General features: G+C 32.1%; 4 protein-coding genes across 5 annotated transcripts in view; 1 reads left to right on the top strand and 3 right to left on the bottom strand.

Moving 5' to 3' along the window:
* Positions 1-1325: 1325 nt before the first annotated feature.
* Positions 1326-2571, bottom strand: LOC139513070 (zinc finger CCHC domain-containing protein 10-like). The gene is made up of 2 exons (XM_071301252.1): positions 2290-2571; positions 1326-1568 (listed from the first exon to the last, which is right to left on the bottom strand). The coding sequence occupies exons 1-2, from the start codon at positions 2569-2571 to the stop codon at positions 1326-1328; spliced, it is 525 nt and encodes a 174-aa protein (XP_071157353.1).
* A 4502-nt stretch (positions 2572-7073) lies between these two features.
* On the top strand, positions 7074-23780 carry LOC139512050 (protein SHQ1 homolog). Of its 2 annotated transcripts, none has more exons than XM_071299371.1 (15): positions 7074-7175; positions 9699-9812; positions 10248-10315; positions 11844-11908; positions 12930-13055; positions 13590-13744; positions 17600-17712; positions 17957-18018; positions 18928-18981; positions 19256-19350; positions 20110-20163; positions 20839-20962; positions 21166-21286; positions 22393-22432; positions 23051-23780. In XM_071299371.1, the coding sequence occupies exons 2-15, from the start codon at positions 9738-9740 to the stop codon at positions 23447-23449; spliced, it is 1551 nt and encodes a 516-aa protein (XP_071155472.1). In that variant the 5' UTR covers positions 7074-7175; positions 9699-9737; the 3' UTR covers positions 23450-23780. The 2 variants fall into 2 exon arrangements, with proteins under 2 accessions (XP_071155472.1, XP_071155480.1); XM_071299379.1 differs by having other exon boundaries at positions 7076-7161; positions 23051-23460.
* A 3331-nt stretch (positions 23781-27111) lies between these two features.
* LOC139481968 (protein lifeguard 4-like) lies at positions 27112-48753 on the bottom strand. The gene is made up of 8 exons (XM_071265545.1): positions 48674-48753; positions 46126-46244; positions 45293-45401; positions 43507-43612; positions 39671-39704; positions 33647-33764; positions 29934-29979; positions 27112-29372 (listed from the first exon to the last, which is right to left on the bottom strand). The coding sequence occupies exons 2-8, from the start codon at positions 46223-46225 to the stop codon at positions 29172-29174; spliced, it is 714 nt and encodes a 237-aa protein (XP_071121646.1). The 5' UTR covers positions 46226-46244; positions 48674-48753; the 3' UTR covers positions 27112-29171.
* A 7604-nt stretch (positions 48754-56357) lies between these two features.
* LOC139512032 (threonine synthase-like 1) overlaps positions 56358-60948 on the bottom strand; it is a 17004-nt gene continuing 12413 nt past the window's right edge. Inside the window, exons 8-10 of the mRNA XM_071299347.1 lie at positions 60421-60672; positions 59132-59222; positions 56358-56756 (exon numbers count right to left, since the gene is read on the bottom strand). Coding sequence (XP_071155448.1) covers positions 56431-56756; positions 59132-59222; positions 60421-60672 — 669 coding nt within the window. The 3' untranslated portion in view covers positions 56358-56430. The remainder of the gene's footprint in view (positions 56757-59131; positions 59223-60420; positions 60673-60948) is intronic.

Genomic DNA, 60948 nt, shown 5'->3' with positions numbered 1-60948 from the left:
ATTATTTCTCCTTGTGTTACATTTCTAATGAAATAGTAAATATTTAGGTAGTGCAGTGGAGTTTGACACATTGACAAAAATAAATTGTTTTTTATTATTTTTATTTACAAAAAAATATGTACACATGTGCAATATAATTTTCTTTCTATTGTTGATATTGATATTTTATATATATATATATATTCAATTTTCTAGATTATACTGGATATTTCTATATTTATATTCTCGCCACTCTACAATTTCCATGATCGTTGAACCATGTTTCAGCAATCTTTTGCTAAAAACAGACTAGAAAAATTGTACATTTACAGCGCAAGCTGAGGCGTAATTAAACAAATGATTAACCTGAGTATATTAAACTGTGTAAACATATATGATCTAAAGATAGTCTTTTGAAAATATTAATTGTGAATGTTAACACAATCAGATTTCATTTTATAAATTTTCAACATTTTTCCTGCAAAATCTCCTGCAACTGGAGGTATCCACTAAAGATTTTCTTTTGAAAATTTGAAGCGTAAATGTATCAAACAATCTGAATATTATTGCTTTTTAAGATTCTGGAAGATTGTTATTTTCATCCATTTTTCGTCCATATCGTTTACGTCTGGTTTTTGGTGTTTTTGGTTTCGGTGAATTGGATGGCATAGGAATACATTTTGTGGTGGCATAGGAATATATTGTGTCTTGATATTCGTTCCAGAACGGACTTTTATAATTTGCCAATTTATAGAAAGAGTTTCTGTTGACATTGGTTATGCAATCTGAAATAAGTTTTTTAACAAATGTTTTCATTGTTGATTTCAATGTACCACCATTTTCTCCTGCATCTTGAAAATCATCTATTGTACTACCTGAGCTCGAGCTCTGGATGTCATCTACGGTATTACTTCTACTTTAAATAACAGCAATATGCTGGCCGTGCAGTTTCTTGAACAATTCTATCACTTTGATGTCACTCATATTTTCGATGACTGGAAACAGATTTTTTTCTTGCACCTGATAAAATCCTATCAGTTCATTATCATCCAGCTTGGGAAAGATGTCTTCAGTGGGATATTTATCATCCACTGCAATATCCAGAATGTAATGAGTTTGGTCTGGTTCTAAGTAGCTGGCCGATTTTTCTCTGACTGTTTGCTTTCTGACATTCCTATTTGGTTTACTTGTTGAATTAAAAATTCTAATGGAATCTGTTGTCTCATAAACCTGTTGTTGTGTTGATTTAGACATTCCATTGGAAACAGTTTTCTCGTCAGTTTGCTTTTGAGCTGATTGAGACATTTCTTTGATGCTGTTGTTTCATCAACCTGCTGTTGTGTTGATTAAGACATTTCATTGGCAGTTTCTGTCTCAACAGCCTGATGTTTTGCTGATTTAGACATTTTATTGAATGCTGTTGTCTCATCAGCCTGCTGTTGTGCTGGTTCTGACATTTTATTGGAAGCTTTTGTTTCATCAACCTGCTGTTGTGTAGATTTAGACATTTCATTGTCAGTTTCTGTCTCAGCAGCCTGATGTTGTGCTGATTTAGACATTTTTTTTAATGCTGTTGTCTCATCGGCCTGCTGTTGTCTGGTTCTGACATTTTATTAGAAGCTGATGTCTTATCAGCCTGCTGTTGTGCTGATTTAGACAGACATTTTATTTAATGCTGTTGTCTCATCAGTCTGTTGTTGTGCTGGTTCTGACATTTTATTGCAAGCTTTTGTCTCATCAGCCTGCTGTTGTATTGATTTAGACATTTTATTGAATTATGTTGTCTCATCTGCCTGTTGTTGTGCTGTTTCTGACATTTTATTGGAAGCTTTGTCTCATCAGCCTAATGTTGTCTTGATTTAGACATTTGATTGATAGCTGTTGTCTCATCGGCCTGATGTTGTATTGATTTAGACATTTGATTGATAGCTGTTGTCTCATCGGCCTGATGTTGTATTGATTTAGACATTTTATTGAAATCTGTTGTCTCATGACTCTGCTGTTGTGTTGATGCAGACATTTTATTGAAAAATGTCCTTTCAGTCGGCTGTGGAGCTTATAAAGGCATTGATTTCACACCTTCACTTTTATCTTTCTTTTCATTCCTCATCTTTTTTACGATTAATGTCTTTTTTAAATTTTGTTGCAAAGTATGAATTTGATCTGGTGCTGGGTAGCTGTCTGGTTTTTCTATTTCTGATTGCTTTTTGACATTCCTTTTTTGTGTTGGTCCTTTCTCTCAGAGATGAAGCAATCTTTACTAGATGCATTTTGCAGACTAAAAGTTGGAAACTTATTTTCCCATTTTACCCTTTTCAAAGCTAATTCTGAGTTCATATCAAAAGTTCCACCGTTTGCTGTTGTCTCAGCAGTTTTTTGTGGAGCTGATGTAGACGTTGATTGCGTAGAAATAACTTTACCTTTCTCTTCCTTATCATTCCTGACCTTATTTTCAATAGATGTCTGTTTTATATTTTGTGGCAATGTATGAATTTGATTTGGTTCCGGGTATCTGTCTTGTTTTTCTCTGTCTGTTTGCTTTCCTTCATCCCTGTTTTGTGTTCGTTTGGTGCAGTATCTTTCATAAACCATTTTGCTTACTTTATCCCATTTGCTTTTAGGGATATAGCATTTTTTACCAGATGAAATATGCAGCCTGGAAAATCGTTCTATCACTGGGGTAGTAATTTTTACGAGATGCCTTTTGCAGCTTAAAAGTCCTATACTTAGTTTCCCATCTTACCCTTTTAGAGCCTAATTCTGGGGTCATATCTAAAACTTTACTGGAAGCTTTTGTCTCAGCTGGTTGCTGTGGTGCTGGTTTAGACATTGATTCTGTTGACATAACTTTACTTTTATTTTTGCTTTCATCCCTGATCTTGTTTACAATTAATGTCTTTATTATGTTTTGCGGCAAGTTCTGTAATGGTGGAAGTAGTTATCAAAGGTAACAGGATTATAATTTAGTACGCCAGACGCGCGTTTCGTCTATATAAGACTCATCAGTGACGCTCATATCAAAATATTTATAAAGCCAAACAATTACAAAGTTGAAGAGCATTGAGGATCCAAAATTCCAAAAGGTTGTGCCAAATACGGCTAAGCCGTTTTGGAGTAATAGGGCGATTAGTGAAGGGGTGTTTTTGCTTGCATGTTTGCTCTTTATCAGGTAACAATGGTGGTAGTTTGAGAGTAGTGTCGGAGAGTTCTTTCGCGTATATTATCTTCTTGTTTCGTAACAATGGTTGGAGCTTTAGCGTCTCTGAGTACGAATCTTCCACGTATTTCATCTTATTGTTTGGTAGAAGTAACGTTAGTGGTAGTTTTACTGGAGTAGAGGGCGACTTACCTCGTATTTCATTTTCTTGTTAGCTAGCAATTGTGGCAGTTTTACTGGAACAGGAATTTTCGATCTTTTTGCATGTATTTGGAGCTCGTTCCTTTGTGTCTCCTCATTTCTAAAGCAATTTTCAGTTTGCTTGCTTTCTAAAGATAGTTCAAACATATTACCCTCAACTTCAAATTCATGATCAAGAAAACTAAGTTCTTATTCGGACCTACGGCATGTGCAGCAAGAGTCAATACACTCGCCTGTAATGCACTTGTCGGATTCTAGTTCATTTTCATAAATTGGTGTCATCACATTTGTTCTACCAGTTCTACCAAAATATAGTCGGGTGTCATCAATAATGACAGTGTTGGCTTCGGTCATTTGTCTTTTATACTTGTTTGTGCTACCATTTGATGAAATCAGAAGTTCCTCATTAAATGTATATATTTTTTAGAGGATACCCTAATTTGTTGCCATGTTTTAACACCCTGACTTTCAGTCGAATTACAATGTAGTATACCACTATTATCATGCATGTTTGGGGCCTCGGTCTAAGTAGTTACTACTGTAATCACTAGCCAGTCAACACTGAGGTTGTGAGTTCGAAACCCGCTCGTGTGGGTGCACTCGCCATCTTAATTGACTAGGATTGTCAGTTTTCCTATCGAAGGTCGATGGTTTTCTCCGGGCACTCCGGCTTCCTCCGCCAATAAAAACTGGCCGCCACGAAACAGCCTAAATGCAGTGCTTAAAAGTGGCGTTAAAACATCATGCAAAAATCAAATCAAATCATACATTTTTTTTATTTTCGTATATTTCTATTTAGTTATTGAACTTTGTATCTATATGTACTCGATGGCATTGTGTTCGTTTGTCTGATTTTTTTCGTCTATTCTGTGTTGAAGGACGGTACATTTTGCTGTACTTTATGGTTTTGGGACTTTTTTTGCAAAAACAACTTAAATTTGATAATGTCTCATATTTCCTTTTTGTATAAAGAAAAACTAGACTTACTCATTCCCTGTCCTGTCTACGTTTTCCACTGTATCATACTCTATCTTGAATTTCTGGCTTCTTGATCCGACTACAAAATACACAAAGCTTTGTATTAGTTAATGCTGTGGTATGTTGATTCATATTTATTTAAATTTTAGACAATCCACCTATTACAATGAGTCTGATCTGTTGTCATCATTTATTTTTTCTATTCAATTTTGCAATTTGTATAAAATGAGTTGGGAATATATGTGAATGGGATGATGACAAAACACCAAAACAAATAAAAAGAAGAAAGAATAGACATATTGAAGTCAATATACCGGTTTAAAAAATCTGTACAATGTCAAACTCTGAATTAAGAAAAGTTGTTCACAAAAAAGATACACTATTTAGAACTGTCAGCATCACTTTACCGAAAGGACACAAACATGAAGTATAACTGAGCATTAATAAATATGTTTAAACTGACTGAGCATCACCTATAGCTATAGTTCTAGATCTACATAGCACAGGCGTATCAGTGTTTGATCGAAAAGAGGGGGGGTCCAGGGGTTGGAACCCTCCTTTTAGACGATCAATGCATTTGAATTGAGGTATATAGTTGAAAACAAGTTCCATGCAGTAAAACACAGTAACACAAAACAGCATTTCCAAAAGCGCTTAATGTTACTAAAGGCAAGCAGGTCAGAGGCGGATCCATTCATTTTTGAAAGTGGCGTCTAACCATTTGTCCCTTTTCAAAGGCATTGGTCGTCGACCAAAAGGGGGTTACAAAAGAGATGATTTCATCTTCCCAATTGGGAACTTTCCATTTCGAATGCAGCAACACTCCAGCAGCGCCTGCATACGAGTTTTCTATCTCTAAATTGATACGATATTCCTGGGCTTGTTTTTCCTATCATGATTTCCTTGATAGAGCTTTGCTAATCACAAGGAAGCTATTAACCATGAGTTCCAAATTGTAAGGTTGAAATCAAGCCTTCGTAAATTTTACGGACGCCATCACGAGTTGGTTGACAGTTATAGAATTACCGTCTCACAGATGATGTCGGATATATTCCATATGTCGTAACTACAATCCCCTTCCCTTTTCTGAATGTGACCTACCGAATTAGACTATTTACCGGATTTGTAATAACATGTCAGAACAACACGACGGATGCCACATGTGGAGCAAGATCTGCTTACCCTTCAGGAGCGCCTGAGAACACCCCAAGTTTTTGGTGGGTTCGTGTTGCTTAGCTTTTAGTTTCCTATGTTACACAATTGCTGTCTTTTAATGGAGTAAATATGTAGTTTTATTGACTTTTGAAAATCGACATTCACTGAGGCTAACGGCCGAAGTGATATCAGTTTTTCAAAAGTCAATAAAACCATATATTTATCGAAACAAAACACATTAATTGCTTTATTCCATATTCCGAGAGAAATGTATGTGTCAATTATTGACCAAAACTAATTGTACATCGAACGTCTTTTTACCAAAATTATACACGTAAAGCACGCGACGTTTTGTGCGGTGAATATACTTTTTCCGCAGGTGAATATGCTTATACATTCAAAATCCCATTCATATAGAAAACCCTACTTTAATTTTATCAATATGTAATAATGTGTGTTATTTACTATTATTTGTCTATGTCTTTTTCTTTTTTAGCCATGGTGTTGTCAGTTTATTTTCGTTCTACGATTTTGACTGTCCCTCTGGAGTATCTTTCGCTCCTCTTTTCCAACCCTCGGACCCCCCTTTCCCCCTTTTGGATCCGCCAATTTATGTTATAGGAATGGTGATGAAACCATGCTGTTCTATACTGTAATACTTGCCGCTGTATTTTGGTTTCGATTTTATACATCAACGTTATGTACGATATCTTTATGAGTATTGTAAATCAAAGATAACGCTAAGTCTTATAATACGGGGCGCCGAATGGGACTTGAACTTTTTGTAATCAAAATCAATTTTGTGTACACAAAATTCAATTCTGTCATAACAAAATCATTTTTGTCTTGCAAAACTATGTGATACAGACTTGTTTTATGAGAACTTCAATTTTGTAATGACAAATTTATTTTTGTAGACAAAATTCATTTCAGTGATTTTGTCAAATAGGTATGCAAATATAAACTTATTTGCATACAAAATTGACTTGTGTTACCTGATATGGAAATTAAAACACAAAAGTCAATTTTGTGAGACAAAATTGAATTTGTACGCAATTAACATGTTGATTAAATTAGCATCCTGGTATTTTGTAATTAAAATTATTTTTTGTGGAGACAAAATTGAGTTTTGTTAGACAGAAGTGAAAATTTAACACAAAATTGACTTTTGTGACAGAATTCAATTTTGTCTACACAAAAATAAACACAAATTGTCATTGTGCAGACAAAATTGACTTTTGTGACAAAAATGACTTTTGTGACAAAAATGACTTTTATGACTAAAAAATTGACTTTTGTGTTAAATTTTCACTACTGTTTTAATAGACAGGACCTGGGAACAGTATATCTAACGTTAATATATATGTTCCTGATAGGACTGACGAACAAAAGGATATTTTTTTTTATACTTGCTAACATTACCAGTATGTATAAGGGAATGATCATTCAAACTCGGGACTCATCAGTAGACAGCACATTTGATCTATGTTTATAAAAACTGTTTTAATTTTGAACACCTCTATTCACAGAATTACTATTGGTTTCATCTTTTTTGTGCATTTTATTCGGATTCATAACAGCGGTAACCGTCATTGATTTCAAATTAGACACTGTTGTTTACTTCCGACATGTGCTTGTAAAAATATTTTATTTTACTTGATATTGACCATCTGATAACGACAGTCTACAAGGTGACAAAAGCTAGGTAAAAGTTTTTTCTAACTACTAAGCCAAACTTGATATAAGTTCTATATAATATTGATGTAACGTTAGTACGTTACGCACGCTGTTCCTACAACCCCTAGGATTTGTAACACAATCTTCGAAAATATTTCCTCCGCAAAACAAAATAAAAATGTAAGCAAACACGAACCACTATAAAACAAATTCAATATATGTTTTAAATTATGTTTTTATAGCTCTAATATCTAGTATGTTTGAGGATTGAAATTACAAAGCTATGTGAAAAAAACGGATGTCCAACGTTACATTTATGAAAAACTGTTTTGACTCTTATGTATAGTGATCATATTTCTTATTCTCTGATCTTCCGGAAACTTGGCAGGAACAACGGTATGTGTCGGTTCTTTGTGGCGTTAAAGCCGTTATTTTGCCAAATTTCATTTGACTCGGTGGCCGCATATTAAGCTTGAATAAAAAAAATGTCCAACGACGTTTTACGGTAACTTAACGATTGAAAGTGAATTTTATAAGTAGATATAGCAGAAAACGAATAAAAAGAGTAAGACAATAACAACATCTACCAAAAGTACAAATATTTACCTCATTGTTCGTGAGTTCAAATATTGCAGATTTTATAAAATCTTCTCTATACAGTCGTTTTCCAGGCGTTAGCCATTTTGTCCAAGTTGATATTTCATTTTTCAAAGCAGTTAACACGTATTTTTTAACTGATATTTCAATAAGTTATTTATAATTGATCAAAACAAAAGTTAGATACACGAAGAGTACAAAATGCCAAAATTCTTTAATTATTAACTACATATTTGGGTCTTTAACGAATAATTTTTTTCAACACATTACAAAACGGTAGCCATTTTGTCCAAACGTCGAAAAACGTCGAAAAATCCGAAAAACGCTAATTTCCCACGTTACATGTCCTAAAGTTTCAATTAAATGTTCATGATAATTAAAACAAATCGTTTGGTGAAATTTGGAAAAAGATGTTGATGGCTGCCGGAAAAAAAAGAATAGTGCATGTTGCTACATGTATAGACTCCGATCGGGACATAGATTCGACACAGGTTAAATTTTTGCAATTTTTATTGATCGTTTATAGCTTTTATCGATTTATTTAAAAGAATCGTGAAAAGGGAAATTAAATCGCATTACATGAACTTCGTTCAACTTTTGCAAAGACAAATTGGAAACACCAAGACAATCCTCTAAATGTTAAATGCGAATTTTAATTTATGTTGCGGAAGGACTTCGAAATAGATCTTTTAAAGTAGTCTCTTCAGTAAGGTGCATTCACCAATTATATTAAAAGATTTAATACAAGTCCACGGAATGTTTTACCTTGCAATTTGCCTGCTATTCATGTTATAACTGAAAGTTATTCCTGTACTTCATGTACTAGTGAAGCCGAAACTTTTCGTCAATATTAACTTGTGCATGAAATTGAGGTACATTGTAATTGAAAGACAAATCCAAAACACGAAAACCGTTTCATTGAATTAATAAAACCCGGTATTATATTAGCCGTTTTTACGGACAATTCAAGAGTAGATTGCTTTATTTTAAAATGTATATCAGAAGTTAAACAATTTAAGCAAGCAACTTTAGAAGACTTGGAAAATAATTCTCAAGCCAAGATTCAAGAAATTGAAGGGGTGTATTTCGACAAATTATGTGCCAAGAAAAATACAATTCTATTCAAATTAATCAAGGTTAAAAATGTTTCGATTTACTTGCAGAGTGTCAGATATATTTGTATTGGGGTTGAATTGAGATATAGAAATTTTACAATAACAGATGATATGCACCATGAAAGTTAAACATCCTATGATAAAAGTTTTGCACATTATTTATGGAAACCGTATACATGTACTTCCGTCCAATTTTTCCTTCCTACATTACTTGCGACAGTAAGCACTGCATTTTTAGGTGAACTAACTTCAAAGGTAAACATTATTAAATCGATTTCCACTTGACTCCGACTTGAAGTAATTTATGATAAAATGATATCACAAAAAGAACAGAACCAGAATCAACCAACAACATATAAAAAAAACGAATAAAACTTGCAAAAATTAATCAAAGTCAAAAACCCTCTTTGACGCCGCATTTTTAGTGTAACGTCGTGTTGTAGGAACATCGTGCACAACGTTTAGGCGTTATTTTCGAAAACTTCGTATATTATTAATAAGTATTCTTTATATTATGAACATATACAGATGAAATTGAAAATAAGCATTATTAAAAAATCCATTATTGAAAGCAAGATTACCATGATTACAAGTGTAAAAGGTACAAGACTTGACAAAAATTTGACTTTTTAAGGGCATAACAAACTAAAGGTAGAAAGGGGATTGCAATTTTTAAAGTTAAAATGAAACTTCTTTGTGTAAAGGATCGTGGTGATATAAAATTAAAAACATGAAATCAGTATTTGTGATGGTGCTGTTTTGAATTTTGAATTCTGAAATGCTTATAAATCTTTATTAATCTATTATATATCTGTGTTCTTTACATATATTTCAAACAGCTGTCAGACCTCTTAAACACCAACCACAACCAGGCAAATATGTTGACTCCAGCATTTGAAATCAAACAAGATGATGACTTTATAACCATCATTATCAAAGCACCATATGCAAGGGTAAGATAGTAAACATTAAAAATGTCAAGTATGTTACTGTATATATAATTTAACAAGACAAATGAATTTATTATTGAATTGAATTTATATAGAATGAACTATGAGTACAAAATGTATTTAGATATACATGTATTAAAGAAGATGTTGTATGCAGTGATGGATCCAGAAATTTTCATGAAGGGGCCCACTGACTGCCTAAGAGGGGGCCTGCTCACGTCATGCTTCAGTGAATACCTATGTCATCAAACAAATTATTCCTACAAACAGGGGGCCCAAGCCCCCTTGAAAAACCATCTAAATCCGCCTAGAGTAATGAGAGCTGGTATGTTATATTTTAAAAATCAGAATTTTTTTCGATCTAAATTTTTTGAAAAGGAATTCTAAATTGAAGCATACATGAAAAACAAAAAGATTGTTTCTTCTTCTATTTTTCAGATAACAGATACAGAAATATTTATAGAAGGAAATGAGTTCAGATTTCACTCAAAACCATATTTTCTGAGGTAAATTTTCATATGTGTTATCTGTGTTTTGTACATTGTTAATTGCAGGTATAATCAAATCTGTTGGAACTTAATGATTTTTGTTAGAATACAGACATTACAATTTTATAACCTGTATCATGGGTTAGATAATTTTGTTCACACTTAAATGAAAAATTATGTTTTCTTTGTTTGCAATGTCAACATATATTTGTTCAGTCTAACAGAAGTTGCAATGGAAACTTTGTTATAAACATTGTCATAATATTTTTTCCTGTTGGAACAAATATTCTATATCATTTATTCTGTTAGGAACTTATACTGTAATATTTATTCCTGTGGAAATAATATTCCAGAATATATTTTCCTTTTGGAACTTATTTTATGAAGGAACTTCTATTCCGTGACACTGATTTCCACAATAAGTACTCTTTACCAATCCTGGATTTTGTATGGTGCCCTGTGAAAGAGGTGATCAATCAACAATCAGATCAATTTTACTAAGTTAGGTAAATCCTAAGCTAATTTGGAATAATTGATTGAAGGTTTTTATGGCCCATTGATGGGCAGTATGTTTTCTGGTCTGTGCATTAGTTCGTCCGTCTGTTGGTTCTTCTGTTAATTCTTGCGTCTGTCCCACTTCATTGTAAAGTGTTTGGTCGAGGTAGTTTTTGATTAAGGTAGCACAATACAAAGATTTGTTCACTCCCAATCAGACAACTTTAAACTGATGTAATTCATTTCATCCTTCTTTATATTTTAAAAATGAGGTATCAAAAGAAAGAAGAATGATTAATCTTTCAAATTGTGATAATTTCATTATGACATAATTATTACATAATTATTTGTTATGTAATTAGTTGCTATATTGTGATGTCCACACTTGAATGAATTTAGCTTCTTTGCTCTTCATAGCATCCCAAAATATTTTATAGATTCTTGTACAACACAGCTTGACCTCCAAAACTGTGTCTCAGATTTCCAAAAACATCAATAGAACAAATTTTATACCACATTGAATTTAGTGATCTCTTATGAATTGATGTTGCAAACTTCATTGAAGATTTATGAGAGAATGGAATACACTAGGAAAAATCTGAGACAAGGAGGTCAAGCTGTGTTGTACAAGAATCTATAAAATATTTTGGGATGCTCTGAATAACAAAGAAGCTAAATTCATTCAAGTATGAACATCACAATATAGCAACTAATTACATAACAATTAATTATGTAATAATCATGTCATAATGAAATTATCACAATTTAAAAGATTAATCATTCTTCTTTCTTTTGGTACCTCATTTATAAAATTTAAAGAAGGATGAGTGGAGTTACATCAGTTTAAAGATGTCTGATTGGGGATGAAAAATCTTTGTATTGTGCTACCTTAAGTTGAAGTCCAATCAACTTGTAACTTAGTACACCATGTACACGTTACCTATGATATGATCTTTCTAATTTTAATGCCAAATTAGAGTTTTTACCGAATTATAAGGACTTAATTATTTGTCTGCTTTATCAATAGACATGTGTACTTTATGTATTATAGATTATCATTACCAGGGAATATTGTAGAGGATGGAAGAGAACAAGCTAAATATGATGCTGATAATGGTAATACATGTGTTTGTCAATTACAGAATAAGTTGCAAACCTATAGATTCAAATGAACACTTTATTTTGCTACAATGTAAAGGTCATAAATTATCACACAATCGTCTGAAACACAGTCTCCTAATGCTGGATGATCTGTTTTAAAAAATGATGACTGTCATGAAAAAAATCACTTATACTAGCACTTTTTTCCTCTCAAAAATTTGAAATCCACGAATTTAAGAATCCGGCGAACTTGTAACTTTCTTCAAAGCACGAAAATTGATACCAACGAAATAAAGTACTTTCACAGTAAATCAATGCTTTATATGTTTTTCGATAAAGTAAATATTCAATCTCCTTATAACAATGTATAACAGGCATCACAGTCGATATAAATTTAGAATTTATTTCCTAGTTCTTGATTTTAAGCAGGAGACAACAGTTATATACATGTTATGATTGACAATTCATAACACATGTACAACTGGCTAACGGAAGAGGTCTTTAATGATAAATGAAAATAACATTACTGGGATGGAGAGGTGTCTCATTGGCTCTCATACCACATCCTCTTATATCATTTCACCTGTAATTTACCTGTTATTTACCTGTAAAAAAATCGGCGCAAATGAAAAGAAAAATCGGCGCAAATGAAAGAAAAAATCGGCGCAAATGAAATGCAGATCGGCGCAAATGCAAAACGCCGGGTACATGTAAAATGCAAAGATTTTTTAAAAGGATGTTAAATGATTTTTTTGGTCATCTTTGATTATTTTAATATTAAAGCTTCTTAATAATTGCTTTCATGTCACCAAAACATTGAATTCAAAGCCAACATCAACTCTGGAGATTGCAACAGATTTTGCACTTCTTTAAACACTTAAATTCATGATTTACCTATACCTCCTTACAAGAACAATATATTGTAGTACGTACAGAAAAAAAAATCTTATGTTTGATTTTGCTGGAAAGCATGTGAGGCATATCTTGTGCTCCTGATTTTGTTTACAGCTCATCAGTTTTATTATGACTATTGTAGGATCATTTACAGTAACAGTACCTAAAGAAACTCCAGGAGAATTGTTTGAAGGGTTAGACATGATTACAAAACTACTAACTAATAAAGGGCAGACAACTGGTCAGTCACCTTTGATTGAAGTTTTGAGTAAGTTATTACTACAAATATTTTCAGGGATAATATTATTGGAGCATGTCTACATCATACAATGTAGGTAGTACATCATACAAAATTTTGTTTTTGAAGTTAGGTAGACATGTTCACAAATTGACACACATGTCTATCTATTTTGAAAAGTAAAGATTAAAAATTGGAAATTCCAGACTTCCAAATTGATTGTTGTCAGTTTATGTAATTTAAACTGTTAAATGAATATGAAAATAACAGTGAACATACCTCAGTAGAAGTAACTTTCCAAAAAAAAATCTGATAAGATGTTAAATACAGTTTTGTTTTACATTTAATATTTTATCTTTTAACCAGTCGTTCACATCCTCGATTTTTTATAGATAGATGTCTCATTGGCAACCATACCACATTTCTTTATTTATATGTTTAACAATATCATGCATTGGTACTCCTTCCTAATTATTATTTGAACAACACAATTGGAAATTATTTGAACACTTTGAAAACCTTGTACTTGCTGTTCCAGAAATTGATTTTGGCTTTTTGCTACAGATGAATCAAATGATGGTACACAGGCTGACGAGGAAGAAGAGGAGGAGTTTGATTGGCATATAGAACAGACCCCTTATACTGAAAAAGAATTATCCTTAGACTGTCCTAAATATGGCTTTGCTAATCAGAAGTCAGGAGTGTTCACTAGACTACAGGTAAACATGTCAGAATATATACATGAATTTTCTTTATAAAGGATATTCAGATTCTTATAAATCTAAGGTACATAACTGTCAGATATACAATAGAGATTCAGTATTATAATGATCATTGTCTTACTGGAACCTTTTTATTGCAGATTTTTAGGTAAAAAATCCCCAGACCAAGGTATCATTTGATTTGTCAATGCTTTAATTTATGTATCTTTATGTCTCTCATTTTGAAATCTCCTTTGTTGCTATATACTACTTTTGTTGTACATTTTTTTTATGCCTGTAGTTTAAAAAAAACAACCAGGATCTGGAATCATTTTTAACTGGATTTTTGTGACAAAAATGTCGGTTATTGATTTGGGGATGTACGGCGGGTGGCCGGGCGGTCGGGCAGCCGGGATTTGGGGATGTACGGCGGGCGGCCGGGCGGTCGGGCAGCCGGGCGGGCGGCAATCAAATGTTGTCCGTGCATTAACTCATGAACCGTTCAACCAAAGCTTTTAAAATTTTAATATGTTATTACTGACAACTATACGAAGGTCAAGTTCAATAATGGCGATTTTGACTTTTACCGTTCAGGAGTTATGGTTCTTGAAAGGCGGCAATCAAATGTTGTCCGTGCATTAACTTATGAACCGTTCAACCAAAGCTTTTAAAATTTTAATATGTTATTACTGACAACTATACGAAGGTCAAGTTCAATAATGGCGATTTTGACTTTTACCGTTCAGGAGTTATGGTTCTTGAAAGGCGGCAATCAAATGTTGTCCGTGCATTAACTTATGAACGGTTCAACCAAAACTTTTAAAATTTTAATATGTTATTACTGACAACTATACAGAGGTCAAGTTCAATAATGGCGATTTTGACTTTTTCCGTTCAGGAGTTATGGTTCTTGAAAGATTGAAAAATGGAGTTTTCAGTCGTGTCCGTGCATTTACTCATGAACTGTTCTACCAAAGCTTCCCAAATTTTAATATGTTGTTACTGATGACAGAATGGAGGTCAAGTTCAATAATGACGGTTTTGACTTTTACCATTCAGGAGTTATGGTTCTTGAAAGATTGAAAAATGGAGTTTCCAGTCGTGTCCGTGCATTTATGCATGAACTGTTCTACCAAAGCTTCCGAAATTTTAATATGCTGTTACTGATGACAAAATGGAGTTCAAGTTCAATAATGACGATTTTGACTTTTACCGTTCAGGAGTTATGGTTCTTGAAAGATTGAAAAATGGTGTTTCCCGTCGTGTCTGTGCATTTTCACATGAACCATTCAACCAAAGCTTTTGAAATTTTAATATGTTGTTACTGATGACAAAATAGAGGTCAAGTTCCATAATGACGATTTTGACTTTTACTATTCAGGAGTTATGGTTCTTGAAAGATCGTAAAATGGCGTTTCCATTCACATTGTTGCATTTACTCATGAACCATTCAATCTAAGCTTTTCAAATATAATTATTTCAAAATGTTGATACTGATGACAAAATGGAGGTCAAATTTGATATTGATGATTTTCACTTTCACCATTCATCAGTAATGGTTCTTGTGATATTGCCAGGACACAAATAAATGTAAATAAATCCGGTTTGCTGTCGTTGTGACAGCCTCTTGTTATGCAGTTAAGCTGCATTATGCGAGCACCCTAGATTTGTGTTCTACCCAATAAATGCTGAAATACTTGCCATTGTTATTATCTAGCTCGCTACTATGTTATATATAACTAATTGAACATTTTTTAATACTTTTTATTCTGGATTACAAAAAATATGACCAGAAAAACCTTAAATGATCGTCGATTTATCCAAAAGTTTTGAAGTTACACATAGAAAGTAGTGCTTATTAAGAATCCTTGTGTAGTTCATTATGACTTGTGCTTTTAGCTAAGATGTCAAGGAACAATTGTATGAAATATTTAATCGCCGAAAATCTCTTAAGACAAGTAGTTTAGATTTCCCAAATGACAAAAGTCGTAGGGATATTGTTTGTCATCAATATGTAGTACAATTGCGTCAGTAGTCTATTATATAATAAGTTCAACTGTTCATGCTGTTGGCGGCAATTTCAAATTAGAAAAAAGAAATTTTCGTAGCTTTTCAATTTGATTTGGAGACAGGTGTGCAAATTAGCGGTGGTCCGAGGTCCGGGACCTTCCACTTTTGCAAGCGGAATTTCGACTAGGATAGTTGGTTTTCTAGCTACGCCCGACTTAGTTACCTTCCACTTGAAAGAAAATAAGAAATTACTTTGCAAACCTTCCATGCAAGTCACCAGTCTCCAATTAAACTAGCTAAAAACTTATTTTTATTATTATTATTCATGACAGCGATGTTCATTTTGTTCAACCGCTAGCTTTATACAGAAAATCGCCGACAAATATTGTATAAATTCGAGTAAAATCGTATCTGATTGACAAAAACAACATTGTAAACACTTAACAATGGCGGCCGTGAAGACAAAATTTTACAATATCAGATCCGATTCCGGAAGCGGATAAGGATAATTCCGGGTTTGGCGATCAATTACAAAATAAATCAAAGCAGGCGAAAAAATAAATCTATGCATGGTAAATGAATATAAACACTAGAATTGTAAACCAAAAGATATATGTAAAAGAAAGAAAAAGCAGAAAAATATTTTATACAGAAACTCAAAATTACTTTTTTACAAATTTTAATTTAAAAATCCAATACAAAGTGACAGCTGGGAACAGTATATCTAACAATATACATGTTCATGGTCAGTTTAAATTTTCTTTATCAGTGATAAATGATGATAATGCATGTGAGATGCTTTTAAAGTGTAACATATTACTGCAATTTCGAAGGGTTATTTGTTTTTCTCAATTTTGAAGGGTCAATTAAAGTAGCTGAAAGTTTCTTTATTTTCACAAATAATGCAACTATATTATGTATACCTAAATGTAATTAAATCATATGATATATAGGTGGCATTCTTTGGGGCACTCTACCCCTCCTGTTTGATAACTTGGAAACGGTCGAGCTACCCACCCCTAAACCATATGAGGGGCAGATCCAGGATTTTAGATTAGGACTAATAGGAGGGGCACAAACTTAAATTTTTGCCGAGCAGAGCGAGGTAAAATTATCGGAATATTCTTTATTAAGCTTAGAACAACCCATGCTTTGCAAATTTAAGGAGGGTGCAAGCCCGCAACCCCCCCCCCCCCCCCATGAATCTGCCCCTGCATATATACAAGTATAGGACAATATAATAAATAAAATGAAATATAGGGGGAGTCCCTGGAGTTACCCCACCCCCTCCTGTTTGAGAACTTGGAAACGGTCGAGATCCACACCCCTTAACCGTATATATTCATGTTTGTGACAATATAAAAAATCAAATGAAATATAGGAAGAGTTGCTGGGGTCACCCCACCCTTCCTGTTTTAAAAATGGTCCAGATCCCCACCCCTAAACCATATATATTCATGTATGGGACAATATAACAAATCCTAACCCCCCTCATATATGCATTGCTTTTGAAACCTTGATAACATATAAATTATTTGCCTTTTAAAATAAATAAATCATTAGATAAACATGAATGTACTATATATGAATGTTTAATGTTGAGGCAACATTGCCAGTTTTCATAATTACGGTTGCCTTGGTTTTTGGTTAACTGCCTTCAGCGCTTACAGCGCTTTGATTTGTTTTACAATTATCACAGATCTTGGGGAAAACAAAATTTACAAAACTTATTTTAGTGAAATTAAAATGGAAAATATGGAAGATAAACATTTTCCAATTAACATTCCTATCTGTAAATTCTGGTGATAATGACAAATGTCCATAGTCCTATAGGGAAACTTTATGAAACTATTTATATTACAGGATGAAATTATTGAAATAGTAGACTTAAAGAATCCAGACCAATGTAGTGTCAGTGACAGGAGAGAGAAAAGAGAAATGGCAGAACAACAGAACTTTGATGAAGATTATTATTTGTAAGTTGTAATGTTTATTCCTTAAGTGTGTGCAGATTAAAGCAATGTACAGTCTGTGTAATACACTTTTTACATTTTGAATGTATTGTCACAATATGTGTAGATTTACTTTATTTTGAATAACAAATGAGCGAAAACAACATTTAATGTTTTTTATGAAATATGTATTACTGAATGAAAAATTAACTTTTGTGGTGCACATTTTTAAGGAAAAATATTGAAATTATAATGGTCTCTGTTTCAGAGCAGATTTGTATGAAGATGATGCTGTCAGGGATTTATTAAGTTATAATCCATGTTTGTCAGGTGATTAGCATTTTTTTCTCAAAATATATGTTTAAGCATCTCTGAATGAATATATTCTCCTGCACAGTTGAATAAGATTGATTTGGGTATTCTTTTTAGGTTCCTATTGTTAATATAGCTCCTAACATTCCTAATTATGAATTCATTACTGACATTCAAATGTTTATGTTGGAATGTTCCTGATTAAGCTAAATCCTGAAAAAGGCTTTGGATGCACAAAATTTATATTTTAGTGTTATTTTCATTGAAAATATTCTAGAAAAGAAATTATGTCTTGTTCATTAATGGACTGGAAAAGTTAAAAAAATTAAGTATGGTTCCAATCCCATTTGATATGTTTATTAGTAAATATACTATTAGTTACAGTGTGTAATTGTCCTAATACGAGAATTTATCGGGTCAATAAAATTCATATCGGGTGAGGCGAAGCCAAACCTGATATGAATTTTATTGACCCGATAAATTCCGTATTAGGACAATTGAACACTGTGTAACGAATTTATCCTGATTTTGTTATATTACATATTATTATTTTTAAATTCAGTATAAGGACAATATCAACCAAATATATTTAAGATATTTAGTCATGTTAATCTAAAACTGTGAAAAATTCAAAAAATTAGGACTATGAAGCAACTCATTTTTTTAATTTTTTTATTAGGTCAATGGTATAAGGGAGATAATCCCAATTGACGTAATAAATAAGGGAGATAATTCCTATTGACGTAGTAAAAAATTGTACTGAAATTTATTAGGACAATATCAGCCAATCAAATTGCGAGAAATTACTCTAAATCAGGATAAAACTCATTATTCAGTATGGGAAATATGTAAGGGTGTTTAAGAAATATATCTAGCAGTAATGAAATTTGAAGTTTGGGATTTTATGAAGTTTTTACTTTTTTTCAGAAAGCTTTACTGATGAAGACAAAGAAATGATGAGGAATTTACCAAAGAAAGAATGTATCCTTTGCTTGTCAAAGAATTTAGTTTGAAATTCATATCTAATTGCAGTAAGACAACATGATCTTTGATGACATGAGTAGACTAGTATAACATTGAGGTTTGAATTAACAGTTTGTATCACTACAATGTATTAGTTACAATTGATGTGTGTTAATAGATAAGATGAGATACATTTGCAAAATCCCATTAAACAGCAGCCCAAGAATTCAAAGTAATAAGCTATATATTTTCATTTTAAATACTATTATATTACCTTAACTGATTTATACAGATTTAATAGATAATAAGATATCAACATATTTAGGTTTAGTAGATATAATATTTGCCTACTGTTATGATGTTAGAAGCACAGAAGGAGAACACAATGTAAGTTTTGTATATCATCATTTAGGTGGGTCTCATTGGGGCCTAAGCGTGACTCGGGATTGCTGATTTTTTGTAAGCGTGAAACGTGAAAGTCAAATTATTGTGTCGTGAAAACGGCAAATGAGGTCTAGCGGTATCTGGAAATGACAAAAAAATGAGAATTGCTTACATACATAGTGTAAGCGGAAAAGGGGAATGTGACAAAACAGAAAGCGGGATCCGGGATCGGCACCCCCAATGAGACCCCCATTTAGGTTTAAACAAGCTAGTAAGGCTCACAGTATAAAATTGTTTACATTCATTTTCCTCAGAATTTAATAGTTGCAATATTTTTTACAATTGTTGTTCTCTTATTTGAGGGCAGAACCATTCCAAGAAAAATGACAAATGTCTTAACCATAATGAAGAGCACAAAATGTTCTAAGAACAAAACATAAATATTATTGTTGAAAGGTTTAAATATGTATTTTTAGAACTATATATAATTCTGATTTTCTTTTCATTTATATAGGTATTTACTTAAGTCAACAAACTAAAATATTTATATCATTGGTAAAACCAAAAAACAATTGTTACAATTTTCATACAGTTCATGACTTATTATCTCATATATGTGAAAATACAATGTAATGAAATAACTAAGATTTTGTTTATTTTTGTAAAGCCAAAAATTTAAACAGGATCAGCAAAAATGAAGAAAAAAAAATGTCTTCTGAAAAAAGCTGAATAGTTCATAAACCTTATTTCATTCTGTTACAGGTAGAATCATCATGGACCATCAGTAAACTAAGTTCTACACTGTCTTGGCTGGATGTAAGTTTTCTTAATAATCAATATACATCAATTAGTTATAGAATAACTTATCAAAGAATACAAATAGAGAAAAATATTCAACGAGTGACCGAACAACACATTAATTCACGAATGCGCGTAGTGCATGAGTTAATTTTCAGTGTTTTTAGGTCATGAGTTGAATATTTTTCTATATTTGAATTCTTTAATTAGTTATTCTTTTTATTACATTAGCAAATGGCTTTTTTTAAAGAAATTAATGTTAAGCGTGTATTAAAGGGACTATATCTTTTCTCTACGCATTCACAATTTGTTTTGATCCACTGTTATCGACGTCTTGACAACGCTTATTGTTGTATGATGTCAGAGAGTGAAATAACCACGTATATTTCACATGTGAAATTATCGGTTTTCATTTAACTGGGAAATCAATGTAATTCATTGCAACCAATGTAATAATATAAGATATTTGGACAAATTTATAAATTCAACTAATTGAGTATTTCATCCTTGAATCTATTTTAATTTTTTTTTATAGAATGTAATTGCACAATATTTTATGATATTTTTTAGTCAAATGAAAAGAAAAATATAATTGTCGTCATCTTTTAGAACAGTGACATAGAAGACATTTGATTATGAAATAAAATATAAACTCAGAATTTATCATGAAAGTATTTTATTTATAATTATTAGACATTCACATCTGTAGAAGAAACATTACGAGCCTGTTATAGACGATGTTTGTGTTATCCATTGTACAGAAACTGGGAGTTTGCTGTCAAAGTCCACCATGATACTGTAAAGATATTAAATGGGGGTAAGAGTTTTTGTATTTTTCTGGTATTAAGCTTCAGATAATTGGTACAGGTACATTGAACATCATATTTGTCCAGAATATCTATTATGAGAATGGGTCATAGCTTTAAGTATAGAATATTAAGGATATGTAAAACTTGAATTCATTTTCTAATTTCAAAAACACCTTGACATACTTATGAATCAAATATATTTGATTTTCAGGGAGGCAAACATTATTGAAATGTTTACTGGATATCCATAGATGTTTCTCGGAGACTTATCCACATTACTTACTCAATGACCTGTATATAACAGACTATTGTGTATGGATACAGTCAGCAGAGTAAGTATTTATGTTATCACAGGTTTTTGTCTGTTAAACATTAAAATAATATATGAAAATGTAGGTCATTTATCATTTTTCTTACAAACAGTATAAGAAAGATAATAGATATAAGAAGATGTGGTATGAGTGCCAATGAGATAACTCTCCATTCAAGTCTTTTGTAAAAAAAAAAAACATTATAGGTCAAAGTGTGGTCTTCAACACGGCTCACGCCAAACAGTAAGTCATAAAGGGCCCAAAAAAATGAATAGTGTAAAACTATTCAAACAGGAAAATGTCTTGCTTATGGTTGGAAAAAGGACTGTATAAGCTTGGAATAAATCAGAAATTTACTCAAAACTCAAATTTAAATTGCCAGTTTAAAAAAGGAAAATATTGATTGAAATATATAAAGTAATTATAAACAAGATTTTATTTTCCCCCAGTTATATTTGACCGTGAATAAACATGATAAAGGAGATACTAGAAGTATGTCAATTAGATAGCAATCCAATATCTATCAAGAAAAATGTGTATGTTAAAAAATAATCAAAAAGATGGTTAAAATTGAAAATGGAAATGGGGAAAGTGTCAAAGAGACAACAACCTGACCAAACAGCAGTTAACAGCCAAATGCCACCAATGGTTAACATGTTAACTAATCTTCTTAAAAAGGTCTGTTTGAATTTGATTAAGGTGCAATAAAATTAAATATGTAAATTATTACATCTTTATGCATTACGAAAATTGACTTGTCTAAAATGTAATTTAATTTAATAGCAGAGAAGCTAAAGACCAGTGGCTTAAACAATTATAGTGACTACCAGTGAGCTGATTATTTTTCAGCACCTGACCTTTTTAAAAAGCTCATTCAATGAATGAATTGAAATAAAATTGACCTTTGCAAGAAAATTAATTGATGACATGCTTATGTTTTTTACCTGACATAAGAAAGAATATAGGCCGCGTTCAATATCGTAGCTGCTACGTAGTGCTACGTAGATTTTTGTCTATTGAACGTGTAGCTAGCCTATAGTTTCTACATAGATATTGATAGCAGCTACGTAGCTGCTACGATGTTGAACACAACCATGGTGTGATAATTTGATGTATTTTTTTTTCAGTTCAAAACAGTTACAGTCTCTGACTGAGACAATTAAAAAGGTAAGGCCTAAATATACATCTGTGATACACCATCCTTTAACCCAAGTTATTGTATAAAATAGGGAGATGATGTATGATTGCCAATTAGATGACTATCCACCAGAGTTAAAATAATGTGCTTGTCAGCAATTATAGATCATTGTACAGCCTTCAATAATGAGCTAAACCAATATTTTATAGACAGCTATAAAAGATATTACAAAATGTGAAATATTCCAATAAGAAAACAAAGGGCATGATTTAGGACAATACAATTTACAAAAAGCAAATATGACAAACATGAACCAATAACAACCACTACATTACAGACTACTGACTTGGGAGAGGAACAAAAAAAAACATGTTTGTGACCGCTCAACGGTCCCCTTTTCTGGGACAGTGGTGTAAGAGAACATCATAGGACCAAATGATAAAAATCAGTTGCAAACGGTTAAACTCAATATATTAGTATTATTTCAAAAATATATTTTCTTTCTCAGGTGTAGAAGGCAAAACATGTCTGTGATAACATTGTCTTAATTGTTCACAAGAATAAAGTACATTTATAATGGAAACACAATGTCTTCAGTCCTATCTTTATAACTAACAATGTTTATGTTTTTCTCTTTTCATTTATAGTTTAATCTTAAAAAAGTTGATGTTGGATTAGACTTGTCACTTATAGAAAGTCAGACTAAAGAAGCTATTGTTGATGATGTCATAGAAAATTTAGGCAAGGATGTTTCTAATATAAAAATACCACATGACAGTGATGATGACAGTTCTGATAGTTCAGGGGAGTACACAGAAACTAATGATGAAAGCACAGATTCTGAATGTTCATCAAACAGCTCAGATGATGAAAGAGACAATACCAAAGAAATTCCAAACATTGTTATGATTAAATCTGACAGAGAAATTGATGTAAAGAATGTTGAAAGCGTGAAAAATAACACCGACAAAACAACAAACATTGATGATAACAATACAGAAAGAACTGATGATGCACATAAACAAATTATTTCAGAAATAAAATAATAACCACAAAACTTGTTTTTTAAGTTATATAAAATACTGAACATTATTAATCCTAATTTCAGATTTTTTTAAAGTATCAAACTAAAAAATGCATTCTTTTTTGTATGGGTCATAAGATTTTCGATGAGATTTTCAAGATTTTAATTGACAAGGTGGGACTATTATTTTGAAACATGAATAACCAGTGAACATCTAGGGGGCAGCATACCATCTTCAACAATATACCGATGTCTATACAACATGTCTAGCTTTTTTAAAATACACACTATTTATTGTAATAAGCTGTTGTAAGAACAAACTCAGTGAGATCAATAAACTGTTGACAGATATATATATTTCTCTAATTCTTCGTCAATTTATCCCTTTCTGCACCCATTGTATAAAAAAAAATTAATCAACGTGTGGTTCGTTTGATCTCAGTTCTTCATTGGTCAAATTTTCTTGCTTTCCTCTGAATTTCCTATTGTGACAGCATGAAAAAAGGCAACCATGCCTGATGACGTCACGTAGAAAGAACACATTTTTTTGCAGATCACTCAAAGAAGGAAAAATTTTGCCTGCTTATTATTTGAAAATCATTAGAGAAATATATTTAGTACTTGTGAAAAATCAATTTTTACATGGGTACCAACTTTTAAGGATGGAGCATAATATAAATGTTCATGAATATTTGATTCTGTGGTTTTGGCAAAGTTTGCATGCAGTCCTATAACAAGTTTGTTGGAATATTTAATTCATTGTTTTCATTAGATGTGCTAATGCTTCTACAACTGTGTACAAAATATCATCGGCAAACCATCAGTGGTTCATCTGAAACTGGTATAATCACAATCTTGAATGTGTTAACTATACAAAAGTTTCAAAGTCAATAGACCATGACTGATGGGACAGGGCCAAATAATTTCAATTGATATGGTATGCTCAATTGCTAACGCAAAGGCATAGTACCCAATATTATTAGTTAAGGCCGTATCACAACCTTTAAGGTGTAACATATGCAAGCATGTCAATAGACCATGTAAGGGAGTGGGGTCACATGATCGCCATGGAAATGAGATATGTCAATGATTTTACAACTGCATACCAAATAGCAAAGACCTCTCACTAGCAGTGCTCCTTAAATCCTTGACATAATCACAAACTTTTACTTGTAAACTATGTTTCAAAGTCAAAAGACCATGACTGAGGGATATAGGCCAATTGATCTCCATGGACATTTAATGTGCTAATGCCAATACCACTACATACCAAATATGATTGACCAACCACTATTGGTTACCCATAAAATGACCTGATCACAAAATAATGAATTATTGATGCTGCCACCAGAAACAGCATGCCAAAATCTTATCAAAGGGCCAAGTGAGCTTTTCTCATCACTTGGCGTCCGTCGTTGTCAATGGTCAGTTGACCCCTTTAGGAGTTATTGCCCTTTATAGTCAATTTTTAACCATTTTTCGTAAATCTTAGTAATCTTTTAGAAAAATCTTCTCCTCTAAAACTACTGGGCCAATTTAAACCAAACTTGGCCACAATCATCATTGGGGTATCTAGTTTCAAAAATGTGTCCGGTGACTCGGCCAACCAAACAAGATGGCCACCAAGGCTGAAAATAGAACATAGGGGTAAAATACAGTTTTTGGCTTATAACTCAAAAACCAAAGCATTGAGAGCAAATCTGACATGGGGTAAAATTGTTTATCAGGTCAAGATCTATCTGCCCTGCAATTTTCAGATGAATTGGACAACCCGTTGTTAGGTTGCTGCCCCTGAATTGGTAATTTTAAGGAAATTTCTTGAATATTAATTATAGATAGAGATAAACTGTAACCAGCAAAAATGTACAGCAAAGTAAGACTTAAAAATAAGTCAACACGTCAAAATGGTCAATTGACCCCCTAAGGAGTTATTGCCCTTTATAGTCAATTTAAAACAATTTTCATAAAATTTGTAAATTTTCACTAACATTTACTGAAACTACTGGGCCAAGTTCATTATAGATAGAGATAATTGTAAGCAGCAAGAATGTTTAGTAAAGTAAGATCTACAAACACATCACCATCACCAAAACACAATTTTGTCATGAATCCATCTGTGTCCTTTGTTTAATATTCACATAGACCAAGGTGAGCGACACAGGCTCTTTAGAGCCTCTAGTTAGAATTTGTTGAGGCAAGACAAAAATACCCTGAAAATATGTTGCTTCTACCTTAAAGAAGAAAGGTTCTGATCGTTGACCTGAGCACTTATATCTTAAACTGTTATAAAACTGAGGGATTGGAACAGTTAAAGATATATTGTCACATTTAAAAAGAGGTAATCCTATTGATTTTGAGGTTTACACATTCAGGATAAAGGTCATTCATTAAAAAGAGGCTGTCAGTGACAGCAATCCAGATTTTCCTGCAGAAGTTGAACTCTGAACAGTTGAGCAATTAAAGACAATATTGAAGTTGAAGCTTAAAAGAGTTCTGAATTTGGATTGTGATTGAAATTTGAAACAGCATAGGCTTGTGACACAACATGAATGTGTTCAAAGAACTGAAAAATTTGAAATTTGGACATTTACCTATTAAGGTCTAATATCCAAAATCTAAGTACATTGTTAAAATCAGCATATCAAAGAACTAATACTCCAAAAATTCAAATGACAGAGAAATCAATTAATTGAAGGAATATAACAAATATTCATAAAATAAAATTTAATGTACTGAAAAGTCTACAAGTCAAAAACAAGAACAGCTAAAATCTTGAAAATTGAACTCTACTTTCATTTAGTCACAGGAAACAACAGAACTAAATTTGGAAAGATTTTGTCACAGCGTTTTCATGTTAATGAACAGACACTGTTTGGCAGCTGCCCACCTGCTAGCCGTACATCCCCAAATTAATAATCGATTTTCTTTTGAAATTCCGTTTAAAAATACACTGAAATTAACACAGTAAAAAAGGCCCCTACAATATAACCAAATATAATGGTAAATTATTTAATATTGTGATAAGATGCAAGCTTTGACACATGTAATAAAGGTTCATAAAGTACAATTACTGTAACCAGCCAAGTATATCATTCTGCAATTTGTAATCAACTACTAGGATGAGTTTGATGAACAACAAGAATGTGTCCATAGTACATGGATGCCCAATCGCACCATCATTTTCTATGTTCAGTGGACCGTAAAATTGGGGTCAACACTGTTAATTAAAAAGAAAGATTATATCATAGGGAACATGTGTACTAAGTTTCAAGTTGATTGGACTTCAAACTTCATCAAAAACTTCAGTGACTTCTGTAAAGCCTATTCTGGGGACAACATTTTGTGAATGTAATTATGCTCAGATTCAGATCCTTTTTGTATGACAGGTATTTTTTTATTTGTATGGTAGGAAATATTGTTGTGTTTGTCCTTCTTGATAGCACCAAGTAAACCCTATGCTACAGTATATCCTATGTGTGTGTATAATCACGACCCTTGAAGAAATGTACTTAAACAAAATAAATTGAACAAGATCTAATTTATACATGATAAATCATGTGAGAGAGTATATTTGGGCACCAAGTGAGAGCAAAACTTCATTTTGGCCTGCCTTCTGATGGTCTTAAAAACTAAGTCAAATGAAGAAAAAAAATGTGCATTGCTGGAACAAAAATGAAAAATATATTGGAAATCACATTTATTATTTTCCTTTTATGATGTGATTGTACATGTGCACAAACAATTAGTAAACATACAAATACCAACAAAACTGATCAACACTGACATTATGTACCAATACCATCTGATGATTTGATGTAGGATTACTAGACATACAATTTGACATTTTGATACCGAAAAGTTGCATGTTAAATTTATTATTAAAGTCTATTTTTATTTGAAAAATGTATTTTGATAAATGTGTCTCATTTCACAGAATCACTAATGACTGCAAAACACCAATTTCCCAGTTATAACCAAATGAAAAATAGTGCTAAACAAATAGCTTTTAAATACTTATTGGTCTAAATCAAACTTATTTCTTGGTGCATCAAGATATTTCAGGTGACAATTGGAAATCAAAGTTTTGAGATCATCCAATCATTATACATGTATAAAAATTTTAATCAGATTATTTGCATGAAAAATTGTACAATATATAAAATGTTTCAACTCATTTTTAAGATATATCAATATCTCTGGATTAAATACATAAAATATCACAAATTTTACACTGACTTGCAGTTTTTATTTGATCCATACAATCAATTTTCTAACATTAAAGGAAGAAAAATTCTTTGTCATATTTACAGCATGACAAAACTGAAATTAAAATTAAACCATGATAAACCATGAAACTTTTACCCAATGAACTTGTATGAAAAAGATGGGATCTGAAAATGTTAGGAAATGGACTAACCAATATCATATAGCTATGAGATTGCCTTTTATGGATAGTAATATCTAGTGTACAATATGCTTAAATTTAATATCTCACAGTTTTTATCAGTGATTAGAAAATCTATTTGATGCCTTTATTTTATGTAACTTGGCACATCAACTGCAGTTGCAGTATCATTTCAGACTTTAATTCATTTTAGATACAATTATACACTTGTTTCTGTTTATATTTGACAATCATTAAAAATCTGAATACACAAATGTTTGTTTCAAAGACAACACATAAAAGTTCCACAACAGTCAACAAGATACCAAATTTAGACCTTAACATACACATGATATAAATGCAACCCTGAAACTTCAGTATCAGCTAAAATTCTTAACTTGGAACATATTCATGGTAAAAAAAAATTGTCTAAACTTTTTAGCTAGAGAAATGTCTACAAATGTGGAGATTTATATTTCCAAACTGCCATTTTCTTATGATAGCAAGTATCAAAAACATAATACTTATATTCTGGAAAAGTCAGTACATTAACTGTATTCATGTGATAAACAAAGAAAAGCAATTGATAAGATGAATAACAAACATGAGGTCATAATATTTAAATGAATATGTACACCAAATCATTATATGCAAAGCAGGCAAACTTAAGAAAGCAATTTTTTAAAATTTTCATCCAGATTCTTTCCAAAATTATCTTGATTTTACAAAAAGACTGCAAATTATTTAAAACATGTGTATTTAAGCAAAATTTGTATTTTAAACATTTATTTCCTTATATGAAGCTCTTTCAAAAAAATAATTATAAAATATCAAATAATGTTTAAATATCTGACATAAGAGCATTTGAATGGTGGAAACAGTCTTGCTAGGCATAAAAAGGAAATTTGTGTTCATATTCAAGGTTAAGAGTTATAATACACCATTAACAATGTAAAATATTATGTAACTAAATAAACTTTTAAAAATCAACGACAGTAAATATTACATTACAACAGTTTTTCCCCCATATATTTTTTGTCTCCATTTAATTCAATTTAAACAAGGTAAATATATAAACTGATCTTGAAAACAAACAAACATGAAAATGTTGAGGTTATAAAAGTCAAAATTTCTGTTTTTTTTTTTACTTTGAGGTTTAAATTATTCAATTGACTCTAAACTAAAACAATTGATTGCCTTAATCATATACATTAATCATTTTAAGGAATAACAATTTCATAAAGTATATCCAAACTTATCATTTATACAGTAAAAACAACATGATTTTATCCTAAAAAAAAATCCATTTTTGATATAAAACATTTTTTAAAATGGTAAAATATCATCCAAAGTAACAGCGTTATTTTTTTTCTCCAATGGCTCTGAGGATGTGCAAGAAGAGGTTAAGGATATCCAAATACAGGTTGACAGATGCAACAATATATTCCTCTGGACTGTGTTTGTGCATCAGCATGTGGGTATCAAAAATGATGAAGAGTGAGAAGACCAAAGCACCTCCAATACCAATGGCTTTGTCCATTATTGGTGATGGGAAAAAAATCTGAAAATACAATATTGACAATTACTTTACATTCTACCCTGAATAAACATGAAATTAATTTTCAATCATTTTCAATATAATGGAGTTGTATGGGACGGACATACAAGTGAGAGGTTTAGCTAGCTATAAAACAAGGCTTGGTCCACCATTTTCTGCAAAGAAAATGCCTGTACCGAGTCAGGAGTGTGACTTTGTTGTTTATTGGTTGGGTGGGTTTGTGCTTTTGATTTTGACATTTGATTTGGGACTTTGTTTTGAATTTTCCTCATAGTTCAGTTTTTTTGTGATTTTACTTTTTAAAGTCATAATTTTTTATGAACTCATTTATTGTTACCAATATAACTTTATAATGAATCATATTGTTTGTTTTTTTCCTGGGCATTTTTATTGTGACAAGGATTCCCCCCCTGTGGCACCATTTTTTTATTACTGAAAGTTGAATTTATTCTATCATTGATGATCTTGTTCAAATTTCCTTGTTTAAGTTTGGCATTTTTACAAGGTTGTTTTATACAATAATATCTTGGAGCATGATTTGTAATAAAATTATGAAAAAGTTACCTGCATCATGCCAGCTATGATCAAAATCATTAAAGCTGCAAATAACCTGAAAAAGAGACAATTACATTTTTTGATCTAGTTGTTTATGTTACATGTATTAATTATATATACAGTACGCCCAGAGAGTTTGTAATCGCGAACTTTTATCACCGATTTCCGAGTGTAGCGGTGTGACACCGCGAATCACGGATTCTACTCCCAATTTCCTCCAAAGATTCTCTCCCAACACCGCGTGGCTGTTAATTGGTTTATTGCCCATCGGATGAACTGAAAATTAATGACGCGTGACAACATAATCGGATTAGCCAGATTTATTACCTTTGTACATTTAATCGATCTTGATTGCACCTGTGTGCTTTAAAATACGTTATTTAAATGTCCATTCATTGTCAGATAAAAGTGTGACATTTTTATTTAAAATAAAATAATTATTCTTGTATGTATATGCCCATGTCATTGTCATATTAAATAAAACGTAAAAACGTATAAAAATACGAATAAAACACTTATTTAGTATTTTCATTATAGTCCGATCAGGTCATAATTTTTGTTTTTTTCAACAAAGTTTCAACAAAGATGATTTTACCACAATTAGAACCTTTTATGACCTACTCAGTGAATATCCGGTTCATTAATAGTTCAATATTATATAATTAATATCAACTGGCTTAAAACAAAATGTTGTTTTTACGGTAATTTGTCCAATCTAAATCAAACCCTAGAGTTAATTTATCGGACCAACAAGTGAACTCTGTTACTTTCAATTTATTTTGAAATGTAAAATATTATGTTTCACTACCTCGGTAGATTACCGACTTGAAATATTTGAATTTAAAAAAGAAACTGTAAAGTGACAAATAGTTTTGTATGCAATGTGGCAGCCCTATATTCATAAATACTGAGATAATTCCCCGCCCAGACACAACACAATAATCACAACCTTATTTAATTATATGAAGAAATAAAATCATGTGTTTTTTATCTGTTATGATCTGTTATTGATCTTTTATTATTTAAAATAAAATTGGATTGGCGCAATCCGTATTTTACTGCTGTTAAAAGTCCTCGGCGAAATATAAAAAGAAGTATTTCAACAATTTATACTATAGAATATTAAAATGAAATTATATCGTACAAGAAAGAAATATGTAAAAAAAATGTGGATCGGATTTTTACGATCGACACATTTTCACAGAGGATCTCTACCAACGCCCATCAGGAACTGAACGACATGCATCCTGTTTTCATCTACCATTAATGTATAGTGTTGACTATGGAAGTATAAATAATGTCCAGGTTTATGTCCTCTGTTGACTGAGAAACGTATAAATAAAAGGCTGATGTTCGTTTATTCAGAAAAGGAATAAAATTTAGAATCCGGTTAATCAATTGTAAAAGGACCTTCTAGAGCCTCAATCTTAACGCATACAAATGTCAATCATTACATGAATTTTCCCACGGTTATCCAGAAAGGTCACCTGAGTTTACTGTTACATGATACTATTTCAGCCAAATAAAAATCTCGTGGACAAAATTGATGTCACTATTTTTAGCATTCAATATTGTGAGCGAAGTCAAGTTCAACCACGCACTGTTGATCACTGAGATGCGTGTCGTCTTCCCACGGCAATTAATTGTTTTAAAAATATTTAAAGATAACTGTTCTAAATACAACACAAAGGTTTACATTCATTGTGCGTAAATGAATATTATGCAACGACGAGTTGATGCAGCTATAGAAGTATTCCTGTTGTAGCCGAAATGTATTATATCCTAAAGTAATGCTAACCGTGAAGAGAAAATGCCGTAGACTTATTAAGCATAACTAATGGTGAATAGTATTTTCATTTTTACTTGCATATACAAGTTTTAAGACACGTAATTTTCTTTAAACTCACTGCTCACATTTTATACCTTCAGCGTTAGTTTCCGTTTATTTTCACGCAAGTATGTCTCTTTTCGTAAGTTATATCAATTACCGATTGATAAAAAACGAGGTCATAATCAAGTATAAATTTTTTTTATAAAACTTTAATGCAATTGAAAGCATTAACAACGTTTTGGATTTTAAAACTTTTATTTTGTAATCGTAAAATGGAAATGGCGTAGAATTATTAGCATAACAGATAAGGAATAATATTTTCTTTTTTACTTGTAGTATAAAAAACTTTGAGACGTGTAATTTTTCTTTAAACTGCCCTCATTTATTCAGAGTTAGTCTCCGTTTATTGTTGCACAATTATATCTCTTTTAGTAAATTAAATATTTATTTACTGATAAAAAAACGGAAGTCAAAATCAAATATAGTTGTTTGAAAACTTGATTAAAATGTACAGAGTAATTGAAAGAATTAACAACAACGTTTTGCTTTTTATTTTAATCTTTCATTTGTTTCAAGCAATCAGATATAACCTGATAATCAATAGACAGGAAATACAATTGTTTAATTACATTAGAAATCTCTCATACATGTACCTTGACTGTCGCATGCCGGCATAGATCAGACGGATTAGGGCAATTAATTACCTGGTGTCACACCGCGTCACACCAGACTGGGAGAGATGTCGCTAATACAATAAACAAAAGGTAGCGGATTTACGCGGAAGTCGGAGGGAATACTCCCAAATTTCTCCGAGAATTTTGGGAGGGATGTCGGAGTTTCCTGGTGTTACACCAGGAAATATATCGGAGTATGGAGTTTGGGATTACAAACTCCTTGGGCGTACTGTACATTAACTTTCAATTTAGGATAAAGATATTCACTTATTACATGTATTATTGATATTGACTATAATAAAGCTATATTGTGAGAACTTTTAATCTTACCAGGTTTAAGCGGTTGTATAAAATTAAAGAGCTGAATAGCTCTGAGGGGAAAGACGGCCCTTGTTTCTATTTCAATTTTTTTAGGGGGGGGGGGGGGGGGGGGTATCTTTTGATAGTCTTCATATAAAGAATGATAAAAAAAAGAACAGCTAGAACATGCGTAGTGTGGCATTCCAACAATGACGTCACTGACACTATAAAATATAATGTAGGTTGGATATATTTAGAATATCTCGTCATACTGATTTTTCAGGATTGTAAAAGAAACGTAAATAGTGTAAAAGAGAGCTCAATATACGATAATTTCGAGAGAAACAGAAGGGAAATGTGTAAAAAAAGTGTTTAAAGTCAATTTATTCATTTGTGTCTCCCCATCTCATCATTCTCAGTAAGATTTGTTGGGGGGTTTTCCACGCTATAAAAACAAAATGAATGATGTGAGGGAATGTCACTCTGGTCAACCCCATTGGGGATTGACGGCTTGAAGCCGTCTTCCCCAAAAACTGTTTCCAGGTCGAAATGAGAATTTTACTTTTTAATTGGTTATGAATTGAATAAATCAAACCAAATTGGTGGGAATCTTAGAATGTTTGATGTAACAACTGTAAAATAAAATAATTAACCATCCTTGTTGAGGCAGGTCCAGTGTTCTCCTCAGATATTTCATATAGCATCTTGCTAAAAATGAAATTTGGAATACTATCTTGTTTCTAAAAATTATAGCATCACATCCATAACACTATCTATATGACAATCAATTCAGATAGCATCACATTACCATGATGCTAAAAGGACATGAGGAGAACACTACAAGTCAAGGACTTTTTAGATGACTATTTACAAACCTGACCATTTATCTATAAAATTGAGACTAATTTAGTACATACCCTGCTCCCATTGAGCTGAAATCCCTCTTGCTTTGAAGAGTATATATCGTCAGGCCAGCTGTCACAGCAAATGTCAACATAAAAGCTTCAATAACAGACTGAACTTCATAAAATGTGACTGAAATATAAATAGAAAAATAATTGTTAGAAAGAGTCAGTTTACCATAAAATAGCTGTGCATGCAGTTATTGAAGATTCCAAAATGATTGATACACCAAAACAGTCTACAATTACAAAATTTATCAAAATAATCCAGTGGTTCAAACCATGTCATTTTGACCTGGAAATAAGGGAGATATTGCTTGAGATTGGCTGTCAAAACAATATATTTTTTTGAAAGTATGATGAGGATGTCTGCAATACTAGACAAGTATCTATAATGCTCATTTTTTTGATTTGGCATACAGTGGATTCATTTATTTTCGTGGGTATCAATTTTCGTGGATAGAGAAAAAAAGTGTTCATTGATAACTTCGATTACAATAATGGACAGAGACAACTAATCATTTGTTTGTTTTACAATTAATAAATTCTTGTCTGAATTCTATAACGCATTCAAAACTTTATGATTGAAAGCTCATTTCCCTAATCACGATATAATAAACAGTGATATAAGTATAAGGTGTGAAAATAAATGTTCCTGTCATAAACAATATTACCTACGGGCAATATCCCCGTACTTAATCCTATTGATTTTTAATCACTGGTAAACCAAACTATGACACGGTAATTAACAACTTGCAGTTATTTTCCATGAACAGTTTTAATCAATTTCAAAAAGTAAATTATCACTGATATTCGATATATTTATTATAGATTTAATCAAAATACTTGCATCTTCTTTCAATAAAAAACATGTGTTATGTTACAATGTTTATCGCTAATCAACACTATACTAGAACTGCATAACATAACCGGAAATAAACATCCGACTCCATACACATTTCTCTGGATTATTCTTCGTTGAATTCTTAAATTCGTGGTTCGCTGTGACCAACGAAACCCACGAAAATTGGTATACCACGAATAACCAGGTGCTCCGCAGGGCGCAGCTTTATACGACCGCAGAGGTCGAACCCTGAACAGTTGGGGCAAGTATGGACGAAACATTCAAGCATGATACAGCTCTGAATTTGGATTGTGATCAAATTTTTGACATTACATGTTTTTTTTTACACAAAACAAATGTCAAGATTTTACAAATCAATTAAAGATTTCTTCTTCAAACTTTTTAAATCTAAAATTAAATAGTTGACACAGCATAGGTTTCTGACACAGAATGAATGTGGTCTAATGAACTTAAAATATTTTTTTTGCCTTTGAGCAATTCACTATGCTGTTGAATATTAATCCTCTCAAAAAAAAGTTTGAAGAAATTTTCTTTTTATTTATGAAATCTGAAATGAGAAAAATTTAAACCCCCCCCCCCTTTTTTTTCACATCCCCGTTTCCCTTTTTCCAAAACTGATATCAATTCAAATTTCTAATGGAGTTTGCAACAATAACTACTCTTTTAAATACATCATAAAATATTAAAATGTAAAATAAAGTGCTTGTTATCACTGAATGGTAAAGATTGGTTGGTAGTAAAAGTGAATATACATTGTTTATTGTATAAAACAATAAAAAAAACTTCATCAGCAACATTTTATATTGGCAAATTTCCAATGAAGTTATTTACATAAATTTATTGGCAAATAAAAATAGAAAATGACATCATAGTCATGTCTGGCAAATGTCCAACATACATTATCTAAAAACATTTTAGATAAGATAAGGAAAAAAAGCTTCATCAGCAACATTTTATATTGGCAAATTTCCAATGAAGTTATTTACATAAAGTTATTGGCAAATAAAAATAGAAAATGACATCATAGTCATGTCTGGCAAATTTCCAACATATATTATCAACTTCTATTCTATACAAAGAAAGATAACTCCAATTGAAAATTAATTGCTTTTGCACAATATTGTGCAATTAGATATTTCTTGCTATTGTGCAATACTGTGCAATTGAAAATTTCTTGCTATTGCACAATACTTGATATGGAATCCTGATTTGGACCAACTTGAAAACTGGGCCCATAATCAAAAATCAAAGTACATATTTAGATAAAGCATATCAAATAAGCCCAAGAATTTAATTTTTGTTAAAATCAAACTTAGTTTAATTTTGGACCCTTTGGACCTTAATGTAGACCATTTGAAAAAAACTGGACCAAAAATTAAGAATCTACATATACAGTTAGATTTGGCATATCAAAGAACCCATTTATTCAATTTTTGATGAACAAAGTTTAATTTTGGACCCCCATTTGGACCAACTTGAAAACTAGGCCAATAATTAAAAATCTAAGTACATTTCTAAATTCAGCATATCAAACAACCCCCAGGATTCAATTTTTGTTAAAATCAAACTAAGTTTAATTTTGGACCCTTTGGACCTTAATGTAGACCAATTTGAAAACGGGACCAAAAATTAAGAATCTGCATACACAGTTAGATTCGGCATACCAAAGAACCCCAATTATTCAATTTTTGATGAAATTTAACAAAGTTTAATTTGGACCCTTTGGGCCCTTTATTCCTAAACTGTTGGGACCAAAACTCCCAAAATCAATACCAACCTTCCTTTTATGGTCATAAACCTTGTGTTTAAATTTCATAGATTTCTATTTACTTAAACTAAAGTTATTGTGCGAAAACCAAGAATAATGCTTATTTGGGCCCTTATTTTGCCCCTAATTCCTAAACTGTTGGAACCAAAACTCCCAAAATCAATCCCAACCTTTCTTTTGTGGTCATAAACCTTGTGTCAAAATTTCATAGATTTCTATTAACTTAAACTAAAGTTATAGTGCGAAAACCAAGAAAATGCTTATTTGGGCCCTTTTTGGCCCCTTATTCCTAAAATGTTGGGACCAAAACTCCAAAAATCAATCCCAACCTTCCTTTTGTGGTCATAAACCTTATGTTAAAATTTCATAGATTTCTATTCACTTTTACTAAAGTTAGAGTGCGAAAACTAAAAGTATTCGGACGACGACAACGACGCCGACGCCAACGTGATAGCAATATACGACGAAAATTTTTTCAAATTTTGCGGTCGTATAAAAATGAATCCACAGTACTGCTACTTATCAGAAGAAGAGCATTTCATTTTATGAATACTGATACATTATGTCTTCACAGTAAGATTCAAATGCTCGAACTTTATACATACAGTGTTTTTTCTATCAACTGTTCATATGTTTACTGAAAACAATGTGGAATGTGTCCATGGACCGCAGATGATGCGCCCGCTTTCATATAGAGTTATAAAGGACCATAACTAAAGAACATAATAGTGACACTACTCAAATTTGTACTTGATCTGAGTTTTGAGGTAATAAGCATTGTGTATAAGTTTAATAACATTTAGATGAGGCAAACTTAAGTAAGAGAATGGAAAAAACAAATCAGCAATTCTTCCATAGTAATAAAGGGGCATGACTCTAGAACGGTTAAAGTGACACCACCAAAATTCAAACTTAATCTGTGTTTTGTTGTAATAAGCATTGTATATACGTTTCATAACATTCAGTTGAGTCACACTTATGTTAAAGAATGGAAACAAAAAATTCAACAAAATTCAATAAACAACCAGGTGCTCCGCAGGGCGCAGCTTTATACGACCGCAGAGGTCGAACCCTGAACAGTTGGGGCAAGTATGGACAAAACATTCAAGCTTGATACAGCTCTGAATTTGGATTGTGATCAAATTTTTGACATTACATGGGTTTTTTTACACAAAACAAATGTCAAGATTTTACAAATCAATTAAAGATTTCTTCTTATTTAAATCTAAAATTAAATAGTTGACACAGCATAGGTTTCTGACACAGAATGAATGTGGTCTAATGAACTTAAAAGTTTTTTTTTGCCTTTGAGCAATTGACTATGCTGTTGAATATTAATCCTCTCAAAAAAATGTTTGAAGAAATTTTCTTTTTATTTATGAAATCTGAAATGAGAAAAATTTAACCCCCCCCCCTTTTTTTCACATCCCCGTTTCCCTTTTTCCAAAACTGATATCAATTCAAATTTCTAATGGAGTTTGCAACAATAACTACTCTTTTAAATACATCATAAAATATTAAAATGTAAAATAAAGTGCTTGTTATCACTGAATGGTAAAGATTGGTTGGTAGTAAAAGTGAATATACATTGTTTATTGTATAAAACAATAAAAAAAACTTCATCAGCAACATTTTATATTGGCAAATTTCCAATGAAGTTATTTACATAAAGTTATTGGCAAATAAAAATAGAAAATGACATCATAGTCATGTCTGGCAAATTTCCAACATACATTATCTAAAACATTTTAGATAAGATAAGGAAAAAAAGCTTCATCAGCAACATTTTATATTGGCAAATTTCCAATGAAGTTATTTACATAAAGTTATTGGCAAATAAAAATAGAAAATGACATCATAGTCATGTCTGGCAAATTTCCAACATATATTATCAACTACTATTCTATACAAAGAAAGATAACTCCAATTGAAAATTAATTGCTATTGCACAATATTGTGCAATTAGATATTTCTTGCTATTGTGCAATACTGTGCAATTGAAAATTTCTTGCTATTGCACAATACTTGATATGGAATCCTGATTTGGACCAACTTGAAAACTGGGCCCATAATCAAAAATCAAAGTACATATTTAGATAAAGCATATCAAATAAGCCCAAGAATTTAATTTTTGTTAAAATCAAACTTAGTTTAATTTGGACCCTTTGGACCTTAATGTAGACCAATTTGAAAACTGGACCAAAAATTAAGAATCTACATACACAGTTAGATTTGGCATATCAAAGAACCCATTTATTCAATTTTTGAAGAAATCAAACAAAGTTTAATTTTGGACCCCCATTTGGACCAACTTGAAAACTAGGCCAATAATTAAAAATCTAAGTACATTTTTAAATTCAGCATATCAAAGAACCCCAAGGATTCAATTTTTGTTAAAATCAAACTAAGTTTAATTTTGGACCCTTTGGACCTTAATGTAGACCAATTTGAAAACGGGACCAAAAATTAAGAATCTACATACATAGTTAGATTCGGCATATCAAAGAACCCCAATTATTCAATTTTTGATGAAATCACACAAAGTTCAATTTTGGACCCTTTGGGCCCCTTATTCCTAAACTGTTAGGACCAAAACTCCCAAAATCAAACCCAACCTTCCTTTTATGGTCATAAACCTTGTGTTTAAATTTCATAGATTTCTATTTACTTATACTAAAGTTATGGTGCAAAAACCAAAAATAATGCTTAATAGGGCCCCTTTTTGGCCCCTAATTCATAAACTGTTGTGACCTCAACTCCAAAAATCAATCCCAACCTTCCTTTTGTGGTCATAAACCTTGTGCTAAAATTTCATTGATTTCTATTTACTTATACTAAAGTTATTGTGCGAAAACCAAGAATAATGCTTATTTGGGCCCTTTTTTGGCCCTTAATTCCTAAACTGTTGGAACCAAAACCCCCAAAATCAATCCCAACCTTCCTTTTGTGGTCATAAACCTTGTGTCAAAATTTCATAGATTTCTATTCACTTAAACTAAAGTTATAGTGCGAAAACCAAGAAAATGCTTATTTGGGCCCTTTTTGGCCCCTAATTCCTAAAACGTTGGGACCAAAACTCCAAAAATCAATACCAACCTTCCTTTTGTGGTCATAAACCTTGTGTTAAAATTTCATAGATTTCCATTCACTTTTACTAAAGTTAGAGTGCGAAAACTAAAAGTATTCGGACGCCGGACGACGACGACGACGACGCCGACGCCAACGTGATAGCAATATACGACGAAAAATTTTTCAAATTTTGCGGTCGTATAAAAAGTTGGTACATGAGACAATTCTTTAAACATGACTTCTAAGCAACTGTTAGTAGAACTTTAAGTACTTAATATTATTCAGCTACCACCTATTTTAGGTTATTCTTATTAATTTATATTGTAACAATACCTACCTACTACTCCTACACTGTAAGCTTCCATCAAAGTCTGAAAAATAAATGCAAGCATGAAATGTAATTTTTAAAGTACTGTATTTAAAATTCAGAAATTATTGCGAGGATTTTACCATTGCGAAAAATGCGAGAAACTTGTGAACGCAATAACTTAAACTTGCATTTTGAAATATTTTATATGAATTTAACAGGACTTTTCTCAAAATAGGAAAAATTAAAATCGCATTTCAATCTAAAATGACAAAATCGCAATAATAAATGCACACAATAATTTCTGAATCTACAGTAAACAAAACTGAAATAATTTTCATCCAATAAATTCAAGTTATTTTGCAGTTTTTTCAAGGGCTACATTTTCATTATACAAATGTGTACCCTTTTGTATACTACAGGGATGTTTAATAACTATGACTAAGCATGACAGTATTGCAAGGGTAGAGTTCTTTTAACACAAAACAATGCTTAACAGAATTGGTTCATTATTGTTTTTTTGTACATGATAATGATTGTATCCCATTAATAAAGATGTTAGTGTAAATGCATGGATACTGATTTATTATTTCCTTGAAAGTATGTTATCCATTTCTGAACACGAGAACAATTTCTATACATACTAAGGCATCTTTTAAACATTTTCTTTTGTATTAAATTTTCAAGCAGTTTGAAGGCTTTTGGACATGTGCAGATTCTTAAAAAGTTTTGAATTGTACTATAAAATGATATTTGCAAGACTTAGAACCAAGACCAATTCTTCAAATGATTTCTATCAGGGCTTTCCATTGAAGCCGGTAGCCGGCGGAAATCCGCCGCTTACGGTGGCTTCAAGTGCTGGCTACTTCACTGACAAAAATATAAATTCAAAAAGAAAAAAAATATCTTTTTCAAATGTTTACAGGCAGCCAAGAGACGTATATTGTCGCAAAGTCGAGGTCACGATAAACAAGGATGAAAGTCAGAATTTACCTTGGGCTAAATATAGTTCACATGAATTCAGGTCACTGATTGGTTGTCTATTTAAAGTCAGAATGCATCTTTTCTTTTCAAAGATAACAAGAGAGACGTTCCAGTGGTCATTGAACGATAACAATAGAGACGTTCCGATGATCATTAACTCTCTGGCTTTTTTTGGCTTTTAAAACGTGAAGACAATCAGATACGATGACAATCTTATGTTATGGAATAATATTAGTCAAATTAAAGAAAGTGTAGGAGATCATATGGTTCAGAATCTGGAAAACAAGCTTAAGTATCTTTTGAAGTTCATTTTTCAAAGCCCACGTGGTGTTCAGAGAATCAAGGTCAACCAGATGCTCCGCAGGGCGTAGCTTTATACGACCGCAGAGGTTGAACCCTGAACGGTTGGGGCAAGTATGGACACAACATTCAAGCTGGATTCAGCTCTAAATTTGGATTGTGATTAAATAGTTGACACAGCATAGGTTTCTGACACAGAATGAATGTGTTCTAATGAACTTAAAATTTTGTTTTCTCTTAGAGCAATTCACTATGCTGTTGAATATTAATCCTCTCATAAAAATGTTTGAAGAAATTTTCTTTTTTATTTATGAAATTTCAAATGAGAAAAATTGAATCACATCCCCCTTTCCCTTATTCCAAAACTAATCTCAATTAAAATTTCTAATGGAGTTTGCAACAATAACTACTCATTTAAAATATATATACATCATAAAATATTAAGATGTAAAAAAACTGCTTGTTATCACTGAATGGTAAAGATTATTTTAATTTATCAGTTGGTAGTAAAAAGTGAATATACATTGTATATTGTATATAACAAAGATTTAAGTTGATTCTGGACAAAGAAAGATAACTCAATTAAAAAAAAATCTTGCTATTGCACAATATTTTGCAATTAGATATTTCTTGCTTACTATTCTGGACAAAGAAAGATAACTCTAATTAAAAAAAAATTTGCTATTTCACAATATTGTGCAATTAGATATTTCTTGCCATTGCGCAATACTGTGCAATTGAAAAGACTTGCTATTGCACAATACTTAATATAATAATTTTAGATCCTGATTTGGACCAACTTGAAAACTGGGCCCATAATAAAAAATCTAAGTACATTTTTGGATTCAGCATATCAAAGAACCCCAAGATTTCAATTTTTGTTAAAATCAGACTAAGTTTAATTTTGGACCCTTTGGACTTTAGTGTAGACCAATTTGAAAACAGGACCAAAAATGAAGAATCTACATACACAGTTAGATTTGGTATATCAAAGAACCCCATTTATTCAATTTTTGATGAAATCAAACAAAGTTTAATTTTGGACCCTGATTTTGACCAACTTGAAAACTGGGCCAATAATCAAGAATCTAAGTACATTTTTAGATTCAGCATATCAAAGAACCTAACTGATTCATTTTTTGTCAAAATCAAACTAAGTTTAATTTTGGACCCTTTGGACCTTAATGTAGACCAATTTGAAAACGGGACCAAAAGTTAAGAATCTACATACACAGTTATGACAGTTAGATTCGGCATATCAAAGAACCCCAATTATTCAATTTTGATGAAATCAAACAAAGTTTAATTTTGGACCCTTTGGGCCCCTTATTATGTTGTGTAGTCATTAACATTGTGTTTAAATTTCATTGATTTCTATTTACTTAAACTAAAGTTATTGTGCGAAAACCAAGAATAATGCTTATTTGGACCCTTTTTTGGCCCCTAATTCCTAAACTGTAGAAACCAAAACTCCCAAAATCAATCCCAACCGTTCTTTTGTGGTCATAAACCTTGTGTCAAAATTTCATAGATTTCTATTAACTTAAACTAAAGTTATAGTGTGAAAACCAAGAAAATGCTTATTTGGGCCCTTTGTGGCCCCTCATTCCTAAAATGTTGGGACCAAAACTCCCAAAATCGATACCAACCTTCCTTTTGTGCTCATAAACCTTGTGTTAAAATTTCATAGATTTCCATTCACTTTTACTAAAGTTAGAGTGCGAAAACTAAAAGTATTCGGACGACGACGACGACGACGACGACGACGACGCCAATGTGATAGCAATAAACGACGAAAATTTTTTCAAATTTTGCGGTCGTATAAAAACAAAAGTAGAATATTGGCGACTCAACCTCCGACCTCAAATAAATAACATTTCCAAATGATTCATGTATCCGTCTTATTGAATAGTTTACAAAAAAAAAAGAGAAAATCAGAGGATATATCAATTTTCTGTCAATGCTTGAGAAATAATTGTATGATTTAAATACACGTAACAGTCTTTAGAGAGAAAAGGGGGGTCATTTGTTTACAAATGCATGTAGTTATGCAAAATAAATCGATCAAGATTTCTAACAAACCGGATGATTATTTAAATAAAACTCCTTTAAAAGTAAATGAATTTTAAGCATAAGGTAATGAAAATAAAAAGCTAACATAAAAAAAAAAATGAAATTTCTTTGAGTTTTTTTTTTCTTTCTTTAATTTCATACATAAAAATGGTCATTTGAAAGATTAAATTAGGTGCCAGGAGATTGCCAGAATGCAGGATTTTGCTCTATTTATGCCAGAGCTTATGGGGGCCTTGAGCGGCCCCCAGACCCCTTGCCGGAAGGCACCAAGCTTACAGCTTGTTGGGCGTCCGGCTTTGCCGAACGCATGTTATAGCGGCCTATAATTTTAATTGAGCCTTCTACTTCAATTTCAATGGAAAGCCCTGTTTCTATTGTCTTTCATTTTAATCAAATGTAAGTTAAAGTTTTGAGTGTACATGTATGGCAAATGCAATGAACTGTACTCTTAGTTTTCTGATCAAAAGCTACAAAATGTATTATTTTCTTTATAATAAATAGGTACTTACAAAAACTGTCAAAAGTATATAGTTGGTTGGTGTCTGATGTCTGTAAACCATCAATGCAAAGATCAAACCAAGAGAACCAATCAAGGCAACCAACAACATCCAGTTACTGAAACATAATAATACATAAATATAATATCTGGCATTTTTCATAATCATTGAATATTTATACATATGTATATACAGGGTTTCCGCTGGCAATTTGCGAAAAAATAATAATTGTGGCGATAAAAATTCGTTATTTGCAAAAGAATTTGGCGAAAGAAATATATTGACCGATTTATTTTCCTCCATCTTGTTTATTTACTTTTTTTCGAGTTTCTCAGACTTTACCCGATCAGACAATACTCGGAATTCACCTTGACCTCATTAAGATTTAGACAGAAAATCAATAATCAGCTGATTGCATTTTATAGCTATCGACAACAAAGGACTTATTAATAAAGGTGTTGATTGAATTGTTTCACAAAATGATATGGTCAAATGGCTTCCGCTATAAATGTCACATACAGAATTTATTAACATCTTTGCGACGCACATGTTTGAAGCAAACTTTTGACATCCCTCCCTTTAAAGATAGTTTTGAAAAGAAAGCTGTTGTTGTGACGAAAATTGTTCAAAAGCAAGAAAAATCTCCGATTTAAAACTTTAATTCTTTTATCCTTTGACTTTAATAAAGTCGTTTGAGTGACACATGCACGTGTTTCAAGCATAGTTGTACGTCTCAACTTTTTCATTTACGATGGTCAAGAAAAGAAAACTGTCGTTATGAAAAAATCTATCCAAAAGGCTGGGAACAACCCCTCGAATGAGAGTAACCCTTCAATGTAATGACTACACATGAAATGAGGGATCAATTTCATGTGATAAAAGCTTTTGTTTTGTTGTAAAAATTACTTCTTCGTACAAAAGGGCACAACAGGAAAAATATATTTATGTTACTTGGCGAAAAAAATAATAAAGTGGCGAAAAATATATTGTTTTGGCGAAAGAGGTGGCGAAAAAAATAATTGACCCAGGGGAAACCCTGTGTATATATATGTGACACAATAAAGTTTCTTGTATGAATTGTTTTCACTTTTCATGTTGGGCCTTTTATAGCCGACTATACTGTATGGATTTTTCTCATTGTTGAAGGCTGTACAGTGGATTTTATTTGCTTACTACACTTCATATTTATTTTGGTGGATAGCTGTTTCATTGACTATAATACCACATCTCCCCGTGTTCATATGAAGAAATACATTGCACCTATAAAAAGAACTTAAAGTGCTTCTGAATTGAGTGATACATGTAATACATATAATTATTTATACTTTTACAACTTTAAAGGAAGAAAACAATTTAATTGTGATAGATTTGATACTCAATCATGCTTTGTCCAATACAAAATTGAAGCTAGAGCTTGTCATTTTTGAGGTGGAGATTCTTTGACAATTGGATTGGAGCATTATTTGTATCAAATATCTAATAAAATTAGTGTATTTTTTTCCATCCATTTAATAAAGTTTAAACATTGTGGTGATCATGCTTCTTGGAAGATTGGCATTTTTTAGAGCAATTAAGTAATAACACAAGTAAAATACAAAATAACATAGGCTCTACATTGTAGCTTTAAAGATCTTGTTTCTTTGGCTAAATCAAGTTGACTTATAGGCAAGCAATTTAATCCTTTTTTTTCATTTTTGATGCTCTTTTATGTTATCAAAGTTTTAGCTTCACAAATTTATCCCTGTGTGGAACGAAAGATAACAAATTAATTAATAGCTAATCTTATATCATGTATTACTTTGTTTGAACAAACGTAGTGGCTGTCTCACTGGAATAAATGACACCTGCTACTATTGTACTAAGTAAAATCTGTGCTGATAAAATTCCATACACTTTCCTCAGAAATCCTGTAAAAAAATCCACATGATCAATACCAAAGTTAGTAAATTATGCAATTCAAGTGCTTAATATAATTGACTACTTTTTTTACTTTCATCATCAACTAATGCCTTTTTTTGGTAGCCTACATGCATATGGCTGTTCACTTTATTGTCTGAAGTTTTCATAAATTATAACAAAATTTCAAAAAAAAATCAATTTGCCTGTGTCTGAATTTGAAAGAAACGTTGAATCTAGAATCTATTTTTTTTTTAAATGGCCTATCATCCTTTCTTGATAAAATTTTTTCATAACTTTTCTAGATTTAACGATTGAAATCTTGACACCAATTTATTGTTAAAATCAGTTACATTAACTTGGTATTCTATTTCATTGTGTTGGTGGGTTGAAGTCTTATTAAAGTGTATCCTTATTCTTTTTATTTCATCAATTTATATGATCAACTGGGATGAAATTTTCACATACCACAACAGTACCATCAGATTTTTGTGTGTCTGATATTTTACTGTCATCATTGTTAATTGTACATAGCTATATATAGCCTCTGGCCTTTTCTATCAGTGTTCACCCACACATTTTCTAAAAGTATCATGAGGAAATAGAACTGTTTTTTTTCCAAAATCAAAATATAATACTAAGGTTATATATTATAGTACATTTTATTATTAATTCTTTACAGATGACACCTTGCTGTAAGGCCCTGGGGTGAACACTGCCTACATGCATACATACCCATACGGACATAAACATGAGCTGTTGCAACATTAGATCCATACATGAAATCATCCACAATGGATTCTTTCCCATCTTTGGTTTCCACTGGACTAAACATTTTTCTTTTTTTAAGTTATCTACAAAATAAAATAACTGCTAATAAGATACAGATTTAAACATGTTAAAAGATATAAATCACATCCATGTTTAAAATAATTATGATCAAACTGTTCAGTTGTTATGGAAAAGTGATTGTTGTGTGACGTCAATAGAGCAAGAGGCTCAGATTAACTGGGCAAGAATCCAGATTAAGTTTTTTTCATTGTATTTGATCGGAAAACCCGGAATTACCCTTATCCGACCCCAGAATCTGATCCATTGTTTTAGTTGTCTTCATTTTCAGTTGATGGCATCCATTGTTTTTCAATGTTGTGTTTGTCAGTCAGATACATGTACCATTTTACTCAGGTTTACACATTACATGTACTTGATGAAGAGATGCAAACAGAGTTTTTTTTCCTGTCAGACATTGGGGCCTACAGGGTACCAAGTTTTGCCAGACCCATCACATTTCTGCCAGACCTATATTTTCACTCAAAAATCAAATAAATATAAGATGCTATTGATCAAACGTTAGTTTTTATTTTGTTTTATATTATAACCTGTGATTCATAACAATTGTAGTTTATTGAATAATGTAAATATAGTATACAGATGTAATACATTACATACATGTACATTTTGTATATATATATTGATCTGATTAAAAATTATTTCTCACAAGAGTACTTGGAAACAAAATAGTCTTTGGTAGATTCATTCTGTTCAAATTCAAAATCTGACTCATAGTCAGAATCAGTAGTCTCATTATCTACATTTGTACCTTCACATTATCTACAATAACATTCTCATTCTCTACATTATCTACCCTCTCATTCTGTGACTGGTTTGGCCTTTTACCGGGTTTCGACCCACTTACAAATTTTATCGGCCATGACATATTTCCTGAACTTATCAACTACGCTTTAGACCTCCATCCTGAAGAGCAAATTTCTAAAACCAGAAATATGATGAAAAAATACGCAGAATGGTTTGGGGTAAGATGGACATGGTATTGGTATGAAAAGACTGTCACTGGGCGGAGATACTGGTTCCCAAAGTAAGAAAAAGTGAGGGAACAAGATGATCACAATTTTATTAACAAAATACTCTGCAGGGACTGACAGGGAATTAAGTTTTGGCGGATCCAAGCAGACTAAAATATTGCGGGCCATCAGGTCCTGCACAGCAACGAGTTTTGCTGGACCTGCATAAATTCTGCCCCTTAGGTCCGACAGATCCGACGATTAGTTGCATCTCTGCTTGATGGTAATTTTCGGTATCAAGCTAGCTGTTGAACAAAATGTACATAGCTGTCATGAATATTAAAGATGAAAATAAATTTTGAGATCATTTTGAAATTTGGTCTCAAAATTGGGAATAATGTAAGGTAATTGCCATTGTGAATAGTTTTAATAACTGGGCCCTGTGGAATGCTTGAAAAAAATCCATGGAGGGGTATATAATGCAATAGTAATCATGGTAATATGACCTTAAAATGACAATACTGATTGTTAAAAAGTTGACAAAGTAAAAGTTAATTTTTATATCAGATGTTCATTGAACATATTGAAAAGTACAACCTACAAAGAGGAATGTACAAATGTACCAGCTGTCAACATGAAAAATAGTGAAACCCCTGATTAGGCTGTCAGTCAGTTCCAGTAGTAAAGAAGTGGTGCATCCATATTGCACGGATAAATATCCTCTTTTTGATATGGGACAAGCTCTGAGGTCCAACGGACCCAGCTTGGTCTTACAGCCTTTGGATGTCAGATTAATCGAGGACTAGTAAAATGCATAAATATGAGATGCATTTGACTGTTGATGTCCATGGTTTTCATACTTATGTTTATTTTGACCATTTGTTTATTTTTAATTCTCTGTTGTAAATGACTGCATGGCTTTCTTTTACTTAAGAGTCCCAACCCATAAAGAGCTATAGTCTATATATATACTAAACTATTCTTAACCCAAAACCTTACCCTAACCCATACATATCACTAGCTCGAACCCTTAAACCTAATCCTAACATTAAACATCCCCTAACCTAATCATAACCATGAATGAACATTAACTCTAAAGTATAGGGACCCTTAAATTAAAAGAAGGCCAAACACATAAACATTATGTCTTATACTTCAGTTCTTCATTCTAGAAAATTCTGAATAGCATAGATTTTGAAGGTCGTTTGTTTTTTACATATCAGAATTAGCCCTTACCTAAGAATCCTTCTAGTGATAAAGCAAAGTGTAGCTTAACTTCTTGTAAGCTTGTAGGACTATAAATATTAGTACTACGTCAATAAATTATGTTTTTTTATGCAAAACTTGGAAGTCATTGCTGGAATTTTGGTTAAAAGAACGATAATAAAAGCGTAAAGCCTTGCTCATTTTTAATACGGACATGTCAAATTATGTCCAAATCGTATAAATTCGTGTATCATTTTTATTTATAGCAGTTATACCTGTTTTAGCTGAATGTTTACGTGTTTTCCTTTTAGATTTTCCAAACCGGATGTTAACAAAAAGAAGTGCGGGACTCTCTAAAATCCAAAAAGATCCAAAAATAGAAAGCAAAACAACGTACCTATTTGTGATTTCTTTTTAGTTTAAACAGTATTTATTACAAGATAAAATATAACAATGTTACATGAAGTTCAAATATGGGATTCGGAAACAAGTTTGGAAAAACTTATATAAATCCGTCACTCTGATTTCTTATTAAATGGTTCATCTTTAATCTCTACCATCTGTATTCTGTAATCGTAATTCTGCCAATCAAGGCACACCTCCATTCACACAGAGGAAAATGTCAATACGCAATATAACACAATACAACGCGCATCACTTCATATATTAAAATTTTCCGCCACCTCAAAAATTTATGTTACATACACAAAATAAAACATTAGAAAAAACTTTGATAGAAATAAAACTAAAATGTTCTTTGAATACAAAAACAACTCATTCTGGGACCATGTGTGCCCGATATGTACTTGCAAGGCCAATCTTACTAAACTACACTATTAAGCAATTAGAAGTTAGATTTTCTACTGCCTTGCTTATCTATATTAGCTAATAAAGCATAGCGTTTGTTATGCATATTATAAAGCAACTGTCTACACAGGGGTTCCAAAATATTACTGGTTTCCTCAAAAACAGCTCTGTTTGCATTAATGTCTACATAACAGAACGGATTGATGATTAGTTGGATAAGATCGATTGGAAACGAAGTTGCAACTTTGGCTAGGATCAGGCTTCCATTATCTAAGATCTTTGACAAAAGTGGTATTCTTGTCTCTTCTAACTTTTCACACAATAGAATAAAATGTTCCACCGTTTCATCCGCTTTACCACAGAGTTTACAAGTTGGACTTATAAAGTTATTCTTTGAAAATGATGCCTTGTGCATCATAATCACTATATATATATATACGGTCTGGGTTTTGTTAATTGTTGAACGAAAATCCGTATGTTAACATACAGTTGCCTTCATCCACGTAATTTAGAGTCTGGTGAATTTTTGTCTTATTGGCTTTCATATTGCAACTCCTAGATTTTTATATTTTGTAAATCATGTTTATTCAACGGTTTGTATAATAAGGATTCGAAACTCGTGGACTTTTGCATAGACTGTATTATAATAATGTTTGTATAATAAGGATTCGAAACTCGTGGACTTTTGCATAGACTGTATTATAATAATGTCCTACTATACCAATCCTTGGTTTATTCAAATAAAATTCGCCAAAAGGTTTGAGGTACTATCAACCACACAAATAAGAAAAACAATATTGTATTCGTTTCAAAGTTTGTCATTATGTTTATAATATTTCCAAATTCAAGTTGTAAAATATGGTTATATACGCTGGAAATAAGTTTTAAAAGACTACTTTAAAGGTGGAGCATAACTAAATATTTCCTGAGATAAAATTTTCTTACACTTTGCCAAATTGTAGATTTTACCATGTTTTTCTTTTAAAGAATATTATAAACAGTATGGACGACGTGTTACTATTCAAGCTATCATGTATAATTGTCGGGGCAAAATGTCCTATTTGCATACTCAGATTATTCATTCAAATCACACTTTTTGTGATTAGAAGGAAATAAATCAGATAGAATTTTAAAAGTAGAAAAAAAATAATGAAAATAATGATTTATAGAATGCTTTTAGAAAGAAAAAAAATGTAAGGGTTCCGCGGAACCCAGTGTCTCGCCTACTTTATGAGTCTTATGATGTTTGAAGAACTTTAACTGCAGACTGTATGTAATGTTAAGTGGAAGAAGAAAAAAGTCCATATATAAGATATATACAGAAAAACAGGAAACATATTTTTACAAAATTCAGAGTCCTTCTTGATCATAAACAAGCTTCTGTCCAAATTTGGTAGAAATCCAGAATAGTTTAATAAAGTTATTGAAATTTTAAAAACTTTAATCACATATATCTAGAGTGAATGTAATGTTAACTGGCAGAAAAACTAAAGTCCATTTATAAGTTAAATACGGATAAACTGGATTTTTTTTCTGGATACTATCTTATGATTATAAACAGTAAGTATTATAAGTAATATACAGAAAAACAGGAAACATATTTTTACAAAATTCAGAGTCCTTCTTGATTATAAACAAGCTTCTGTCCAAGTTTGGTAGAAATTCAGGATAGTTTAAGAAAGTTATTAAAATTTCAAAAACTTTAATCACAGAGTGAATATTTGTGGACGCCGCCAACGCCGACGACGACGACGATGGACTGTAGGAACTTTATCTCTATCTGTATAATACTGGAAATGAACTCAAAATACTGAGTAAAACTTATGCAGGACATGTGTGTGTGCCACTGATTTAACTAGTCGCGCGATATAACTGGCTTAAAACTTACCACAGTTTTACAGTTCACGGCAGTATTTGGTAGTAAGTTCCAATCAATGATAGTTTGTGGGGAAAAAAATTGTTTATAAATGTCAGTAATTGCTGATAAAAGTTTTATTTGTTTGACGTTAGAAGTTCTGGATGGTCTAGTATTAAAATTAATTCTATATGATGTTCAGTGGGGATGGCTACCAGGTCGTTCACTATTTTGTACAGTAGTACCAGTCGTTTTTCTCGTCTATGTGAAGAATTGACTAAATCATCAATTTAGTCACGCGTTGTCGTTGGTTGCTTTTGTATTTGGTAAGCTGTGATTAATCAGGCCGTAGATTTTCTCGTTTGAAAGGTTCACATTTTGTCATTTCATCCCCTTTTTAATGTTGACTATATTGTTTTTGCTCATTGCTGAATGCTGATCAGACAGTGAGATATAACCATGTCATATAGACTCTTGTGGATATTTGTCTAATTGGTAATCATACCACATCTTCTTATTTTAGTGCTGAAACACAGGCACTTGTATCAGAACAAAAAAAGCTATATACCTTACAATAAGGTATATAGGGGGGAAAATTCTGAGACAAGTGACCATGGTGACTGTGTGCTAAACGTAGCGTTTAAAAAACAGCAATAACCCAATCAATCGACCAACCTTATTTGTTTATATAGTGAAGTAATACATTGAATTTAATATCGTGGATAAACAGGCACCGTAGTATATGACTATATCCCTGAAAAATAATGTAACTGCGTAATATCAACGTATAATGCTGATTTCTGTGAGGACAAAACGTGTTTTTTTTAAAAGCAATCACTAGTAAAAAAGGCCTATACAGAAAAGCCAAAATCTGCAAGGGTCAGCTTTGACTGAGGGAGTTGCAAACTTAGTTTAGTACACTTAAATGATTCCTTTATATACTATATAAATCATGCCTGTTCAGAATTAAACATTGACTTCTGGGCGGGTAGCACATTCAGTGACTAACACTATAGTAGTTCACAAACAGCATTTGGAAGGAAAAAAGCCACACTTTCTCAAAACGATATTAATCACAAATCTATATCCTGAAATAAAATCAAAATCAAAATAAAGAATGCTTCTCAACCTACTCACAATATTGTTCCTTTCAATTCTAATATCTACGTAGATAACAATTAAAAATAAGGTCAATGCCAGACATCATTTTAAGACTACCATTTTATATAATCTTAAATCTGGTTTTATTTATTTTCCTTTATAAACGGTAAGGCACACACAAAATTTCTCCCCAGAAAATAATAATCAACAAATAAACAACAAATATCCCCCCCCCCCAAAAAAAAACCACATTCACAAAAGTACAACCCTTTTCTGACATATAAAGGAAGAAATATGCATCTACGATCATTACGTGTAGTAATCTTTAAATTGAGCATAAGAGATCATAAGATGTGGTAATAGAAGAATGGAACGAGGGAACAGCAATCGTTAACATTTTGTTGCTAAATTGTATGTTTATTGATTGAAGATTTTGGAGTAGATCTATAGTATTTTTTAGAATCCACATCTGAATGACGTTTAACTTAACTCAATTTTTAAAGACTATCTTTTACTTTATGAATATATATAGTAGAAATACTTTAATTGAAATATACAGACACGCCTGTTATATATCGCTCTTTATAACGATTTTTGTGATGATTTGGTTTTCATCTAAAGAAGGAACACGTCATGATGACTCATCGTCCTTTCTCTTAAAAATTACAAAGAAGGAAGGATTTGTGGTGTTAAAAAATATCCTCTGTTATAGGCGAATGTTTGTCTGTGAATGATACTGTTATAGGCGAATGTTTGTCTGTGAATGATACTGTTATAGGCGAATGTTTGTCTGTGAATGATAAGTTCTTTTGATGTTTGAATCATTAACAGTAATCGACAATAACATTGTTTTATTTAAGAATTGAATGCTTCTTTTTGTAACTTTATTGGGGTGTAAAAGCGTTGACCGAAGTACATTTTGTATGAAGCGCGGAAGCGCTTCATTATAAAAATGTACGCACGGTCAACGCTTTTACAACCCTATGAAGTTACAAAGAGAAGCATTCAATACTTATAATTACATTTTTTGAGCTATGATCAGGAAAACACGATTTTTTTTTTTTTTATTTAATTCACCTGTGCACTTTTTTTTATGGAACCACGTGTTATCATGAATGATAAGTTTTATTGAGTGATGCAATTGCTTCAGGAATAACACGTGATGTGCAGTTAACCAATCAGAATAAAGTATTATAATGAAACATACATCTAATGTAATTATTCTCTCTTTTATCGTGTTTCACCGACATGCAAACAGTACATTTAATACCCTAAACAATATTGAAAGCATAGCAATTTAGAACCTTGCGACTGCACAAGTTTTGACATTTGGTAGTAAGATTATAAAATGTGTCATCATTTTTTCATAGATAAAATATGTTGTATGTTGTCACTGAAATGTAGAACAGAGGCGGGAGATACCAGAGGGATATTATCAGTCAAACTGATAAAACAACAAAATAGCAAAAAAAGAACAAATGACAAAAACAGTCTAAACGAACATCACAAAGAAAAGGGGTTGATCTCAGGTGATCCGGACATTTACAGATCCTGCTTCAGAAGTGGCACCCGCCATGTTGCTCTTTTAAGTACAAATTCGGTTTTGCGTGTCATTCCGTGGTGTCAGCTTCGAGGAAAAGAGTTCAAGATTGTGATTTCCGCATTTGGAATACATTCATCATAATTTTTAGAACAAATATTCCATAACGGGTAAACCATCTCGTGAAAGTAAAATTTTACGAAGGTAAGGGTTTTATTTTACCTCTTGGAAACCTTAATTTGTAAGCAGCAAGGAAAACAGGATAGGAAACGAAAGATTTGGAATATCTTATCAATTAGGATCGGAGATTACTCCATACGAAAGCGCTGCTAGAATGACGCTACATATAAATGGAAATTTCACAACTGCAAAAGCTGAAATTTACTTTTGTCAAATTCTAGATGTTAGTCAAGATACAAAATATAATTGACTGTATCTGTAGCACCTCTTCAAGTTCGTTTTATTATATCCAAGTCTTACCTTACAGTGCATGAAACAATATTATTGCTTTACTACACCGAGAACTCTTAAGACGATAAAAGGCGGATACAGGGGGAGGGAAACATTTGGTTGATTATATAGGGAACCACTGAAGAATGACTGGAGCGCCCCCTCAGGTTAGTCAGTGCCCCCCTTTACTTTGAAAAGGTTCTGGATCCGCCATTGACGTATCCGTGACATCTCTAAAGGTTATCTTGCGGACAACTATAACTTTCAGAGCTGTGTCCTTCACAACTGCCAAATTGACGCATATATAGATCATTGGAAACTTGCAACCAATATCGTTTTACTTTCTCTATTTGGAGTTCTAGCTTTTTAGCTATCACATAGTTATATTCGTAGGAACAAAAGAGAGGCGAAAGATACCAGAGGGACATTCAAACTCATAGATCGAAAGTAAACTGACAACGACACGGCTGAAAATAGAAAAAGACAAACAGAAAAATTATAATACACAAGACACATCATAGAAAACTAAAGACTAAGCAACACGAACCCCACCAACAATTGGGGGTGATCTCATGTGCTCCGGAAGGGTAAGCAGATCCTGCTCCACAGGTGGCATTCGTCATGTTGCTAATTTTATTACTAAGCCGGTAAATAGTCTAATTCGTTAGGTCACAATCGTGAAAAGGGAAGGGGATTGTAGTTACGACATAATAAACATATTTGATATCATCTGTGAAACTGATAGTCCATAACGGTCAACCAACTCGTGATGGCGCCCGTAAAATTAACGAAGTGATGATTCAACTGCATCATTTGGAACTCTTGGTTTAATAGCTTCCTTGTGAGCAGCACCATCTATCAAGGAAATCATGATAGGAAATACTAGCCCGGGAATATCTTATCAATTGGGAGATATATACTCCGTATGCAGACACTGCACAAACTTGCGTACCATTATACATTTGAACGAAGGTAATATATTTGATGCAACAATATTTCACCGCTGTTAAACGTTTCGTTTTACATTGCGAATATAAAGATATCAATAAAAAAAAACCTGAAAGAATTAATTACATGAATTCCTTAAAGAGTGAAGTCGTGTGCGTCGACATGATAAGCGTCAACTATTATGCATAGCAAGCTTTATTTATATGACTTATATGTGTTAAATAAATATGCAATATTAGGTCAATTTCAGAAAAAAGTTGATATTTTCTGACATTGACCTAATATTGTTTTTATACTGCAACTTAAATAAATAAATTCATAGCTATTTAAATTGTAACATAAATTTCCAACTTATTTTCATCCCTTAATGAACCCCTGACTGTAAAAAAAGTGTTCCAAGATGAAATTGACATTGCACAAAATATAGCTGTGTTACTATATTTAGGAAATAAACACAACTAGTTGCAGTATAAAGATGCGTACGGTAACGTTTCAATTTGAAATATTTGCTATCATAATTTAGTAATATATGAACCCATCTCGTCTCACCGGATTAATACGGGTATTGTGATTTAAAAATTGCCATTATTTTGGAAATTATTTTAAATTGAGGAATATGTCTCTATCGTGCAAAGCGCAAATTCCTTGTCTTGCATTGGTATACTTTTTGTCCATTTTCGGTTATAAGGTCTACGTATTACGATAAGTTATTGATTTCAAATATTTCACCATCGAGCATCAATGAAGAAACTTTAACTGTCAAAATGCGCATCTGGTGCAGAAAAAAGGGCACCGTTAATGTTATCATCAATATAACACTACCATGATGTAATTCAGCAGTTTTCACAGGAATATTTTGTACAAAACCCCTCTTTGCAATACATTCTTTAACAAAATATAAACAAAAATTTGTCCCCAGTACACAGATGTCCCATCCGTACTATCATTTTCTATGTTCAGTGGACCGTGAAAATGGAGGTAAAATCTCTAATTTGGGATTAAAATTAGAAAGATCATGTCATGTGGAACATGTGTACTAAATTTCAAGTTGATTTGACTTCAACTTCATCAAAAACTACCTCGACCAAAAACTTTAACCTGAACTGGGATAGACGGACGAACGGACGAACGAACAGACGGACGGACGCACAGACCAGAAAACATAATGACCATAAATGCTGCATAAAAAGAACGTAAAACACACCAAACGAGATAATTCTGAGTGAATAAAATAGTCATATAAAATAAATTTTCCAAATATGAGGATGCGCTCTTTATTCAATTAAAATGTTGTTTCTGGAATATAACAAGGAGTCCGACATTATAAATTATTACAAATTTCTTAAATTTCTGGAAAATGATATAACCTGATTAACAACCTCTTTGTAATCAGCGTTTACGACAGTATTGTGAACACGCTCATGATGCATGTATTTTTCCAACAAATGATGTGGCTGTGGATTTGACCTCATTTCTTGTAATGTCTTAAACATAGATGCTAGGTCATCTTTACTCTCTGCTTTTCCCATAAAAGACATAATTTCTGGTGCGAATTTATCACAATGGGCTGTTGAAGCTATCACCATAGGTCTTTTACCATTGTTAAACCTATCACCCACTGCTTTTGCTACTGCAGTATGTGGATCTAGCATATACCCTGAAATAAAGAAAAACTTAGAGTAAAAATCTTAAACAATAAGTAACAACCATTTACAATTGCAAATATGTTTTTTAGTTTATAGTAAAAGTTAACTGTCACATAGGGTATATCTACTTTTTTTCGTGTATTGTCTTATACCAATTCTCAGTCAATTGTATATTAAGAGCTTCCTATAACATGGATTCATCCTATATTTTTAGTGGTATGAGTGTGCCGCAAAACATGGTCACCTTTTCATGATCTGCTGGTTAGAACAGGGTTCTTTTTTCATGTCCTGCTGGTTAGATCAGGGTCGATTTTTCATGCCCTGCTGCCTTCTGGTGAGAACAGGGCCTTTTTTTATTCAAAATATTTGTCTAGAACCTGATCGTTTATTTAACTATTTAAGATACAGAACCTGGGTCTAGAGCTACATCTATTGTATACGGTCTAGAACAGGGTAAACATTTTCTGAGCGTGTATAGAACAGGGTATGTTTTTCAAAATTTTGTTTAGAACGGGGTATGTTTTTCAATCTGGTTAGAACAGGGTATGATTTGGCAAGTGCTTTCGGCACAGTTTAACACGAAAGGATAGTCAGTAACTCCCCCCCCCCCCGGGGTTTACATAACATCTTTAAATGGTTCTTATCGATTGTTATGTACAGTAACATTCCAGCAGCGCCTGCATACGCAGTATATATCTCCCAATTGATACAATATTCCCGAGCTTGTATTTACTATCATGATTTCCTTGATAGAGGATTGCTGATCAGAAGTAAGCTATTAAACCAAGAGTTCCAAATGGTGAAGTTGAAATCACCCTTTTGTAAATTTATGCACGCCATCACGATTTGGTTGATCGTTATGGAATAACCGTTTCACAGATGATATCGGATATATTCCTTATGTCGTAACTACAATACCCTTCCTTTTTCACGATTGTGACCTACCGAATTAGACTATTTACCGGATTTGTAATAACATAAGCAACACGACGGGTGCCACATGTGCATAGGAGCAGGATCTGCTTACCTTTCCGGAGCACCTGCGATCACCCCCAGCTTTTGGTGGGGTTCGTGTTGTTTAGTCTTAAGTTTTCTATGTTTTGTCTTCTGTACAATTATTGGTCTGTTTGTCTGTTTATTTTTAGCCATGGCGTTGTCTGTTTATTTCCGATCTATGAGTTTGACTGTCCATTTAATCTCCGTCATTTCTCTTTTAGTACTAAAAAGGTCAACCATTAACAAGTCTTTTAAATTATCCTGCTCATTTCTACAATTTGCCGATTAGAAAATGCTAGTTTTACTTATCTTACAATTAGATCAGAGAAAGCTTCACTTTATGTTCCTTCAACATAGTTTGTATCAGAAGTTAAAAGAACCAATTTAAGGTTTAGTCTTACTTAAAAAAACAGGAACAAGGGTTTCCATAAGGATAATCAAAAGCGCAATTTCAAATATACACATTTTACGCTTTGGGTTATTTTGACACCATTACGTTTTAGGAACGATATGAATGAGGACAACAGTAGTTAACCGATGTTCAAATTTATATCAGATAAACCATCTCCTTATTAACAAGTTACACATATTATCCACGGGCCGATAAAAATGTAGACAACTTAATGTTTTACAAAACTTTGAATTGTTCGAAAAACTAATATTAAAGATTTTCTACCACAAGAATATATTTTCTAAGATGTATTTGGTTAAACCTTTTCGATTGTTTCCCCTCAATGCGTTTCAATTTCACACTTCATTTGACCCTTAAAATTTCTTGATTTGAAAGTGACTGATGAGTCTTGTGTTAACAAAACGCATGTCTGGCATTCGAAATTGTAAGCCTAGCATCTTTTGTCAGTTGTTATTCTTATAGTGAACTAATGTAATAGTTTATATTACGTATTATTATGATTCTTTTCTGTTTATTTTTTCTGTTATGATTTTATACAGTACTGTCTTACACAAATCTATTTTTAGTTGCTATGAACATGACCATAGACCAAGTTACTTCAAAATCAGCAGGGATCTTCATATTTCTTTATGTGATCACATATTAAACACATTTGATTTCCCATCTGTTTTAATTTTTTCAACACCAATGTTCGTTTTGGGCCTTTGAAGTAATGAACTTTAAATCGATACGGATGTTCCACTCATTAAATATGATCAAATAAGGATGGCAAGTAGACTGATACAAAGATGTGGGATGGAAACAAGCGTCTGTAATACAGACTGACACTATCTGCACCATTTCCTAATACGACAAAATAGGGTTATGAAAACTAAAATTCCGGTTCACTTAAATGAATTTTTGACTAATTACAACAGTCTTAATATCATATTTGTACAACCATTCTACTAAAAATCTTTCAACATGAAGTTAAAATACCTGTCCTTTTAAGAGTGTCTTTAATTGTTGAATGGCATTTTTCTTCGCTACACCAATCAGCAATGAACATACTTTTCATTTTCTTCAGTATCTGTACAAGAAAATAAAACAAAACAAGACTATATAGATCGGTACATATCTAAACATTACCTTGAATATCAACATTAATTAGTAAACATGTCACAGCAGCAAAATACCTGGGATGTACCATTGCATCAGATCTCAAATGGGGTAAACACATTAGCAACATCTGCTCCAAAGCAAACAATACCATCAGTTTTCTTAAAAGGAACTTAAACATCTCCAACAAGTCTATAAAAGAAAAAGCATATGTGTCCCTCGTCAGACCAACATTGGAATATGCTAGTTCAGTATGGGACCCGTACCAACAAAATGATATTTATAGATTGGAAATGGTCCAAAGGAGGGCAGCAAGGTATGTTACTAACAGATACCACAACACTTCATCTGTTAGTGACATGCTTGAACAACTAGAATGGACTACACTACAAGAACGAAGAAAACAGAGCAGACTGATAATGATGTATAAGCTTAATAACAACTATGTAAAGATTGATACATCAAATAAACTGATACCAAACGAACGTCCTTCCAGGAATAACAACGAAAAAGCATTCAGAATTCCATCATGCAAAACTACAGTTTGGAAGGAGTCATTCTATCCTAGAACAATAAGAGAGTGGAACACCTTGCCCAACTGTAAGGTCTCTGCCCCGAGTCCTGAATCTTTCAAGGCTCAGCTCCGTCAGTAATTAAATTGACATGTTTTTATTTGCACTTGTATATAAAATTCACCTAGTTTTTGTTTTTGTTAAATTAAAATTTTTTCATACATGCGCGCACTCCATAAATGTGGCAGAATAGTCAACCAGTTGACGGTGGCCGCTTACTGGAAGAAGAAGAAATGCATCTGATATAAATCATTTTTCTACAATAATTGTAAGTAATCATGTCAATCTTTATCAGGAAGTGACGTTTTATTTTTAAACAAAAAATACTATGAAAGGAAATTTGATTAGTGAAAGCGGAAGTGGAAACAATGATTTTTTTTACTGCATCCTTACTTACATTCTGTATAAATTTATAAATTTACATATACTTAATCAGGTCAATTGAATGTTAATGTATAAGTATGAATGCAACATAATTCTTGTTAATGTTTTAGATGCGGTTCAAATAATTTTCTGATTCACCGTAAATAGTATGAGTCTTAGAAGTGTATAGTGTTTCCGACTAATCTTCACAAATAAATATTTCATCATACTTACATCTGGTGGTACTTCAAAACACTTTTGGGCACTAAGTGAACCAAAACATGAATTCACCAAGTATGAGTTCTCATTGGACACGTGATAAAGGTATCGTTCAAGATTTGATGACACTAGAATGTCGATGGCTGGGGAAATTGTCTTTACAAGACGACGTCTTTGGATATCATAGCGTCCAGTGTTGATAAATTCTGTTAAAACGTTGTTCGCATTTGAAGCACATATAAAACGTTTAATTGGTATTCCCATTTCCTGTAAAACAAAAATAACAGAACACTTTTCATTTATTATGTTTTTTGTTTCCTATGAATGTTCTTATATAAGAATGCTATATACAGTTTTGTCTTCTTCTATTAAATAGTTATATTTATAAGTATAACGTTAACAATATCTCTAATATAAAACTGATTAGTTTTCAGTTTTTGATCAATCTATTTCAAAGTTTGTTCTACGCGAATTGGTCAGTTCAAGTTCACTAAATTTGACCCTATAAATCAAGCAACTGTAGATATACTACGTGTGCCATAT

The sequence above is a fragment of the Mytilus edulis genome, chromosome 1, assembly GCF_963676685.1.
Source record: "Mytilus edulis chromosome 1, xbMytEdul2.2, whole genome shotgun sequence".
NCBI classification, from domain to species: domain Eukaryota; kingdom Metazoa; phylum Mollusca; class Bivalvia; order Mytilida; family Mytilidae; genus Mytilus; species Mytilus edulis.
Note: the sequence above shows the minus strand (reverse complement) of the source record. Positions and strands in the feature narration are given on the sequence as shown.

What these genes read in the sequence shown, in the direction of transcription:
- LOC139513070 (XM_071301252.1), bottom strand. Translation starts at nt 2,571, where the DNA reads ATGGTTTATGAAAGATACTGCACCAAACGAACACAAAACAGGGATGAA. An exon ending in CAGAATTAGCTTTGAAAAGG is followed by an intron (nt 1,569 to 2,289) that starts GTAAAATGGGAA and finishes ACCAGACAACAG; the next exon opens with CAGGCCGATGAGACAACAGC.
- LOC139481968 (XM_071265545.1), bottom strand. Translation starts at nt 46,225, where the DNA reads ATGTTTAGTCCAGTGGAAACCAAAGATGGGAAAGAATCCATTGTGGAT. An exon ending in ATATACTTTTGACAGTTTTT is followed by an intron (nt 39,705 to 43,506) that starts GTAAGTACCTAT and finishes TTTATTTTTCAG; the next exon opens with ACTTTGATGGAAGCTTACAG. An exon ending in TTACAGTGTAGGAGTAGTAG is followed by an intron (nt 33,765 to 39,670) that starts GTAGGTATTGTT and finishes TTTATATTTCAG; the next exon opens with TCACATTTTATGAAGTTCAG.
- LOC139512050 (XM_071299371.1), top strand. Translation starts at nt 9,738, where the DNA reads ATGTTGACTCCAGCATTTGAAATCAAACAAGATGATGACTTTATAACC. An exon ending in TTTGATGAAGATTATTATTT is followed by an intron (nt 17,713 to 17,956) that starts GTAAGTTGTAAT and finishes TCTCTGTTTCAG; the next exon opens with AGCAGATTTGTATGAAGATG. An exon ending in TGACTGAGACAATTAAAAAG is followed by an intron (nt 22,433 to 23,050) that starts GTAAGGCCTAAA and finishes TTTCATTTATAG; the next exon opens with TTTAATCTTAAAAAAGTTGA.